The sequence below is a fragment of the Podarcis erhardii genome (assembly GCF_964252035.2).
Source record: "Podarcis erhardii genome assembly, chromosome: 7".
NCBI classification, from domain to species: domain Eukaryota; kingdom Metazoa; phylum Chordata; class Lepidosauria; order Squamata; family Lacertidae; genus Podarcis; species Podarcis erhardii.
Window position 1 is genome coordinate 89,138,088 of NC_138511.1, and position 62,041 is coordinate 89,200,128.

The 62,041-nt window shown below is 43.7% G+C and overlaps 1 protein-coding gene across 1 annotated transcript; it reads left to right on the forward strand.

Annotated features, from left to right (window-relative positions):
• Positions 1-666: 666 nt before the first annotated feature.
• LOC309345793 (cytochrome P450 2G1-like) lies at positions 667-36,717 on the forward strand. The gene is made up of 9 exons (XM_081869190.1): positions 667-940; positions 4,842-5,004; positions 6,949-7,098; positions 8,860-9,020; positions 10,987-11,163; positions 14,536-14,677; positions 29,450-29,637; positions 32,010-32,151; positions 35,346-36,717. The coding sequence occupies exons 1-9, from the start codon at positions 758-760 to the stop codon at positions 35,525-35,527; spliced, it is 1,488 nt and encodes a 495-aa protein (XP_081725316.1). The 5' UTR covers positions 667-757; the 3' UTR covers positions 35,528-36,717.
• The last annotated feature ends 25,324 nt before the right edge of the window (positions 36,718-62,041 follow it).

The window sequence follows — 62,041 nt, forward strand, 5'->3', positions numbered from 1 at the left end:
ATAAGAAACACTTAAGACAATGCTGTTTTCTGCATGTTACAAAGTTGTATAGATCCTCAAACTATTTAGCTGATTATCATCAATAAAAAGTTTGTGAATTTTTATTCAAAGCCAGCCAAGGAGTCCAGTTCGCTTTGTTGCGTCTTCAAATACTTTGTAAAGGGTTCCCATTCATCTTTAAAATCACAGTTATCCTTGTCCCATAATTTATGTGTCAGTTTTGCCAGTTCTGCATAGTCCATCAATTTTTCTTGCCATGATTCTTTAGTTGGGGTTTCTTCAGTCTTCCATCCTTGTGCTATTAGAACCCTCGCAGCCATTGTTGCATACATGAAGATGTTTTTCAGCTTTTTTGGCGATGCTTAACAACTTTCCTATGTATGATGGGCTTGGTCTCCGAGGTTCCACAAAATGGTTGTTTCTGCTGCAACACCTGCTCCTTTAAAAAAACCAAAAAAACAAACAGGTGCAGGAACTCGCCATGAAGAAACTGCCATCTCATGCACCAAAAGCAATTTACATTCTGGGGGTTGGGAGCAAAGGGCATACAGCCTTAGACAGCATTTTCAGGGCTGGGCTGGGTACAAATTATGTTTACCAAGGCTACAGGTTCTGCTATAAAGGTGAAGATTTCCAAGATTTGCACCAGTCACACTGATTTCTGTTTGCTTTCATCAGCCCCACCGTGAGAGGGCAGGTGTGGCTCTGTTAGTTCCCTAAGTCCCGAGATAAACCTCCCTCTCCATTTGCTTCGGGCATGTTGGAGCTGGCAGAAAGCCTCTTGGCCTTGCTGGTGGTTTGCCTTTCGGCCTTGGTCCTCCTCTCAGCATGGAGCCAAATGGCTCAGAGAAGGCAGCTGCCCCCGGGGCCTCCGCCCCTCCCAATCCTGGGCAACTTGCTGGATCTGAAGACCCATGACATGCTAACATCATTCAAGAAGGTAAGCCGTGGCGACGGCATCCGTCTTTGCAGAGGTCAGACTATTTGTCCACTCTGACTGGCAGCCCCAGCTCTCCAGAGCCTATGGGGAAGAGATATCTTTGTCATCATCACCTGTATGACTTCAGCCTTTGAGTAGCTATGCCAGAGATTGCACCCAGGGCCTCTCCCGGAGGACCTTACGGTCTTCAAACAAAAACATCTTGGAGGTCCCGTGCCACAGGGAGGTTAGGCTGGCCTCAACCAGAGCCAGGGCTTTTTCGGTCGTGGCCCCGATCTGGTGGAACGCTCTGTCACAAGAGACTATGGCCCTGCGGGACTTGACATCTTTCCGCAGGGCCTGCAAGACGGAGCTGTTCCACCAGGCCTTTGGCCAAGGCACAGTCTGACTGCCTCCTTTGGTAATCTTCACAGAACTCTAGCCCAATGGTTGCCATTAATTTGATTCTGAATTGATTTTAGAATGAATTGATTTTAGAATGCTGTGTTACTTTTATTGCTGTTAGCTGCTCTGAGCCCGGCTTCGGATGGGGAGGACGGGATATAAATTATTATTATTATTATTATTATTATTATTATTATTATTATGCATGAGGGCCAAGCGATCTACCATTGCTCCTTTCCGTTGAGGCTCTCCTGCCTCAGGTCAAGTGCCAAGATGAGAATCATGAGGGCTAGAATCTTGTAATTAAAATGAAAGAAAATTAAAGCGGGAGGACAAGGTGACCAAAAAAACAACAACCCTCCTCTCATTCTATTCTCCTTCTATTGTTTCCTGCTTTTGTTAGGCTCTGCTCTGAGTTCTTGTCTGTCTAACATATAAAACTGCACTTTCCATTGTTGGTCTCTCTCCTTTTTTTGCTGACTTTGCTGGACCTCTGACCCTGAGCAAATTCATAGGCCTATCCCATTTCCCCTCTTTTATACTTTGCAATCTATCTTTGCTTTGTTTTCACCTCTAAATTTCTATACCTCTCCCTCACATGCTTCTTTTCCTTTCTTGCATATCTTTCTACAGTGGTACCTCAGGTTATACGCTTCAGGATACATACGCTTCAGGTTACAGACTCCTCTAACCCAGAAATAGTGCTTCAGGTTAAGAACTTTGCTTCAGGATGAGAACAGAAATCGCGCTCCAGCAGCGCGGCAGCAGTAGGAGGCCCCATTAGCTAAAGTGGTGCTTCAGGTTAAGAACAGTTTCAGGTTAAGAACGGACCTCCGGAACGAATTAAGTACTTAACCTGAGGTACCACTGTATCTGTTTTTAGATTGAAGGCCATTTCCAGGCACAAGTCTGGCTTATCGTTTGCAGGAGGAAAGCAAACGAGCAGATTCAACCAGCAGCAAATTTCAGTCTCTTTTAATTAACCGAAAGTGGGCCACAGATGTGCATTAATAAACTGGGATTAATACCCACCTCTGGCTACAGCGAGATAAGCCTGTGTGCCCATGGAGTTTGCAGAGGTGGTGGGTATTAAATTTCCCAGCCACCGCCTGTTCCCAAGAGGTGCAGCCCTTTGAAAGGGTATCAGGTTACCCTCTTGGAGAAAATGTGCCAAGGTTTGTCAGGGTGGTGGGGCGGGTGCGGCTCTTTCTGGGGGCAGAAGAAGAGCCTTGTGGCGAGAACAAAGACAAAGGGGGATTTACCACAGTGACTCCAGCGCTGGAGCTGGGCTGGGGCCCTTGCGTCATGATCTGTGGCATTTTGGGAGGTAACGCAATAGCACCAAAACCGATACCAGGGCACCCTTGTTGGTTCAGGTGCCAACGCCGTGAATGCAGCCAGTCCGGGTTGGGCACCAGGTTGGGGCCTTGCTCCATGGTGGATCGGGTGCTTTGCATGCCGACAGGGAGCAGCAGTGGGACCGTCCTTCACTTAAGGCCTCAGAGAGCAGCAACTGATAACTGTATTCTGCTCTGGTCAGACCTCACCTGGAGTACTGTGTCCAGTTCTGGGCACCACAGTTCAAGAAGGACACTGACAAACTGGAACGTGTCCAGAGGAGGGCAACCAAAATGATCAAAGGCCTGGAAACGATGCCTTATGAGGAACGGCTAAGGGAGCTGGGCATGTTTAGCCTGGAGAAGAGGAGGTTAAGGGGGGATATGATAGCCATGTTCAAATATATAAAAGGATGTCACATAGAGGAGGGAGAAAGGTTGTTTTCTGCTGCTCCAGAGAAGCGGACACGGAGCAATGGATCCAAACTACAAGAAAGAAGATTCCACCTAAACATTAGGAAGAACTTCCTGACAGTGAGAGCTGTTTGACAGTGGAATTTGCTGCCAAGGAGTGTGGTGGAGTCTCCTTCTTTGGAGGTCTTTAAGCAGAGGCTTGACAACCATATGTCAGGAGTGCTCTGATGGTGATTCCTGCTTGGCAGGGGGTTGGACTCGATGGCCCTTGTGGTCTATTCCAACTCTATGATTCTATAATACTAACTAAAAAACCCAGATGGTGCCGAGATGTTGCACTTCCCATCAGCTCAGCCAGCACAGCAGTTGTCCCATCATCCCTAGAATTATTCAGCCATGCCAGTTGGGGCTGATGGGAGTTGTAGTCAGGGCCACTGTTTCCCAGAGTTGTCGACCTTTTCCAAGCCTCTCCTCCCGCAAAGGCTTGGGAAGGAAGCTGCACGCCCGCCAGCCATATACCGTATTTTTTGCTCTATAGGACTCACTTTTTCCCTCCTAAAAAGTAAGGGGAAACGTGTGTGCATCTTATGGAGCAAATGCAGGCTGCGCAGCTATCCCAGAAGCCAGAACAGCAAGAGGGATTGCTGCTTTTGCTTGCGCAGCGATCCCTCTTGCTGTTCTGGCTTCTGAGATTCAGAATATATTTTTTCTTGTTTTCCTCCTCTCAAAACTAAGTGTGTCTTGTGGTCTGGTGCGTCTTATGGAGCGAAAAACACAGTAGTTGGCGGGGTGCATCTTCCATCGTAAGCCTCTGCAGGAATCGCTCTCCTCCTGCGGAGGCTTGGGAGGCAAGCTGAATGCCCAGCAGCCATATGGTTGGCGGGGCATAGCTAGCGGGCGTGCAGGAGGAAAAGGGAGGCAAAGCCGCACAGCTCCCCCACTCACTGGGGCGCCCCTGAGAGGCCGGCACCCTGCGCAACGCACCAGTAAACCCAATGGGAAAGATGGCTCTGGTTGTACTTTAAAACATCTGGAGGGCATCGGGTTGGAGAGGGCTGTGCTAGATGGGCCATGGCAAGGGGCAAAGGCTAGCAGGGATATTAAAGGTAAAGGTAAAGGGACCCCTGACCGTTACGTCCAGTCACAGACGACTCTGGGGTTGCGGCGCTCATCTCGCTTTATTAGCCGAGGGAGCCGGCGTACAGCTTCTGGGTCATGTGGCCAGCATGACTAAGCCACTTCTGGCGAACCAGAGCAGCGCACGGAAACGCCGTTTACCTTCCCGCCAGAGCGGTACCTATTTATCTACTTGCGCTGGCGTGCTTACGAACTGCTAGGTTGGCAGGAGCAGGGACCGAGCAACGGGAGCTCACCCCGTCGTGGGGATTCGAACCGCCGACCTTCTGATCGGCAAGTCCTAGGCTAAATCATTTATTAAATTCATTCAATTTACTCATTTAATTATCTACTTTAAATATACTCTCTTATGAAACTGCAGGTTATTACAATAATCCTGCCAATGTCTTTATCTGTTTGCAATTCATCCGTAAATATTCTGTTTGCAATTCATCTGTAAATATTCAATAAACCATTTCCAGTTTGTTATCTTCATTTCTTGTTCTTCCGGTAAGTTTCGCCATTTCTGCATATTCTTATGGAATTTGTTAGGCTTTTTATCTTGGCTCAAGACAATGCAAAATAACTTACAGCCAATATGATATGTCTCAGGGAAGATCACTAATGACCCTGCCTGGTTCCCATTTCAGCTAAGAGACCAGTATGGACCAGTGTTCACAGTTCACTTGGGACCCAGACGGGTGGTCGTCTTGTATGGATACAAGGCCATCAAGGAAGCCCTGGTGGACCATGCCGAAGAGTTCAGTAGTAGAGGGTACTTGGCCACAGTGGACGACTTCGTTCAGGGTTTTGGTGAGTTCCAAAGGGATCAGTCAGTTACACGGAGCCACAGCAGAAATAAGTCTGTACTTGTTGTTCTTAATTAGTCGTTTAGTCGTGTCCGACTCTTCGTAACCCCCTGGACCAGAGCACACCAGTCACTCTTGTCTTCCACTGCCTCCCGCAGTTTGGTCAAACTCATGTTCGTAGCTTCGAGAACACTGTCCCACCATTTCGTCCTCTGTCGTCCCCTTCTCCTTGTGCCCTCCATCTTTCCCAACATCAGGGTCTTTTCCAGGGAGTCTTCTCTTCTCATGAGGTGGCCAAAGTCTTGGAGCCTCAGCTTCACGATCTGTCCTTCCAGTGAGCACTCAGGGCTGATTTCCTTCAGAATGGAGAGGTTGGATCTTCTTGCAGTCCATGGGACTCTCAAGAGTCTCCTCCAGCACCATCATTCAAAAGCATCCATTCTTCGGCGATCAGCCTTCTTTATGGTCCAGCTCTCATTTCTGTACATCACTACTGGGAAAACCATAGCTTGAACTATACGGACCTTTGTTGGCAAGGTGGTGTCTCTGCTTTTTAAGATGCTGTCTAGGTTTGTCATTGCTTTTCTCCCAAGAAGTCTGTACTAGTCTTCCATATTAGTATATTTGCAGGGCCATTCCCAGTAAGCAACCCATCTGAAGCATGTTTGGCTACTCTAGAATCTCAACGGTCCCATGTCTTCACCTTCATCTGTTTTTGCAGTTCTTCTTATTTATGTAGCTCTCTAGGGAGCTCTGACCACAACACCTCTTGGTGTTGGACAGCATCTCAGCTCTTGCAAACAACCCTGGTTGCCTAGAGCAGTCCCCTTCAACCTTGGCGCCCAGATATTGGTGGACTACAATTCCCATCATCCTTGCTGAGCTGGCTGGGGATGTTGAGAGTACCAGTCCCAGCTGTAGAATATATCCAGCCTCATATAACCAACATGTTTAACTCTAATTAATGGATGGAGGGGTTAAGACCACAGAGTAGGCTACCATGCCAGGCTTAGCTAGGCCACACCCCCTCACCTTGGGAGAAGGTTTACCAAACCCTTTGTTCTCTATTGTTCCACCATGTGAACCCTATCACTAAGGAGGTCTAACCTGGATGCTCAGACTGCATGGCTTTAGCAAGCCACTTTTGTATTTCTATACAAACAATTGAGAAATGTTTACCACTTTTCAAACCCAAGATACTACCTCTGTCTTTTCTGGAGGCAACTTTTGAAGAGTCTGTAAGTAAACCAGTTTTAGCTTATCAACCAGGTGGTCTCCTTCTCAGCTAAGTGAAGTAGGGAGCTTTGGAAGAAGGGGATATTTTAAAGGTCTAACAGCCTATTTCAGGATTTAACCTTCCACTGGGCCTGTAAGACAGAGCTATTCCGCCTGGCCTTTAATTTGAATTCAGCCTGATCTTTTATTTCCCTTCCCTTCCCTCCCCTTTTATGACGATCACCTGCTCTGAGACCCCACAGCTAATTCTCCCCTGGCCTCCTCGCTGGCCCAAGTAGGACTAATTCAGCCAGCTAGCCCTGGTGACTATCCAATGCTTATTAGATGGATTTCCCCCAAATTGATTTCAGAATTTTGAATTTTATTGTTATTCATGTTTTTATACTGTATTTTATGCTGCTTTTACAATTAAGTGTTTTAAATTTGTTGTTAGCTGCCCCGAGCCCGGTTTTTGAACCAGCGGGGTATAAATAAAAAAAAATATTATTTATTTCCATGCTTTACTTTGCTGCATGTTTTATGATTTTAAATCTCTGCTGGGGCTCTGTGAACCACCCAACATGAGAGCAGATTAATGCGCAAACAGGGTCATCCAGAAGAATCAAAGCAGGGGAAACACATCTGGAAGGATGGGAATCTGTAGAGTCCCCCATTTGCTGCCATTGGCTGCTGAAGGGTTTGGGTTTCGTTTCTTTGTTTTCTGCATTTTCAGGGATTGCTTTTGCCAACGGGGAACGCTGGAAGCAACTTCGACGGTTCACACTCAGCACCTTGAGGAATTTTGGAATGGGAAAAAGGTCCATTGAAGAGCGGATCCAGGAAGAGTCCCAGTTCCTGTTGGAGGAATTCAGAAAAACTGACGGTCAGGATATTTTCCTCCTTTCTTATCCTGTGAAATAGGGGGAAGGCCGTAGCTCTGTGCTGGAGCAACTGCTTGGCATGTAGGTCACAGGTTCAATCCACAATGGCATCTCAAGGTAATAATGCAGATGATACAACGGTGGTTGGTTTAATCACGGCTGGAGAGGGGGAGATGGCCTATAGGAAGGAAGTTGAGCAGCTGGGGGAGTGGCACAGGGAAAACAACTTACTCCTTAACTTAAAGAAAACAAAAGAGATTATTGTGGACTTTAGGAAATGTAAATTGAATATTCGGCCACTTATTATCAGTGGCGTAGCGTGGGTTGTCAGCACCCGGGGCAAGGCAAGTAATATGCGCCCCCTAACCCATGGATTTGCGCCCCCTAACCCGTGGATTTGCGCCCCCTAACCCTAAGCCCCAGATGTTGCGCCCGGTGCGGCCAGCCCCCCCTGCACCCCCCACGCTTCGCCACTGCTTATTATTGAGGGGAAGCCTGTGGAACAGGTCTCGGTGTTTCGATTTCTGGGAATGGAGTTGAGAGATGACCTAACTGGGGAGAAAACAGCAAAGACCTGATGAAGAGAGCACAGCAGAGGTTATATTTTCCGAGAATCCTCCGGAAAAATAATCTCTCAAAGGACCTGTTGATGGCATTTTACCATTGTACTGTGGAGAGTGTATTAACTTATGGTCTGTATGTCTGGTTTGGGAGCTGCACAGCCAGGGGAAAAACAATGCTGTCCAGGGTTGTAAAGACTGCGGGGAGAATAATTGGGTGCACTTTTCCCACCTTGGATCAAATCTACGCTTCCAGGTGCCATAAGAAAGCGGCAGAGATAGCGCAGGATAGTGCCCACCCCAGAAATGATCTCTTTCAGCTTCTGCCTTCTGGAAGAAGGTACAGGGTTATAAAGACTAGGACCAGCCGCCTAAGAAACAGTTTGTACCCAAATGCAATTCTGGTTCTAAACGCAGCATAAGGAGTCTCTATAGTATATTGTATTTTAAAATGGGGTATCAGAGTTGTTGTTGTCCATGCCTAAATTACTGGCTCCCTTGACCCTTACTGATACATTTCAGCCAAGGTGGAAGATGATAGTAAATAAGAAAGTACTCAGTCTAGGATTCTCACCAAATGCCATTCTTGCCATGTGTTATGTAAAAGCCAAAGAAGACCAACACATCTGGGATATCGAGTTGCAAAATTATATAAATGCAGCTTCTATTTTTCCAACAGAGGGCAGGCTCTCGTTCTTGCTGATCACCTGATCAATCTGACTATTCCAAAATTTAGGAAAGCATTAAATTTAATGTTCTTCCATCTGCAGAACTGAAGGGCAATATCCAGGGTTATCAATGGCCAGAAGGTTTGACAACGAAGATTGCTAATACATTCACAGCAAACTGGAATGTCTGGAATGAATGCAATGAGAACAAGCGATCCCCTAAACCCCACCCACTGAATCCCGACCAGCCTCCAACCTCTCTGCCTTCCAGCCACCATATTCCCAGTTGCTGTTCTCTGCTCAATTCCCTCCTCCCTCTTACCATTTCATTTACACTCTTCCCTCACCTGCCAACCCCAAACACAGTTCATGACAGGTGCACAGAACAGGTGAGCAGCTCCTGAAAGGGTGGTAGGTCAGGCACCGTTGGCGTGCCTACTCTGCAGACTAAGGCCCAGACTTGCAAAGTTCATCACTAGCAAAAGACAGGGGTTGAATCCTGGTTTTCATGTCATGGCTCCCATTCTCCCTGCAGGTTCCCCTTTTGACCCCACGTTCTTCCTGAGCCGGTCTGTTTCCAACGTCATCTGCTCCATTGTTTTTGGCCGGCGCTTTGACTACGAAGACAATGACTTCCTCTCGTTGCTGGCCAAGATCAATGAGAATTTTGTGCTGATGAGCAACACCTGGGGCCAGGTGAGAACTCTGGGATCCCCCTTGCAGGGCAACTTCTCAGCCCACCTTCCTCGCTCCCCAGCTAGAGAAACCACCCCCTTTCTCGTCACTGGAGGCCAAGGCTGGCAGCAAATCCAGCCTGATGAATCTTTAACTTAGCTGTGATTTGAGCAACACACAGGTCGATCGAGTTTGGCCCTTCCGCACAAAATTTTGTTGAGTCACTTTCTTTGGTAGTCTTCCAGGTCTGAGAGCAGAGGCGAGATCAGGTGACATTGTTGTTTTTCTACTTCGGGAACCTTAATGAGGCAGCAGGACAAACCAAAGGAAGGTTCACTGACGTGCTTTTTTTTAATGTGTGGAGTTTTATTGCCACCAGTTTGACAAGTGTTCTGTTTCCACTTCGAGGTGGGAGGCCTAGCTTAGCAAACCGGTCATTCAGGCATAGACAACCATTTCTGCTTTTAATTTAGCAGATCTTCTGCGGGAAAGGGCAAATCCAGGTGAAATGGGAGGAAATACAGGCTGGCATTTAGATGCTGATGAGGCGTACCAGCCCTATAACCAGTCACCACTTAGAAAAGCATTCACAGCTTTGCGTCTTCAGTGTATGCCTTCCGCATATCTAACAGGAAGATTTAATAACACCCCCGTGTACCAAAGACTCTGAGTCGGGGGAGGTGAAGGACATTCAAGACTATTTCTTACGATGTCCTTTGCTCTCTCTCCAACCGACCTCCCCTTGAGCAAATCTCTATTTTGCTGGCTATCAATAGCGTATTTATTACTGCATAGGTTGCAAAATTTGTCCTGGCCGCAAGTAAGTTGAGAGCTAGGCACTGAGATAAGTATCTTAAAGGGGAGTGTGGAAAAAGTGGAGTGCTTAACATATGCGGGTGTGATTTTTGCATTTTTGTATGTTTGCTTTGCTGTTGTTGCTGTTCAGTTTTAAATTAATTATCTGTGTCCTACGCACTGTGACGGCTTATAGCTTTTCGCAATAAAGATTTCATTCATCCATTCATAATCAGCACTGAAACACCCTGGGAGAGTTCTGGGTGGCTCTTTTTGAGACCATCCCACCTTTTCCAGAGGGTGGGAGACCCCAGATTTAAGACCCACTGAAGAAGACTTGCTAAAACAGATAAGACTACTTGGGGGGGGGAGCATAAGATTTTTAGGAGGAGGGAAAAGGTAAAGGTAAAGGGACCCCTGACCATGAGGTCTAGTTGTGGCCGACTCTGGGGTTGCGGCGCTCATCTCGTTTTATTGACCGAGGGAGCCGGCGTACAGCTTCCGGGTCATGTGGCCAGCATGACTAAGCTGCTTCTGGCGAACCAGAGCAGCGCACAGAAACACCGTTTACCTTCCCGCCAGAGCGGTACCTACTTATCTACTTGCACTTTGATGTGCTATTGAACTGCTAGGTTGGCAGGAGAGGGAAAATGAGACCACTGTAATTGGCCTCCTGGGAGCGACATCCAGGAGTAGGCAGCACTAAAAGAAAACTGATGACACCAAAGATGGTAATCAGTGATTGAAGGTGATAGAAATCTCTTTGGTGGGGAAGTTTTTGAAAATCAGAAGGGGCATCAAGAAGATGGAGAACACAAGAGACTCATCCAGCCTTCCCCAACCTGGTCTTTTCCAGATGTTTTGGACTCCAGGTCCTCTTAAATTTCAATTCCAGTGGGGCAGAGCTGCAGCAATAGCTTCCAAACAGTGGAGTCAACTGCTGCTTACCTGGCCAGGTGGGGGCAAGGTCTGGGCTGTACAGATACATAATGGTGGAGGCCTCACCACCATCTTGGCCATCTCTCCTGGACTCCACCATCATGGAGGGCACCAAGTTAGGGAGGAGTGCCATAACGCTAACTCTATTTCATAATGAGCCATCATTGAGGGAAGGCTGTGGGTGTCAGAAGCAACATCAAGGTGCTTGAAGGACGAATGCTTGGAACGTGACAGATCATTGCTCTTCGTGCAGCTGTACGAGATGTTTCCGTGGATCATGAGGTTCCTGCCAGGGCCCCACAAGAAGATGTTCCGGAACTTGGATGACATCTACGACTTTGTGGCCGAGAGGGTCAAGGTGAACGAAGCGTCGCTGGACCCCGACAACCCCCGGGATTTTATCGACTGCTTCCTTATTCAAATGAAAAAGGTATCCTCCTTTTATAACCGTGGGTTATAAAAGGCTAATGAGGCGAATGGAGACCACAGAGGGAGGGGAGGGAGGGAGGTCTACAGGCAGACTAGTTGGACTGATATCCTTCAGGCACCAGGGCAAGACTTCTTCATTGTCTACCAAAACCCTGAGATCATCTTCTGAGGCCCTTCTTCGTGTGCCACCTCCTTGAGAGGTCCAGAGGGTGGCAACACAAGAACAGGGCCTTCTCTGTAGTGGCTCCCGGTCTGCGGAATGCTCTCCCCAGGGAAGTTTGCCTGGTGCCTTCACTATACACCTTTAGGCACCAGGCAAAAACGTTCCTTTTTAACCAGAACTTTGGTTGACCTGATGGGCATCCCGTACCCTTCTAAAATGTATCTCTTGGGGGGGGGGTTATTGGGTTATTGCTTTTATTTTGCTTTTATGTATTTTGATCTTTTCTGTGAGCTGCCCTGAGACCTCTGGGTATAGGTCAGTATATGAATTAAATAAATAAAAAAAATAAATAAATAATAAATAATAAATAATAAATAATAAATAATAAATAATAAATAATAAATAATAAATAATAAATAATAAATAATAAATAATAAATAATAAATAATAAATAATAAATAATAAATATTGGGCCAGCCTTATTAGATCTTTTCAGCTCTGTTTTAAAAGCTGGCACTTTCTGGCTGCTCCACTCTTTCTTACGAAGTATTAGATTAAATGATTGGTTATTCTTTTGTTTGTGCTTCTGTGTGTGTTTTAAATGGAAATCTTGTAATCTGCTCTAGGGGCACATAGACTAGAGAGTGGAATATAAACTTTTAAATAAAAGTATGGTCCTACATGGGGAGGGATGGGGAGAGACTGGCAAAGAGAATCTGTGGCGAAGCAACTGCCATGTTGGCTCGTTGTGGCCAGCGTGGAATGTGGGCAGCTAATTTCTCTTTCCCCCCGCCTTTGACTTTGCCCTCCGTTTGGCTTCAGTGGAAGAGACTCTAGTACACTTGAGAGTCATGGCTGGTGTAGATCTAGTCCTATGAGTTGGGGGGGGGGGGGAGATTCCAGATGATCCATCTCACAGGCTCCTGTGGCCTCTCAGCCACCCTCACCCAGGGACCATAGGATTCCTCCCTAAATAAATAGAATAATGACGGCGGCCTACCTTTCAGGCCTGTTGTGTTTGAGAGAAGCATGTGGACACCTTAAGGGCGTTGCCTTTTTAAGACGGGATTTAAAGATGGAGTAAGAGATCGGTCATTTTGTGGAGATAACCAATTTGAAGAGCATGGTAGGCAGTTTTCCACCTGACCTCCGAGGCGGGGACCAGACTCGCCCATCTCTGCTTCAGATTCCTGGGAGGCCAGAGGGACACTGCCCTGCTGTGAGGACTGATGAGTACTGGAAAATGCTTTTAAATGTTTTAAAAATAGTTTTTTTTTAACTGTGGCGTTTTACCGTATTTTTCGCTCTATAACACGCACCTGACCATAACACGCACATCGTTTTTAGAGGAGGAAAACAAGGGAAAAAACATTCTGAATGAAACAGTGGATGTATCATTTTTGGGCTTCATGCTGTGGCCACAGACATGTGATCTGATGGTGATTTGGGGTGACCCAATGCCAAAATTCTGATGGTGAATTTGGGGTGACCCAATGCCAAAATCCTGAGAATTTCTGTGGATCCATGCTTTGTAACCACGTTTTTGCACCATTGCAGCCCCAGGCAACAGTGGGTGCGTGATTTTTTTGGTGCAGGCTGTAGCCATGGACATGCTATGTGATCTGATGGTGAATTTGGGGTGACCCAATGCAAAGATCCTGAGAATCCCTGTGGATCCATGCTTTGTAACCACGTTTTTGCACCATTGCAGCCCCAGGCATCAGTGGGTGCGTGATTTTTTTGGTGCAGGCTGTAGCCATGGACATGCTATGTGATCTGATGGTGAATTTGGGGTGACCCAATGCAAAGATCCTGAGTATCCATGTGGATCCATGCTTTTTAACCACATTTTTGCACCATTGCAGCCCCAGGCAACAGTGGGTGCATGATTTTTTTGGTGCAGGCTGTAGCCATGGACATGCTATGTGATCTGATGGTGAATTTGGGGTGACCCAATGCAAAGATCCTGAGGATCCATGTGGATCTATGCTTTGTAACCACATTTTAAGTGGGGAGCGAAGGAAAAACAAAGAAGGGACATTAGAGGGGTGTGCAGAGAAGCAGCTGGCTAAGAATGCAGGAGAGGGATTTAACGGGTTGGAGGAAAGAAAGGCAAAAGTTTTCCCCCACCCAAGCCAGCCAGCCATCTCTCTCTCTCTCTCTCTCTCCCCCTCCCTCCCTCCCCCTCTCTCTCTCCCTCCCCCCCTCTCTCTCCCTTCCCCCCTCTCTCTCCCTCTCCCCCAGCAGCACCGGAGCTTGCCTGGAGGGGAGGGGCTTTCCCTGCTCTTTGTTCCGTTTCAGCAAACACAGCAACGAAACAGAGAAGGGTGGGCAGTAAGACCCTGAGGCAGAATGCAGGAAAGCAGCCGCTTCCTCTTTTCAGTTTTCCCTTTTCCTTGAAGCGTCGCGATTTGATTTTTGCCTGGTTTTTGGCTCCAGGGACCACACATTCGCTCTATAACACGCACAGACATTTCCCCTTCCTTTTTAGGAGAAAAAATCTGCGTGTTATAGAAGGAAAAATACGGTAATTTTTGCGGGTTTTTTTGTTTTGTTTTTGATCTGTTGGTGGTGGAATAAACCTTTAGTTGGGACTGGGGATTAGTTTAATAGTACAATTATACTAAAATTATTATTAGTTTCTGCTGTATTATTGGTTTATTGTATAGTTTTGTTGGGAAAGAAACATTCTGCACAGAAACAGTAAAGATGTTTGTACCTTTAAGAACAGTTTTTGTGAGCTCTGGGCTGATTGGTTGCAGCTGGCCATGACTACAAAAGGAGAAAAGCTGCAGTTTGAACTTTGCCTGCAGGAAAAACACCCACAAGCTTTGCTGTTTGTTGTTTTGAAATAAAACCTTTATTTGGCTTTGGTTTTACACCGGTCTCATGGTGTCACAATCTCTGTCATCTGCCACCAGTGGAAAATCCCCCTCTAACAAGTTTGTGTTCTGTTCTTAAGGGGAGATGGTCAGGGTTGCCTGGGAGTGGACCCCAGGCAACAGAATGGCTGGGGCAGGTTCCACAAGGGGGGATACAGTGGGACACCCGATCTCGGTAATCGAGGGCAGGAGGATAAAACTATCCCTGCCTCCGGGAAGTTTAGGGAAGTTTTTAATATTCTGTTGGGAGCCACCCAGAGTGACTAGGGAAACCCAGCCAGATGGGCGGGGTGTAAATAAATAAAAATTATTGTTCTTGTTGTTGAAGGAGAGCAAAAACCCTCTGAGCGAGTTTCATCTCAAAACGATGATCATGACCGTTCTCAACTTGTTCGTTGCTGGGACTGAGACCGTGAGCTCCACACTCCGTTTCGGATTCCTGATTCTGATGAAATATCCAGAGGTGCAAGGTAATAGAGGATGGATGCGAGCCAAGGGAGGGCATTTACAGGTTAAGTTTAAAAAGGGGTGCATTATCTTAGGGAGTGGGGTTGCCATCTTTTGTGGGCCAGCAGTGGGTGATGCAGTCTTAATTTGAGGCTTCTCCATCCAGAGGGAGAGAAAATAGGGAGTTGGTGGAGGGCACAGAACCTGGACAGAGGTCAGTCTGCCATCCCTCAAGAGTTGCCTGTTTGATCTCAGCCAGGAAGGAGTTCCCACAGAATCAGGCCCACAGCAGTACCTGTGTAATATTCAGGACTGAGTACATGCTGTCCAACTGAACCACAGGGGACGACTGAAGCCCTCAGTGATCAGGTAGGGAATCAGGCAATCCTTAAGGTATCCTGGGCCCAAATTTCTTAAGGGCCTTGTAAATTAATATTACCCATGGGACTCAGTTTTAATATCCTCCTTCTGGCACATTCCCAGAGACACCATATAAGCAAGATGCCAAGAAGATCTCCGTAGAAAAAAGTGGCTATTTTTTCTGAACATTGTGTATTTAAGCAAGATCCAGATGTGTGTGGCGATCAAGACTTCCAACGGAAGCACCTTGGGGGCTATAATCCATTGGCAATAGGGAAGGGGGGGATTCAATTCAGTTCACATTTAAAGACACTTTCTGAAACCGTACGCAAACTGAAACACAGCCAATCTTCAAAATTCACACTTATCTGAATTTTGCGAGGCGGCATCCCAGTCAAGTAACATGCATAAGAATGCGTGGTTTTTTGAATGTTAATGGCTTAAATAATAAAACAAAGAGAAATAGAATAGAACACATTTTAAAGGGAAAAAATGGGACATAATTTGCCTGCAGGAAACACATGTGGCTAGAAGACACAGAAGAGTATTGAATAACAAGAAATTAGGAACCGAATTTATCACCTCTGGTATCCAAAAAAGGGGGGAATTGTTATATATGTAAACCCAGAAATAGCGTCAAAATTAATTTTTAAAGATGAAGAAGGCAGATTACTGGGTGTGCAATTAACAAGAGGGATAGAAAATATAATAGCTGTAGGAATTTGTGCACCAAATGGAAATAAAACACAGTATTTTAAATCAGTTGAGGAAAAATTGTTAGAACATATCAATGAAGAGATTATTCTAATGGGTTATCTTAATGGGGTCACCTCACTGGAATTAGATAGAACAGAAAGAGGGGGGAAATCAAAAGAAGGGAGACTTCCACAATCCTTCTTCCAAATGGCAGAAGATTTAAATTTAAAAGGAGCATGGAGACATAAATACCCAAATGAAAAACAATTCATGCGTCACTCAGAGGCAAAACAATCGGCAGGAAGAATTGATGGGATCTGGGTTACAAACAATTTAACCTTGAAAATTAGAAAGGTAGAAATACAACCTAAATCAGTATCAGATCACAACCCAATCATGTTAGAGTTGAGAAGTGCTAGAGTCCTGTCTAGTCAAGTTGTGTGGGATCAATTCCAATCTGTTACCTCTGAGGATATGGACAGGCTGCTTGGACGAGTGAAACCAGCCACCTGTCTCCTTGATCCTTGCCCATCCTGAGGGCCCCGCTCCTGCCACTCACCACCTGGCCCAGGGCGGGGCCTGACAGGCCTCATAAGGACGGTTGCTGCTTCTGCTGCTGCTGTCCAGGAGGACTCAGAGGGGCGCAGAGTTCTTTTTAAAATGTTTTAAAATTTTCTTTTTTCCTTTTGAATTTTTTGTACGTGGGGGAGTGGGGGTGGGATGGATGTTTGATTGGGGCTTGGGGATTTGTTTGATTTTGATGTATTTGTAATTTTTACAGTTTTTTGTTTGTATTCTTTTTTTGTTTTTTTGTTTTTTTAAAGGTTTTATTTTGTTCTTAAGGGGAGGGGTCAGGGCTGCCGGGGAGTGGGTCCCAGTCAACAAAATGGCTGGGGCATGTTCCACAGGAGGGGATGCACTGGGACAACCGATCTCAGTGATCACAGGTAGGAGGAGGAGTTACACTAAGACCAGACCATGTCATTACAGAGGAGGCAGGTTTAGTCATTGTCTGGGGACTATCCCTGCCTCCGGGTCTGGTCCTGACCAGACGGATACTAAAATCAGCAAGGGATACCCACCTGCTGCTGGTGACTGGTGATTGAGAGCAGCTGCTGAGACCACATAACACCTTTTCCCTCTAGATATTTTTGTGGATGTAAACTAAATAATAAAAATCAAAAAGCTTAGTTTATTTCTACAATATAATATTTCTAGTCGATTACTTCTCGTTTCAGGGATTTTCAAGGTATTTCATTTGTTTTGTGCAATTTCTAGATATGTTTGGGCTACCAGCTTGCCCAATACTTCTGCCCAGAGAATTGCGCCCATCCAGCTGATTTTTGGTTGACTTTTGAATACCCCTCTGTCCATGCTCCATAGGAAGTGGGAGGGTCAGAGGAGGAGATTAAGTTGCCTTCGGTGTCTAAGTATTTTGCTAACTTGAGGCAGACATTGTCTGACATCTGGCAACTTGCCAATGTTTTTATGATTTGAAGGCGGTGACAAAAAGTCTTGAAGTGGGAGATTGGGTTTTAGTGTTGAAACCCACCCGACCCCACAAACTGGCAATCAAATGGCATGGGCCTGGCATAGTGAAGGCCAAGTTGAGCTCTGTGCACTATCTGGTGGAATGCCAGGAGCTGCATGAAGCATCTAGAGAATATCATGCCACCTCTTTGAAAAGGTACCTTGGTGGAATTAAGGAGTAAAGAACAAAACCCTTTTAGGTGGAAGATGAACAAAAATCTGTTCGAGAACCAAGAAGTAGTGGAAAAAGCAAATGAGGTCTTAAAAGAACACTTTAAATGGAATCTACATAAGGAAATAAGATTAGATATAGTGTGATGGCCTGGGAATCTGATTCAGAGGCTGAACCGGAGGAATCCCAGCCTGCACAGGAGTCCCCGCCTCCAGGGCTGGCTGAGCCGGGGCTGGGGCTTGAACCTGAAGGGCCCTCACCTGTGCCGGATCCTCAGGAGCAGACACCAGCTGAATCCGCTCTGGCTCCAGAGGTGATGGAGGACCCACTGCCTGCAGGTGCTCCACTCTCAGCCCTGTCAGGGGAAGGTGAGGTTGCCTCTGGGTCCAGTAACCGTCCAGCCTCTCCTGAGCTGCAGAGGCTCAGGGCAGAGAGGCGGAGGGAACTAAGTTCTCTCAGGAGGAGTGCTCACCTCCAGGCCAGGAGAGGCGAGTCACCTGTGGACCAGGGCTGCCCTATGCCTCAGAGGAGATAAAGGCCAGCCCACCCAGTCCCAGGTTGCGGGAGCAACATCGCTGGTTACCTGTTCCTGCCGGCACCCTGTCCTGCTTTCTGCCAGAGTTCCTGACCACGCCCGACTCCCTGCCTTGGACCCCGCTTCAACCTCGGACTGGACATGGACCACCCTGCATGGTAACACACACACACCCAGGACCAGTACATATAGCATGAGATGCGAGTAAATCAGTTATGCGAGGCTTCCTGATACAGCAAAATAGTTATAAGAAAAAGATGAGAGAGAAGAAGAAAGAAGAAAATCTGACCCATCTTGCAGAAAATGAGAGAAAATTAACATTAAAAACAAAAGACAAACAAATAAAACAAACCATTAAAATGTTACAAACTCATTTCTCCATACTGGTGAACGAAGAAGTTGAATGGAAGATAAAATTTATGAGACAAAACTACTTTGAGTCAGCCAAAAAAACAGGGAAATTATTCGCGTGGCAACTAAGGAAAAGACAAAACCGGAATATAATAAATAAACTAAGGATAGGAGAAGATCAAACGGGAGACCCAAAAGAGATAAGGAAAGCATTTCAGGGGTTTTACAAAGAATTGTACAGGAAAGAGAAAGATGATATAAGAAAAGTGGAAAAATATTTGGAAGAGCATAAAGGAAAGCAAATATCGGCTGAAGACAGAGAACAACTAAATAACCCAATAACAATACAAGAAATTTAAAACGCAATTAAAAGAATGAAGTTAGGTAAAGCCCCAGGACCTGATGGACTCTCCACTAAATATTATAAAACCCTGTGTGGACAGCTGACTCCAGTTCTCTGTGAGGTAATGAACAACATCTTACAAGGAGGAAATATCCCGAATACTTGGAAAGAGGCATACTAATCCCAAAACAGGAGGCTGACCCTTTAAATGTTAAGAACTACAGACCAATATCTCTGCTGAATAATGATTATAAGTTATTTTCAGACATACTAGCAAATAGATTAAAGCAAATTCTAAAGGAGGTAATTCACAAAGATCATGCTGGGTTCTTACCCGAACATCAGCTAAAAGATAATGTAAGACATATTGTAAATGTAATAGAATACTTAGAGGTTAGAAATGACAAACCAGCGGCACTAATGTTTATCGACGCGGAGAAAGCTTTCGATAATGTGTCATGGCAATTTTTGAAGAAAAGTATGGGATTAATGGGAGTAGAGGGAGCCTTCATGAAAGGTATAGAGGCAATCTATTCCAAACAGAGAGCTAAATTAATTGTAAATAATGTCTTCACAGAGTCATTTGATATAACCAAGGGCACAAGACAGGGATCCCCTTTATCCCCATTACTGTTCATAATAGTATTGGAGATCTTAACAAACTTGCTGAGAAAGACAAAAGAAATAAGGGGTATAAAAATTGGAGTAAACGAATTCAAACTAAAGGCTTAGGCCAATGATTTAGTACTAACCATAGAGGAACCACAAATAAGTGTTATGAAAGCAATGGAGGAAATGGAAGAATTTGGCAGACTATCAGGATTGAAATTAAACAAAACAAAGACAAAATTGGTGGTTAAAAATATGGATAGAAAGTAGACAGAACTGTTGGAACAAAAGTGCAGAATCAAAGTGGTGAAGAAAGTGAAGCATTTGGGAATCTGGTTAACGACTAAAAATATTAATTTGTTTAATGACAACTATGTGGAGAGAAATCAAAAGAGATTTAGATATTTGGAATAGACTAAAATTATCCTGGAGTGGCAGAATAGCCCCAGATCAAAATGAACATATTACCAAAGATGTTATTCTTATTTCAAATGATTCCAATTATTAAAGGTTCATCACAATTTCGGGTCTGGCAAAAAGTATTATCAAGATTCATATGGCAAGGGAAGAGGCCCAGGATAAAATTTCAACTACTAACTGACAAGAAAGAGAGGAAGATTTTCTATGCCAAATTTAAAACTTTATTATGAAGCCTCCTGTCTGTGTTGGGTGAAAGAATGGATACTATTGAAAAATACGGATTTGCTGGATCTAGAAGGGCATAACAACAGATATGGGTGGCACTTCTATTTGTGGTATAATAAGGTAAAGATACATAAAGGATTTGTAAACCACATAATTAGGGATGCCCTATACGAGGTATGGGATAGAAACAAGAACCTATTAGAGAGACATACGCCATGGTGGTTATCCCCGGCAGAAGTGCTAACAGTGAAAAAATTGAATATGGAAGGGAGGAGGGCAACCTATGAAGAAAAAATAATCAAAACTGATAAAGGATGGAAGTTAAAACCCTATAACAGCATAGCGAACGCCTTCAGGGGATGGTTACAATACCACCAAGTAAACGAAATACTCAGAGGATAAGAAATTAGGATTTAGTGGGGGGAAAATCAAGATATCAAATTGAAATTATAGAGGGTAGGACAAAACTTCTGTCAAAAATGTATGAATATTTGTTGGAATGGAATACAAAAGACGAATTCACAAATGAAGTTATGATAAAATGGGCAGTTGATTTTGGTTACAATATTGATTATGATGATTGGGTAAAGTTATGGACAGAAGGTTTGAGGTTCACGGCCTGCTCCACTCTAAAAGAAAATTTAATGAAAATGATGTACCGCTGGTATATCACCCCGGTTAAACTAGCAAAAATGTATAGAGCAAGTAATAAAATGTGTTGGAAATGTAAAACAAAAGATGGTGATTTTTTTTCACATGTGGTGGACATATGAAAAAATATTGGGACATGATATATAACGAAATGAAAAAACTATTTAAATACACTTTCCCAAAGAAACCAGAAGCATTTTTGCTGGGGATAATAGGGGATGAATTAAAAAGGAAGATTACAAACTATTTCATGTACGCAACAACCGCCGCTAAAATCTTAGTGGCTCAGAAATGGAAATCCCAAAAAATCCCAACTTTAATGGAGTGGCAGACAAAAATGTTTGAATACACAGAATTGGCGAAATTGACTTATATGATTCGGAACCAAAAAGAAGCAAAGTTCGAAAAGGATTGGAGTAAATTTGTTGAATATATACGGAGTAATTGTAAGAATTTAAAAACTGTAGCAGGATTAATGTAAATCTTGTGATGTGGATGGAGTGTAAATAAGAAACTGTAAGAAAAGATTTGAGACATGAAAACCGTTGAAGGGATGGAAGGAAGTCCGGGCGCAACAAGGCGCAGGGTAAATAAGAAGACATATAGATTTTTGAATGTAAGAGTATTTATTTTATTTCTTGTTACAAAAAAGCAATAAAAAGTATTTGGGGAAAAAGAAGAACCTGAGCTTTCTGTGTTGGCCATCTCTGGAGGCCAAGACGAGGTCCTACAGCCCCTATAGACCTCTTGGAGGAATACAAACATGCTGGAAGTATCTCGCATGTGTTATGCCAACCTACCTTGTCCGAACAACAGTCTAGGGCGCTCTTTGATGTTCTACAGCCTTTTGACCGTACTTTTAGTACTAAACCAGGGAGGACCCACTTGACGCAGCTCCAGTTTGGGTATTGAATTACAAGAGGATCTGTCCTGGAGTGTCAACATAAGGGGGCTTGTGAAGAAGGCGCAGCAGAGACTGTACTTTTTGAGAATCCTAAGGAAAAACCATCTTCCGCAGAAACTGCTGCTTGCCTTCTATCACTGTGCCATTGAGAGCGTGCTCACTTATGGCTTATGTGTGTGGTATGGAAGCTGTACTACCCAGGACAGGATGGGGTTGTGCAGAGTTGTTAAGGCAGCAGAGAGCGTTGTTGGCTGCCCACTCTCCACCTTAGAGCAGATTTATGCCACAAGGTGCCATAGGAAGGCACTGGACATAGTAAAAGATCCATCGCATCCTGGTCACTGTCTCTTCGAGCTCCTGCCGTCGGGACGGAGATACAGGGCGATGAAGACAAGAACGAGCCGTCTCAAGAACAGCTTCTTCTCCAGAGCGATCTCGGCCCTGAATGGGAAACCTGGACTTTGAAAGTCATCTAATCTTCCTCGCTGTATTATACTGTATTGTTTTAATTAGTGTTTTTATAGTTGTTCTGATTTTGTGTGGAGTGCCCTACCTGGGTGGATGGAGCAGCCAAGTAATTTTCGTTGTCCCTGAGAGGGGGCAATGACAATAAAGATATTATTATTATTATTATTATTATTATTATTATTATTATTATTATTATTATTATTATTTTAACACTGGTGATGCTGCACCTATGACATCACGGCCTTATGGGGCCAGTGAAGCTCATGCTTGAAGCATCAAGACTGAATTGCGGGAAATGCTTGATTTGGGAGTTATAGAGCCCAGTAAGAGTGCCTGGGCCTCTCCCATCGTTTTGGTCCCTAAGGCTGATTCCACCATTTTTGTGTGGATATTAATTCTGTGACCCTCCCTGATGTTTTTCCCTTGCCCAGAATTGACACCCTGATTGAAAAGCTAGGGAGAGCAAAGTTCATCACGGTCCTGGATTTGACCAAAGGATATTGGCAAATTCCTTTGTCCTCTGAGGCGTCACAAAAATCTGCCTTCGTTACGCATGTTGGAAAACTTGCCCGCTCGGGAGAGGCTGGCCCCTCTCCCAGGCTCCCGGGGCTTGTTTGCCGGTGATCTACTCTGGCTGGCTTCCTCGCAGTCCAGGAAGATCTTGATAGGCGACATCAAGATCTTCATCAAGAGGAGGGAGAAAGGTTGTTTTCTGCTGCTTCAGAGAAGCGGACACAGAGCAATGGTTCCAAACTACAAGAAAGAAGATTCCACCTAAACATTAGGAAGAACTTCCTGACAGTAAGAGCTGTTCGACAGTGGAATTTGCTGCCAAGGAGTGTGGTGGAGTCTCCTTCTTTGGAGGTCTTTATTCAGAGGCTTGACAACCTTATGTCAGGAGTGCTCTGATGGTGTTTCCTGCTTGGCAGGGGGTTGGACTCGATGGCCCTTGTGGTCTCTTCCAACTCTAGGATTCTATGATCTCCCTGCATGGAAGATGCACACCCCCTTCCCCCAGCATACCAGCAGGAGAAAAAAGAAAGTCAGAAAGTCTACATCTCTAGTTTATTTCTGTCTGTACAACTGTACAAAAACATGTCCGTTCACTCAGACTTCTCTCCGAGCAACTGACTGAGACTTCCTTCACAAAAGCAACAGGAAGGTCTCAAATTACACAAAGAACAAATCCCTGTGAATCGCCCTGTGAACTCCCTGGAACATCCTGTCCCACGGTCAGGGCCATCATGTGATGTAAACACCGAGCTGCTAGTTTGCAGCTGCGTAGTACTCATATTTTCCAACAACGCATGGGGGTCTATATCAACTTAAGGTGTTACCTTTTGGATTGCGCAATGCGCCTGCAGCAATCCAGCAATTGATTAATTCTCTGATCCATGATATGAGTGATTTTTGTTGTGCCTACTTAGACGCTTTGGCTATCTTTCCTAATTCCTGGGGGGAGCATCTTAGGCACGTGCAGAGTGTTTTGTCGTGGTTACAGAAAGCCAACCTGGCGGTGAAGATCTCCAAGTGTCAGTTTGCTCAAGGAGAGGTGATCTGTTTGGGGTTCAGGGTGGGGTCTGGAAATATCAAATCCCTGGAGGCCAAGGTCCAGTGTGTACAGAAATGGCCTTGCCCTCAGACAAAAAGGGATGTGCAGTCTTTCATTGGGCTAGTGAATTATTATCGAGGGTTTATTAACCATTTTGTAACCCTTGCCACCCCTTTGACGAAAGAAATCTCTGCCTGTTAAGGTGACCTGGACTGAGGAGTGTCATTGTGTTTTTGATATGCTAAAACAGGCATTAATGAGCTCAACAGTGATGCTTGCACCCACCACAGTGGCTCGTATACTTGTGGCCAAGGGATGGAAAGATCATGAGGCTCCAAAAATAACAGATTGGCAAATCAAATTACAGGAATTGGTGGAGACGGCTCAACTGACTAGTAAACTCAGAGGAAACTCAAAGCAAAAATTTGTGGAAAAAATGGGATGGTTATAGAAGATATATTCAAAAATACAGTAACAGTTTTGAGTCTGTGCTAGCATTCGAGTGATGAAGGAACTAAAAGGAGGTGGACAACAATTAAGGATCTATTATGTTTTCAGAATGTATTAGAAAAATTATATAGAAAGGTTTATTGGTTTGTGTACATTGAAATGTAAGATAAAATATATGCAAAGGGACTTTGACAGGAAGTCAAAGATGAAGAAAAAATCTTGGAAGATAAAAGGGGGGAAATATTTACTTTCACTATCATTTTGTGTGTGGGTGTGGGTGTGTGGGTGTCTGCACATATGTGTGTTGTATGTAATGCTTGGGAGGAAATAAGACGGTAAATAACAAATAACAAACTAAATATCGATATATGTAAAAAAAAAGTCTCTTTTCTTAATTGTACTTAGTGGTAGTATGGCTGTATTGTTTTGTGTAACATAAAATCATTCAATAAAAATTAAATTAAAAACAGCCCTATCCCCTAATTCTCTACTTTACGATCTTCTAAGTGATAGTCCAATCTACAATCTATCATTGATTTGCAGGAGAAAACTGGATTCGATAGGGCTCACTCTAACTGACCTTGAAATCTCTGATCCCAAAGATATATGGGAAACTATCAGGAAGACTCTCACAGAAAAAAGTGTTCTCGCCATGCTTGAGGTTGCAAAGCTCAGCACCTGCTCTCCTATCCACTTAAATCTCCCTTTGTGTAGAGATTTCCAAAAGGGATACATGACAAATCTGAAGAAACATGATTCATGTAGGCTGTTTATGTTGGCCAGATTTAACATGTTTCCCTCGGTGGTAGTGAGAGGAAGATACTTAGCTATTCCAGAATTAGAGCGTCTCTGCAAATGTAGAAAACAGGAACCCGATACTTTAGAGCATATATTCTTTTCCTGTGATTTTGGCAGCTATGCCAGAAGACAATTATTTGAGGCCCTAAAATTTAACAGACAGATGTTTACACAACCAACTGTTCAGGACCTTCTGGCGGACAGCGATGATCAAATTACTTTAATAGTGGCTGAATTTTTAAGTGCTGTCCATGAAGAAAGAATGGGCCATGATAAAGAGACTTAGTGGTTTTTAATGGTAGGTGATGTTGCTATGCTGTATTATATTATCTATGTTCATCGATTTATTTCTTGGAGTTAAGAATAAGACTGGGATAAACGGTGTTCGCTGAGCCCTTATTTTATACAGTCTGTATATGATGCTTGTTAGTTAATGTGTGGTGCATTATGCCTAATAAAGGATTATGAATGAATGAATGAAAATTAAAAACAAACAAACAGTGATGCTTGCACCAAACCAGCATTACTACCATTTGTAGTACAGACAGACACTAGCCAGACCGGGTTGGAGGATGTCGTTCTTCAACAAGATGAAGAAGGAGCCTGGCATCCAGTTGTGTATTTGAGCAAAAAATTGCTACCGCGTGAGCAGAAATATTCCACTGTTGAAAAGGAATGTCTTGCTTTGATTTGGGCTTTGGTCAAACTCCGTCCCTACTTGTGGGGGAATAATTTCAAAGTCCAAACTGATCATTCACCCTTGTGCTGGTTAGAAAGAGTGAAACACGCTAACCAGAAGTGGGGGGGGGGCTTCACTCTTCCAGATTTAAGAATATATTATGAAGCCTCATGCCAATGCTGGATTAAAGAGTGGGTGCAGTTAGTTAACACAGATATACTGGATATTGAGGGCTGGAATAATAGGTATGGATGGCATGCCTATCTTGTCTATAACAAGGTTAAGATAAAGGGTTTCTAAATCTCATAATTAGGAGTTCATTATATAAATTGTGCGTAAAATATCAAGCTCTATTAGAACCCATAATTCTGTGGTGGACCTCACCCTTGGAGGCATTTGCAGTTAAAAAAAAATATGGGGGGAAACTGGGCTACATATTATCAATTATAATATTAATTATACTTACGTACCTACAGGACCGTCTCTCCTAGTATGTCCCACAGAGGAACTTACGGTCTTCAAACAAAAACATCCTGAAGGTCCCGGGCCACAGAGAGGTTAGGCTGGCCTCAACTAGAGCCAGGGCTTTTTCGGCTGTGGCCCCGATCTGGTGGAACGCTCTGTCACAAGAGACTAGGGCCCTGCGGGACTTGACATCTTTCCACAGGGCCTGCAATACAGAGCTGTTCCACCAGGCCTTTGGTCAGGGCGCAGCCTGACCCCCTCCTTTGGCAAGCTTATGGTTGCCATCAATTTGATTTTAATTAATTTTTATAATGTTTTTAGAATGTTGCACTATTTTATTGCTGTTAGCCGCCCTGAGCCCGGCTTCGGCTGAGGAGGGCGGGATATAAATAAAATTTATTATTATTATTATAAAAGAAGAACATGGCAAATTGAAATTGAAAACTTTTGAGGAAATCAAACAGACTGGTTACAATACTACCAATTAAACATCTTTAATTTGGATAAGAAAAGTGGCTTTGCAAAAGAATCTAAATTACAGAAAGAACTATAACAAAACACATAGAAATTACTATCCAAAAACAGAGCCATTTCTATTAGGTATAGTTACACCGGACATCCCCTCTGATAAGAAAAAAAGTGCTTTTATACGCTACAGCTACTACCAGAATACTAATAGCTAGAAACTGGAAAGGGGAAATTGTTCCTGGCAAAACAAGCTGTGAATTTAGAGAACTGGCTAAAATGACAGCAGCTATTAGATTCCAATCAAATCAGAAATTGAGAAAAGACTGGGAATGCGTAGAAGAATATATGACAAAACATTGTTCCAAAACACTGTTGATACGTATTGACTGAAGTTTGTAAAATCAAGTAAAAAATAAGAAAAGATGACTTATGGGGAATAAGGAAATACTATGTATAGTACAATTTAAAAGTAATGAAAAACAAAAGAAGCCGTGCTGGGCTGGAGGGAGGTCACAGTGGTAGAAACAAGGGAAATATAAGTTCACAGATAGACATATATATATATATATATATATATATATATATGCTTTAGACAAGTCAGAACACAAACCCAAACTTTGGCTCAGATATGTTGACGACACCTTTGTAATTTGGCCACACGGGAAAGAAAAACTGGATAGCTTCCTCACACATCTCAACAACTTACACCCCAAAATACAATTCACTATGGAAATAGAAGCCAACAACCAACTTCCCTTCCTTGACGTCCTAATCTACAAAAAACCTGATGGCTCCCTAGGACACACTATCTACCGGAAAAAAACACACACCAACCGCTACTTACATGCACAATCACACCACCACCCTGCACAAATAAACTCCGTAGCCAAGACTCTCATCTCCAGAACCAAACGCCTGGCTGACAAAGACCACTTGACAACTGAGTTACAGAATCTCTCAAACGTGTTAATTGCCAATGGATACCAGCAAAACAGGATTACGAAGCTAATCCAAAAGGAAACACCCCCCAAAAACCAAGACACAGAAGAAAACAATGGCATGGCCCTCCTTCCTTATATCAAGGGCACTACAGATAAAATTAGCAAAATCCTCCATAAACACAATATCAAAACAGCCTTTTGCACCAACCAAAAAATAGCCAATATCCTCAGAAACCCCAAGGATAAAATCCAGTTGGAAAACCAAGGGATCTATGAAATACCCTGCAAAGTCTGCCCAGCCACGTACATTGGACAAACAAACAGACGAATAAATGCACGTATCGCAGAACACAAGAATGCCGTCAAAAAAGAAGAAAAAACTTCCTCTCTTTTCCAACACATGAAAGAAACAGGACATGAAATTAATTTTGCAGATTCCAAATTGCTCTTTAACACGGAACATCACCACAAGAGAATAATCATGGAAGCCATCGAGATAGAGAAACACCCTCACAACATGAACAAGCGTGACGACACATCCCGCTTGCCAGACATCTGGAAATTAGCCCTCCCCACAAAAACTGACACCAGATCCAGAGGCACACAGAACGCCAACACCAATCAACCACACCAGACCCAAACCCAGACCCTCTCCACAGATGAATTACAGACACCATCCAGTAGCCAATCCATGGTGGCACCTCCGGATGCTGCACCCCCCTGCAATCCCTACACAGATCTGGCTGACACAAGCCACAAAACCACAGCTCGCCCCTATACACGAAGCCAAGCCAGAGCACAACTAAGTACAGTACAGCCATCTTCTCAGGAAAACTCTTCACAAAGTTCAAGAGGTCAAGACACAAAGACTTTAACAACTAATCCACACCTAATGACCCACCTAAGTGGTACTCAGGATATCACTCAAGAAATCACTCAAGATATCTCTCAAGTAATTAAGGAACAAAAGAAGAAAAGGCACACTAGCCTGGGAACTTCCTCTCTGCCCAGAACATTGGAGGCTATACACCACACCCCCTCTACAGTATTTATAGGAACTCAAACACTGAGATCCTGCTCTGTTCCAGTAACAAGAAGCCGAAAGCACCAGCCTGAAGATGACGAGTGAGACCTCGTCGAAACGTCGCCTAGACACCCCAACTTTTACACGGGAAGACACCCGAGAACACCAAAACCTGCATTCCTGTACCCGTGAAAATCTACGAAAGCATATATATATATATATATATGCTTTCGTAGATTTTCACGGGTACAGGAATGCAGGTTTTGGTGTCCTCGGGTGTCTTCCCGTGTAAAAGTTGGGGTGTCTAGGCGACGTTTCGACGAGGTCTCACTCGTCATCTTCAGGCTGGTGCTTTCGGCTTCTTGTTACTGGAACAGAGCAGGATCTCTTGTTCCTACGCAGAAAAGAGGAAGGCTTTCCTGGGAATGGGTGCTGCCGCTCTGTGGCGCTGATGAAGAGGGGAAGCAGGTGGAGCAGATGCGTTTGGATCCCATGAAGGTGGTGACTAGGAGAAAGGAAGATACTGTTGTGAGTTGCGGGTTGCGTAGGAACAAGAGATCCTGCTCTGTTCCAGTAACAAGAAGCCGAAAGCACCAGCCTGAAGATGACGAGTGAGACCTCGTCGAAACGTCGCCTAGACACCCCAACTTTTACACGGGAAGACACCTGAGGACACCAAAACATATATATATATATATACACATATATATATATATATATATACACACACACACACACACTGCAGATGATTTGGAATGTACTGTACAGAACGGGAGAATGTGTAACAATGTAATTTTGCAGAAATAATAATTAATCAAAAAAACCATAGTGAAAATAAACAAAAGCTGCTGTATATTAGGGACAATTGCTTTTTTAAAAAGGTCTGCATGCAAATGTGTATACAGTATTAGGAGAAATTCACAATGAAATGTTGGTGACACTTTATTGTTTATTATTGCAAACTGATGTGGAAAACTGAAATTGAAAAGATTCGCTCCTCCCTATGTGGATATGGCTAATTCTGAGCAGTCTCCCAAAATTCCAGAGTGCGGGGGGGGGGGGGAGAGCTGGGGGTTAAAACCAGTTTCAAACTGCATTTCCACACGTAGCATAAACAGGAGCCCAACGCTGCCCTCTGCCTGTCTCTGCTGCAGAAAAAGTGATCCGAGAGATCGACGATGTGATTGGGAGGGACCGTGTGCCGGCGGTGGAGAAGCGGGCCCAAATGCCATACACGGATGCGGTGATCCACGAGATCCAGAGGTTTAGTGATGTCATCCCCACCAACCTGCCCCACGCCCTGACCCGGACGGTGCAGCTCAGGGGCTACACGCTGCCTAAGGTGAGCCATGTTGAGATTTTTGACTACGTGCTATTTGATATAGCTTCCCACAGAAGCAATTAAGGAGTTGGCCAAAGGCCAAGAAGACTAAGCAGAGGGAGGTATTCTGCCTAGAGATATGGGACCTTGGATACAACTCTTCTATTGGTCGAGGTCTCCACATAGGCATGATGACTCATGAGAGAGCCAGTGTGGTGTAGTGGTTAAGAGCGGTGGACTCGTAATCTGGTGAACTGGGTTTGCGTCTCTGCTCCTCCACATGCAGCTGCTGGTGACCTTGGGCTAGTCACACTTCTTTGAAGTCTCTCAGCCCCACTCACCTCACAGAGTGTTTGTTGTGGGGGAGGAAGGGAAAGGAAAATGTTAGCCGCTTTGAGACTCCTTCGGGTAGTGATAAAGCGGGATATGAAATCCAAACTCTTCTTCTTCTCTTCTTCTGCTCTGGTCAAACCTCACCTGGAGTACTGTGTCCAGTTCTGGGCACCACAGTTCAAGAAGGACACTGAGAAACTGGAACGTGTCCAGAGGAGGGCAACCAAAATGGTCCAAGGCCTGGAAACGATGCCTTATGAGGAACGGCTAAGGGAGCTGGGCATGTTTAGCCTGGAGAAGAGGAGGTTAAGGGGTGATATGATAGCCATGTTCAAATATATTAAAGGATGTCACATAGAGGAGGGAGAAAGGTTGTTTTCTGCTGCTCCAGAGAAGCGGACATGGAGCAATGGTTCCAAACTACAAGAAAGAAGATTCCACCTAAACATTAGGAAGAACCTCCTGACAGTAAGAGCTGTTTGACAGTGGAATTTGCTGCCCAGGAGTGTGGTGGAGTCTCCTTCTTTGGAGGTCTTTAAGCAGAGGCTTGACAACCATATGTCAGGAGTGCTCTGATGGTGTTTCTGCTTGGCAGGGGGTTGGACTCGATGGCCCTTGTGGTCTCTTCCAACTCTATGATTCTATGATTCTTCTTCATGACTGTTATGGTTCTGGACAGTTAAGAGTTAACACTCCAGGAGCGTTCTTATTTACTGGGTGCACTGCGCACATGACACGGGCATTTTCCTTTGATCTGTGCTCTCTAGGGGCTGCTGAGAGCAGTCCGTCTGAGAAAGTGAGCAAGGTAGTTTATTTTGTTAGAGACAGAAAGCTGCAATCATGCAGCTAGATTCTGTAGGTTTTTCTTTTCTGTTTTTGTATGCTTCTAAATAAAGAGTGATGGGACATGGGTGGCGCTGTGGTCTAAACCACTGAGCCTCTTAGTCTTGCCGATCAGAAGGTTGGCGGTTCAAATCCCCGCGACGGGGTGAGCTCCCGTTGCTCGGTCCCTGCTCCTGCCAACCTAGCAGTTTCGAAAGCACGTCAAAGTGCAAGTAGATAAAGAGGTACCGCTCCGGCGGGAAGGTAAACAGCGTTTCAGTGTGCTGCTCTGGTTCGCCAGAAGCGGCTTAGTCATACTGGCTGGGAAGCTGTACGCCGGCTCCCTCGGCTAATAAAGTGAGATGAGCACGGCAACCCCAGCGTCGGTCACGGCTGGACCTAATGGTCAGGGGCCCCTTTACCTTTACTTTTAGTCAAGTCAAGTCAAGTACTTTATTACGGTCATAGACCAGCATAGACAAAACATATACATAAATAGCATAACAGTATGAATCCAGGCGAATAATTATTAAATAAATAGGAGCTAGAACCAAACGTAGATTTAAACATATACATAGAATACTTAATTGAGGATATATAATGGGTGAATAAAAATTTATAAGAAAGATTAAAAGATCAGTTAACACAGCTATATGGGGTGGGCTTCAGAAGTGCAGATCTAATAATATGGGCCTTCAGTTTAGGAATGAATTGTAGCATAGATCATTCTTCGTCAAATATCTATCATGGCAGCGCAATATCTGGTGACTGAATATGTGACTTCTGGGCTCTCTTCCTGTGAACCAGACCAAGTTTTATTGCGGCAAAAGCCAGTGACACTGAACACCACAAGATCAAGCAAAAAGAAATCAACAACAACATCAGAAAAAAAAGATTACACAAGGGAACTTCGCAGTGTGCCATTCAACAGAAGAAATTTACACTTCCTGACCCATCTAATTATAGACCAATTAGTCTTCTGAATGTGATCTGCAAACTTTATACAAAACATCTATGCCTAAAATTATGTGAATGGTTAGATCATAATGATTTACTAGAAATTGAACAAGCAGGGTTTACATCTGGACGTTCCACCATTGATCACTGCTTAGTGTTAGATTATTTTGTCTATAAGTATGTGAAACCTTTACTTTTAAGAGGCTTCCAGTTGCCTTCTGAGTTAAGGCTGTGGCAGATCCCGACCCATCTCTGTCCTTCCTTCTCTCACCTGCCTCTAGGGCACGGATGTCATTCCCTTGCTGACCTCTGTGCTGAAAGACCCCGAATGCTTCAGTGACCCCGAGAACTTCAACCCAGCCCACTTCTTGGACGAAGAGGGTCGCTTTAAGAAGAACGACGCCTTCATGCCCTTCTCCACAGGTACTGGGTTGAGGATGGCAGGAGGGAGGCATTCATAGGTTAAGTGGTGGGGGTACTTGGCCTGACCGAAATGCTATTTCATCCCTCAAATCTCCCTCTCATAATCTACAGTGGTACCTCGGGTTACATACGCTTCAGGTTACATACACTTCAGGTTACAGAGTCCGCTAACCTAGAAATAGTGCTTCAGGTTAAGAACTTTGCTTCAGGATGAGAACAGAAATCGTGCTCCGGCGGTGCAGCGGCAGCAGGAGGCCCCATTAGCTAAAGTGGTGCTTCGGGTTAAGAACAGTTTCAGGTTAAGTACGGACCTCCAGAACGAATTAAGTATTTAACCTGAGGTACCACTGTATTTCCATAAAATTTTTGTTCCAAGTCTCTTGAATGAACACGTTTTTAATTGTGAAAACTCTGCACACCCCAATAGAGTATTTTGCTCCTGGTGCAAGTAGTAGCTTGGGGGGGGGGTGTTGTTGCAACCACACCAGGGAGTTTTTCATCTGCCCCCCACCCCTCATTATCCAGCTGCTGCTGCCCCTCCCCATGCCACAGAGCCTAGTTTCCAGCCAATATCCCACATACAATCACCCCTCAGGTGGCAGAAAAGTTGAATTGATTCTCAACTGGCTAAACTCCAGCCTCTTTCACAGCATGCAAAAGTCTCTTGCTCTGTTGACTTGTGTGCAGAGGCATGGCTGTTTTTTAGAATGCTTAAGTTGCCTTGTGACTCAATAAGATAGCCTAAAAAATTCTTATTAAATAAATAAAAGTAACACCTAGAAAGATTTTGATTGATTGATTGATTGATTGATTGGACTCAGTCTGGCCCTTATGTTTCCCTCCCCTTATGGTTTTGATCTATGGGCTATTATTAAAATGAGGCTGCATTTTAAATTGTATTTTTAACCTGTATTTTAATTTTTTTTCCCTTCCCCTATTATGTTTTTATTGTAATTTTATTGGTGTTAGCCTCCTTGAGCCCAGCTCTGGCCCGGGAGGGCGGGGTATAAATAAATTATTATTATTATTATTTATGGGAGGTCAGGCCAGATTTAGAAAGATCAAAAGACTACCTTTACTGCTACCTTGGGTTTTCTTGGAGGTGGGGGCAGAAAGGGGACATTGCTGCTTTATCTGTGCTTCCTATCACTGGAGAGGCGACCAAAACAGTAGTGCCGCAAATGAACCTGGAAGGAGACCACTCCACGTCTGTCTGTATTTTATACATCCATGGACCTTGCCACTTGCAGAAGAACGAACCAGATTCCCTCTAGTGGGCATCTGTGGGGTGACATAGTTGTAGGACAAAAAAAGAATGCGCATAGGAATGGCTTGCGCTTTGAAGCATTTTGTCACTTCAGACGCGGAACTCTTTTGACCTTTGTTGACCAGAGATAAAAAAAATCAAAATTGATCTTGTCTTGCATAAGGCTGCCTCTTATCTCTTTCTGTTTATCTTCCCCGATAGAAGCTGTGTGCCTTTAATGGCAGCATTAAAAGCAGAGGGACTTTTCCTGACGCGATGGGAAGGGGAGCTTTTAGCTGCTTAGTTTTTTGCTGCCACCCCCCCCCCCGAACTGGCAGGGCACAAGGCCTCAATCTTTGCATATGGCAAAGAACTGGGAAGAGCTTGCTTGCAGAATTACAGTGGTACCTCGGGTTACATACGCTTCAGGTTACACACTCCGCTAACCCAGAAATAGTGCTTCAGGTCAAGAACTTTGCTTCAGGATGAGAACAGAAATTGTGCTCCGGCGGCACGGCAGCAGCGGGAGGCCCCATTAGCTAAAGTGGTGCTTCAGGTTAAGAACAGTTTCAGGTTAAGTACGGACCTCCGGAACGAATTAAGTACTTAACCCGAGGTACCACTGTAGAGGGATAACTTCTGCACCATCGGAAGACCAAATTTTTAATAAGGAATGGGAAAAATTTACAACTTATCTTAAAAGACCATTGTAAACAGTTAAAATTGTTAGTAGGGTTAGAATATCACTTGTAGTTTAAGGTTGAATTCTGGGCATAATGGAACAGGCAAATGATTTGGAGTATCATAAAAGATGCGGGAGGAAATGGGACCCACAAAGGGGAGGATGGAAGTCCAGGAGATTCCTTGGAATCTTGTTTTAATTATTTATATATATCTCTGGTCCACGGGGTCACAAAGAGTCGGACACGACTAAATGACTAAACCACAACAACATCATCATCTCTGAATTTTTAATTTGAAAAACCTGTGGTGTTTGCCTCCTAGGTGGGTCATAACGAAAGGGTTAAATGAGTGTGATGTGATTGGCCAGAGAGAAACTGATAGGAGGAGTTAGAGTGAGAGTGAAGCTGTGCGGAAGTCAGTTGAGGGTTGGGAGTTGAAGAAGGAAGAGGGAGGTTAAGTCTGTGAGTTGGTGGAGTTGTGTTGTGAGATAGTTGGAATAAGCAGTTTGAAATTGTTAGGAACGCATGTACAATATCTTTATTGTCATTGTCCCATGCAGAACAATGAAATTGAAAAACTACATAAAACATTCAAAAACCCCTAAAAACTCTGAAACCCCATTTTAAAATACACTATACTATGGAGACCCTTTATGCTGCGTTCAGAACCAGAATTGCATTTGGGTAGAAACTGTTTCTCAGGCGGCTAGTCCTGGTCTTTATAACCCTGTACCTTCTTCCAGAAGGCAGTAGCTGAAAGAGATCATTTCCAGGGTGCGCACAATCCTGCGCTATCTCTGCAGCTTTCTTATGGCCCCTGGAAGCATAATTTGATCTAAGGTGGGAAGAGTGCACCCAATTATTCTCTCTACAGTCTTTACAACCCTGGATAGCATTGTTTTTTCCCTGGCCGTGCAGCTCCCAAACCACACACACAGACCACAGACAGTTAAGGAACTAAGATTAAGAAACTGCCAAGTAAAATTAACTGAAACCATAAGCTTGCCCATGCCTATAAATAAACTTGATTATTTGTTAATGTTAACAACTGTCTGGACTCCGTGAGTACCCAAGGGAAACAGGTTGGTGGCAGCGAAGAAAGCAATCACAGTGGTGGCACAGGGTCAACGGACCGTCAAACGTCCGGGGGCTCTGTGTGATCGCCACAAAACCAAATAACAATTTGTAAAAAAAATAAATAAATTACATTTGTACCATCAAACACCAGACTAAAGCCATAAAGTGCTACTTGATTCTCTCCGCAGGGAAAAGGATCTGTGCCGGGGAAAGCCTAGCGCGCATGGAGCTCTTTGTCTTCCTGACTTCCATCCTGCAACATTTCACGCTCAAGTCCCTCGACAACCCCGAGGACATCGACCTCACAGCCACAGCAAACGGTTTTGCAAACATCCCACCCGCCTACCAGCTCTGCACCGTTCCGCGCTGAGGAACGATTGGTTGAGAAGCGGGGCAGGGAAAGAGGCAACAAATTTAATTGGGTGGGGGTTTGGGGGGGGGACACTAAACATTGCGGGTGGTGCCTGGGAGGTAGTGGCCAATGTGCTATAATCCATGGAATGAAGCCACACAAATGAGACTTCTGGACTTTTGGAATGGAAGTTTCAAGGTCTATGTCAAGCAACCTGGCTTGGTTTTTCTTTATCTGAAAGTGGTCAATAATGCTACTCAGAAACCAGGTTGGTTTCACCTGTGGTCTCTTGATTTTTTGCCTAATTAAAAGGGGAGCTAGTTTCTGCACCGGGTGCAGGAAGGAATGTGATAGAATAATTGGTTAATTGAAACTGTATTTATTTATTATACCATAGATATGCCTGCCAACCAAACCTATTATCACAACCTTCTAAATCCAACAAATCTGTTTTCTAACAACATCCATTCCTTCAACCAACAGAGGCAAGACGCTTCATAATATAATTTCAAGTCTGGCAAGGCAAAGCCCCTTCTTTAACATCTGTTAACAATTTGAATTGGATTCTTGGTTTCTTCCCCTGCCAGATATATCTTGAAATTATTTTTTGCCATTCCTTAAATATCACTGCCCCCTTGGTTATTGGAATTGATTGAAACAAAAATAACATTTTTGGTAGCACATTCATTTTGATAACAGATATCCTTCCCCCACAGAGATAGTTTCATCCTTCTCCATACTTCCAGATCTCTCAGTTCCGTTCCACATCATTGTATAATTATTTTGAAATCAATCTGTAGTCTTTGATGTTAACCAAATTCCTAAATATTTAACTTTTTAAACTGCTTTATACCAATCTGCTGTTGCAACACATCCACCAAATTTTGTTTCATATTTTTAACTAACATTTTAGTTTTCTTTCTATTTAATTAAAAACCTGCCCCTTGTCTGAATTGTTCTATTTCTTCTAATACTTCAGCATTGGATAATGGTTCATCTATTGTTAGTACCAAGTCATCTGCAAAGGCTTGAGCAACTTTCTTATTTCTACGCCCCACTCACTGCGCACACTCTGTGTTAGTGAAGTAGCTCAACACACAAAACATTACTGGTGATACCTGGGAGGTAGTGGCCAGTGTGCTATAATCCATGGAATGAAGCCACACAAATGAGACTTCTGGACTTTTGAAATGGAAGTTTCAAGGTCTAAGGCAGTGTTCCCCAACCTTGGGCCTCCAGCTGTTTTTGGACTACAGTTCCCATCATCCTTGACCACTGGCCTTGCTAGCGAGGGATGATGGGAGTTGTAGTCCAAAAACAGCTGGAGGCCCAAGGTTGAGGAACACTGGTCTAAGGCACCCCTCAGCAAGCAAGACCATGTGGTCCTGGGGCTGAGGAGGAGGTGTGGTTGTCCAGAACACCTGGAAGGGACCCTGTGCGGGGGGGGGGGGAGAGAGATGACAAAACCAAAATTACAGGACATCCCAGAGGTGGACGGTACCCTGTGGCTCAGGTCTTTCTGATGATGCCCGTTTTGATGACTATATTTCAGACCACATCAGACCATCTTCTCCCTGAATGGTTAGGGTAGCTCTCTCAAAACCAGAGTGTCTCTGCAAGTGTAGTAAACAGGAACCTGATACTTTGGAGCATTATTTTCTTTTCTTGTGATTTTTGGCATTTATGCCAGAAGACAATTATTAGAGGCCTTACAACTCAACAGGCTCAATTCTATGCTACCAACGGTTGATCAGGAATGATCAAATTACTTTAATAGTGGCTGAATTTCTGAGTGCTGTCCATGTAGAAAGACTGGGCCATTATAAAGAGATTTAGTGGTTCTTAATTGATCGGTGATGTGGTAGTGTTGTATTGTGTTATATATGTAAATTGATTTTCTCTGGAGTTAAAGATCTGACTGGGACAAACCTTGTTATGTTGAGCTTGTGTTTTGCACAATTTGTATACGGTGTCTGTTTGATAATGCGTGGTTTGCTATGCCTAATAAAGGATATAATGTAGTCACCGCTGGCTGTTGTGGAAAGGAAAAAATGAGACTTGGATTGCTGTTTTTCTGCCTCTGCCACACAATATTAGAACTCTGGGAAAGTCCAGGAGACCTGGGCAAGCAGGTTAATTCAGGACAGGCATGAGAATGTCCTTCTTTTCATACCAGGCCATGAACTTGTGTCAGGAGCTGGAGTCAAACACAAGACAGCAATAAAAGAAAAACTAAGTGAAGTTAACTCTCTATTCAAGAAACCAAAACAGCACAGGCCTAGTGATCGCAACAACTCTTCCCAGTAGGTCCAGAGGGAGGAGAAGCTGGAGGGGGAGCTCCATCTGTTGAAGACCCTCAACCAGCAGCTAGAGGGACAGGCCAGGTGAGTGAGCAGCAGCCTGAGAAGGGCATGGCAGGCTCATTTTGCTGCTCCTACTGGAGGATCAGACCTCTCTTTGCAGTGCCTTGGACTCGGAGCTGAAGGACAGCCAAGCACAGGTCACAGAGAGCCTCCAGAGGGAGAAGAACCTGGAGTGGGAGCAGTGCCTGCAGGAGACTGTCTGGAGTTAGAACCAGGCTATCTTGGAGCTAGAAAAGGCTGAGTGCGAGGCTAGGGAAGCCTCTGTTCCATTCTTAATTGTCTAGCCAATAATTCCCCAGATTTATTAGCAAATTCTTTTGCCTTAAGTTTTTATTTTCCATTCTACTTCTTGATTTATAATCGAGAATTTTCTAAGACTGGGGATTTCTAAGAAAAGTAATAGTTCTATCAACAATGGGAAAGCGATTCTCCAAGGGCATTGTGCTGGTCCAGGGGGGAGGTTACCGTGGGGCGAGGTCCAGGACCTGAGTCGAGGGTTGGCAGACAGTCCTCCATGGGTGAAGCGGGGTCTACAGCGAGGATCCGGGCAAGGACAGGAACTCTGGGGGAACCGGACTGGGTGCTGGCTGAAACAGCTCTTCAACGACGTTGCTCCCGCAACCTGGGACCGGGCTGACTGGCCTTAAGGCGAGCACTCCTCCTGGGAGAAACCAGTTCCCTCCACCTCTCTGCCCTGAGCCTCTGCAGTTCAGGAGAGGCTGAAGGGTTACTGGGCCCAGGGGGAGACTCACCTGTAGGCACTGAGTCCTCAACCACCTCCGGAGCCAGAGTGGGATCACCTGGTGCCTGCTCCTGAGGATCCGGCACAGGTGCAGGCGCTTCAGAGTCAAGGCCCTGCCCCAGTTCAGCCGGCCCTGGAGGCGGGGACTCCCGTGCAGGCTGGGATTCCTCTGGTTCAGCCTCTGAATCAGATTCCCAGGCCATCACAGGCATAAAGGCTATTTATGAGAAACAACAAGCCAGTCTGATAATTAATAGTGGGAAAACAGAATATATTCCCACAGAAAAAGGCACAAGACAAGGCTGCCCACTCTCTCCCCTAATATTCAGATTAACTTTGGAAATACTCAACTCAGAACTGAGAAAGGAAGAAGAAATTAAAGGGATTACGACAGGAAAAGAGGTTTTCAAGCTGAAAGCCTTTGCAGACGACATAATTTTAACAGTGGAAGATCCGGAGTTGAGTATCCCTAAAGCATTGGAAAAGATAACAGAATTTGGCAAGGTCTCTGGTTTTAAGCTAAACAGAACAAAGACCAAATTCATGGTTAAAAATATTCGGGATCAGGAGAAAAAGATATTGTAGGAAAAATTGGGTTTACAGATAGTGAAAAATGTGAAATATATGCAAACTGAAATAACAAAGAACATTAATCTTTTCAGTGATAATTATAAAAAAAACTTGGAAATAAATTTAAAAACATTTAGAGATTTGGACCAGGTTAAAGTTGTCATTTTGGAAAGAATCTCAGTAATTAAAATGAGTGTACTCCCCAAAATGCTTTTTCTCTTCCAAATGATCCTGATCATAAAGTTAAATGCTTTGAGGAATGGAGTAAAGACTTGATAAGGTATATCTGGCAAGTTAGGAAACCGCACATAAAATACAAATTGCTGACCCCAACTCAAAAGCCCTACCTAAAGGGGGACCACTGGATGAGGAACAGGATGGGCCAGTATCTAGTCGGACCCGAAATAGAGACAACCTAGTTAATGGAGACGTAGAGAATGTGTTTCCCCTCAGAGCATTGCCCATACCCCCAGCCAGAGCAGGAGACCCACTGCGTATGGTTTTCACCCATCAGCCTTTCATCACCTCGGACCTAATGAATTGGTCAGATAAAATGCCTTCCCTCCGAGATGACCCTGATAAATGCCACCGACAGGCAGGTACTATTTTCTCCACCCACAACCCGACATGGGTAGATGTACACATGTTACTGGGGACCCTTTTCAACGAAGCTGAAAAGAGGGAGATATTAGTAAAAGTGGGGGAGGCTTTGGGTAGACCCGACTACCAAGCAGACCAACCCGTTTCCATGGCCCCACTGACAACCCAAATCCTTGTCAACGACCCTGCCTGGGACTATAATACCACCCATGGCATGTGGGGCTTAAAGATATTCAAGAAGGCTATCCTAGATGGCTTACAAGCTGCAGGACAGCAAACTGTAAACTGGACTAAAGTCCAAGCCGTCCTACAAGGACCCAACGAACACCTCACAACACGAAGTTATTGTTAAAGGGTTTTTTAAGTATCAAGCCATGGCCGATATACGAAAGGCGTTAAACGCACACCTCGGCTATGATGGAAAAACAATAAACGAGATCCTCTCCATTGCGAAATTCGTCTTTAATTCAAGGGATGAACAGAAAAGGAAGGACCAAAAACCAGAGCTCCCACGAGTGCTAGCCTAGGCCACTTGGGTTCCCCCATTGCAGGGGAAAGCAAAAAGGAAGGGGGTATGAACAGCCAGATAGGCGCACCTGTTTCCATTGCGATGAGATGGGACATATAAAAAGATATTGCCCCCTATTGACCGGCCTCCAGGAGTCCGGAACAGGAGAGCAGACTATAGAGACCCAAAGACCTTGAGACCGGAATACAGGGAGTCAACCAACCCCAAGTTCAGGGTCCTATGTATAGACCCTCTCAAGTGAAAACCCAGATGGCACCTCCTCCTCCCATACCGCGACCCAGGAATCCACCTAATAGTAATAATCCTTTCAACCACCCAAATCGCTCTGCAAACTCTTCCCATGAGATGGTGATGGAAGAATACAGTGATTACTGACAATCAGAAGCAGATCCCGCCTCTTTTCCTTTTCTCTGTCCAATCTTACAGCTATCTTCCTCTGATCCTATCTGCACCATGCAGACAGATGGACAATCCTATGACTGCCTGCTCAATACAGGAGCCATATATTCTACCCTTACCAATAGTCACTTGGCCCCAGGAGAAGGAACTAGGACCATAATGGGACTAGATGGAATCCCCCGAATTTGCCCCCCTCCAAGCCCGCCAAAGTGTCAGTCGGACCTTTGTCAGTTAAACACACTTTCTTGCTGACGTCTAGCCCTGTCAATCTCTTAGGAAGGGATCTGCTTTGCAAGTTAAATGCCACCATCCAATGTGGCCAGGAGGGAATTTACCTACATATGCCTAATGAGTCAATTTTCAACTTTCAAGGGGTCTTACAAGAGGCTGATAACAAGAATTAAAAAAGGGTGATGGGGATAACTTTTACTAAAAAAACGGAGGCATTTCTATTAATTATTTTAGATAAAGAGATCCCAAAAAATCTAAGAGAGGTATTCTTGTATGCAACCGCAGCGGCTCGTCTACTTGTGGCCAAGGGATGGAAAGATCATGAGGCTCCAAAAATAGCAGATTGGCAGATCAAATTACAGGAATTGGTGAAGACGGCTCAACTGACTAGTAAACTCAGAGGAAACTCAAAGCAAAAATTTGTGGGGGGAAATGGGATGGTTATAGAAGATATATTCAAAAATACAGTAACAGTTTTGAGTCCGTGCTAGCATTCGAGTGATAAAGGAACTAAAAGGAGGTGGACAACAATTAAGGATCTATTATGTTTTCAGAATGTATTAGAAAAATTATATAGAAAGGTTTATTGTTTTGTGTACATTCAAATGTAAGATAAAATATATGGAAAGGGACTTGACAGGAAGTCAAAGTTGAAGAAAAGATTTTGGAAGATAAAAGGGGGGGGGAATATTTATTTTGTGTGCGGGTGTGAGTGTGTGGGTGTCTGCACATATGTGTGTTGTTGTGTGCAAAGTTTGGGAGGAAATAAGACTGTAAATAACAAATAAACTAAATATCGATGTATGTAATTTTTATTTCTTAATTATATTTAGTGGTAGTATGGCTGTATTGTTTTTTGTAACATAAAATCATTCAATAAAAATGATTTTTTTAAAAAAGATAACAAGAACCTCGACCTCCCCCTTGAACTCCTGAATGGGGTCCCCCCCTTGGCTATGGGGAACCAAATCCACATCAGTTGGACTTTTGAAGTCTGCAACTCCAGTAAAGGTAAATTAAAGGAAGGATTTGCCCTTTCCCTGCACCAGACAGTATCCGCTACCAAAAGAAGCAATAGAGGGGCTCACCTCAATGATTGAGTTCTTAAAAATGGGAGTTCTAGTTCCTTGCACCTCTCCGTGCAACACCCCCCTACTCCCTGTCTGTAAGACCCACACGAATCCCATAAAATGGCGCTTAGTTCAGGACCTAAGGCTTGTAAACTCCTTTGTTATTCTCTGACACGCCGTAGTGGCTAACCCTCAGCACCTCCTGAGCACAATTCCGGAGGGAACTGTAGTTTATTCAGTCATTGACTTGTGCTCCGTCTTCTTCAGTATCCCTGTGGATGCAGAAAGTCAATTCCTTTTTGCCTTTACTTGGCAAACTGGCCAGTTAACATGGACACGACTACCTCAGGGATATGTAGAATCCCCAGTGATTTTATCCGCCATACTGTGCCAGGACCTATTGGATGTCACTCTTCCAGGAGGCTCCGCCCTCCTTTTATACGTTGATGATATCTTACTATGTGAGCAGGACTTAGAATCTTGTAAATCAGACACCATAGCTCTCCTCACAATATTGGCATACAAAGGACATAAGGTGTCCCCAAAGAAAATACAATATTGCCAGAAAGAAGTAAAATAACTCGGCCATATCTTGGAGGAAGGGACCCGTGCCCTCTCCACCGACAGGATAGAAGCTATAACAAAACTACCCCTTCCAAAGACAAAAAGACAACTTAGAGGCTTCATCGGGATGAGCGGGTTCTGTCGCGCCTGGATTCCCCAGTATGGAGAATTCACCCGTCCCCTCACTGCCATGACCCATGACAACGCCCCAGAACAACTCGAATGGTCTGCAGAGGCACTTGAAGCTTTTGAATCCATCAAGTGAGAATTAAGATCCTCACCTGCCCTTGGACTCCCTGACCACCGGCTGCCCTTCTCCCTGTTTGTACATGAAAATAAAGGGGTAGCATAATATAAATAATAGAAGGAAATTCTAAACTTCTATCCAAAATGTATAATCAACTATTAGACTGGGATACCAAGGATGAAGAAATAAAGGAAGTTATGATCAAATGGGCCATGGACCTTGGACATAATTTAGAGTACGACAGGTGGGTGAAACTTTGGAACAAGGACATGAAATTTACAGCATGTGTTGGACTCCGAGAAAATTTACAAAAAATGATGTACAGCTGGTATATAACCCCTGTGAAATTGGAAAAAATGTATAAGACCAGGGACAAAACCTGCTGGAAATGTAAATCAAAAGAGGGCGACTTCTTTCATATGTGGTGGGCCTGTGGAGAAGTGAAAAGGTTTTGGGGACTTATCTATGATGAACTAAAAAAAATACTGAAATATACTTTCCCTAAAAAACCAGAAGCCTTTCTTTTAGGAATGGTCGGGGAGGAGATCAGGCGAGAAGATCAAATTATGTTCCAATACGCAACGGTAGCGGCCAGGATACTACTAGTGCAAAACTGGAAAACCTCCAACATTCCATCCATCAGAGATTGGCAATCCAAGTTATTTGAGTATATAGAGCTAGCAAGGATGACACAGAAGATCAGGCATCAGAAAAACGTAAAATTTATTAATGATTGGAGCAAATTCATTACATACATAGAAACAAATTTAGGAAATATTAAAATTACAGTAGGTATAACATAAAGCCTGAGAGGTATAGATAAAGATGGCAAAAAGACACCGCAGGAAGATAACGTAGGAATAGAGCTCAAACCGTGATGGAGGGAAGTCAATTAATGTTATGTTGTAAATTGATATGTGTATGTGTTTTTTCTTTGATATGTTTGTTTGATGCTGTTTTTGTTTTTGTTTTTTTGTTTTTTTTTCTTATTGTATGTTTATTTTTCGTCTATTTGTTCGGTTTTTTTCTCCTTTTGTTTTGAAAAAGAGCTTAATAAAAAGATATTTTTAAAAAAAGAAAATAAAGGGGTAGCTTAAAGATGTCCTCACACAGCCCTTCCAAGGAAGAAACTGTTGGGATTCACAGGATGCTGTGTAAGTAAGTCTGCAGGCTTCAGTTTGCAACAGGCTGATGCAATACTCTCTGTGGAAGTGCTGGGTCAGAATGATTCAGCAGTAATGTGATTGGCTGTCACCAGTTTAAAAGTAAAGCCTGTTCAGTAGTAGTGGTGGTGGAGTGGTGTAGATGAGTGTGGAGTCTTCTTTTGTCTCAAGGTGCAGGTACTCTGTCTGATTATATGAACTGCTTCTGTAGATATTTGTATATATATTTAGCTCACATTAAACAATACTGCACTAAAGAACCTGGGACTCTGAGCATTCTGCTAAAAGTGCCGCGAGGAATTTGCGACAGAAACAGACCTGTTACCTACTATAGCCTCCAACTAGATACCACTGCCATGGGAAATGTGGGGTGCCTCAGAGCAGTGGCAGCAGCAGCGTTACTTTTGGAAAAGGCACAAGAGACTGTGTTAGGGCACGACCTGACTAGAAATGTCCCTCATGCTGTAGCCACCCTCCTTAACCTACAGGGGTGCCAACGTTTTACCATACAAAGACTAAATAGGTATGAGGCCATCCTCCTCAGCCCTTCAAATGTAGCAATCAAAAGGGTGAATTCCCTTAACCCCACAACTCTCCTACCCCTCCCTGATGATGGCTCACCACATCATGATTGCTCCCAAGTAGTTTGTCACGCTGAGAAACCACGGGAGGACCTAGATTACCTCCCCTTGGAGGCCCCAGACCTCATTATATATACAGATGGGAGCTCAAAGATAGTGGGAGGAGAGCGTAAGAGTGGCTATGCAGTTGTGACTGCCACTGACATCCTAGAAGCACGCCCCATCCATGCCAAATATAGCACACAGGCTGCTGAACTAATTGCACTCATCCGAGCCTGTGAACTGGGGACGACGAAGAAGAGGAAGAGGTAGCAGTGGAAGAGGAAGAAGAAGAAGAGGAAGAGAATATAGAAAACAAAACCACTCGAATTTAAATTATTAGTTGTTTGTAAATTGGAAAGTAGTCATAATAATGAATTTGAAAGTTTTGTTGTGGAATGTGAACGGTTTGAATGAAAAAAGCATTTGGGAGAGCATTTGAGATCAAAAGAGAGCATTTGGGTCAAAATTAAGGGAGAGAAGAATAACAGGGACCTCATTGTGGGAGTTTACTATAGATCCCCAAGCCAAACGGAGGACATAGATGATGCCTTCCTGGAACAGATGGCCAAGCATGCAAAAGGAAGGGAGATAGTAGTAATGGGGGACTTCAATTACCCGGATATTTGTTGGATGTCAAACTCAACCAAGAGCATAAGGTCAAACAGATTCCTCACTGGCCTTGCAGACAACTTTGTGGTCCAGAAAGTGGGAGAAGCAACAAGAGGAACAGCCATTTTAGATCTGGTCCTAACCAATGTTGATGACCTGGTTAGTGGGGTAGAAGTGGAAGGATCATTAGGCGCGAGTGATCATGCTCTTCTGAAGTTTACTATACAGCGGAAAGGAGCAGCCAAGCATACTAGGACTCAATTTCTTGACTTTAAGAAAGCCGACTTCATAAAACTTAGGGAAGTGCTGGGTGAGATCCCATGGACAGTAATACTAAAAGGAAAGGGAGTTCATGATGGCTGGGAGTTTGTTAAGAGGGAGATAGTAAAAGCACAACTTCAGGCAATACCAATGAGACGGAAACATGGAAGGTGCCTAAAGAAGCCAGGGTGGCTATCTAAAGAACTTTTAACTGAGTTAAGATTTAAAAAGGATGTGTACAAAAAATGGAAAAGGGGGGAAACCACCAAAGAGGAATTCAAACAAATAGCCAGCACGTGTAGACACAAAGTCAGAAAAGCTAAAGCACAGAATGAACTCAGGCTTGCTAGAGAGGTTAAAAGCAACAAAAAAGGCTTTTATGGGTATGTTCATAGCAAAAGGAAGAACAAACAAACAGTGGGGTCACTCAAAGGAGAAGATGGTGAAATGCAAACAGGGGACACAGAAAGGACTGAACTCCTCAATGCCTTCTTTGCCTCAGTCTTCTCCGATAAGGAAAACAATGCCCGACCTGAAGAATTTGGAGCAAATGATTCAGCAGAGGAAACACAGCCCAGAATAACTAGGAGATAGTACAAGAATACTTGGCTAGTTTAGATGTATTCAAGTCTCCAGGGCCAGATGAACTGCATCCAAGAGTATTAAAAGAACTGGCAGGTGTGATCTCTGAACCACTGGCAGTCATCTTTGAGAATTCCTGGAGAACAGGAGAAGTCCCGGCAGACTGGAGGAGGGCAAATGTTGTCCCTATTTTCAAAAGGGGGAAAAGAGAGGACCCAAATAATTACCGCCCAGTCAGTCTGACATCAATACCAGGGAAGATTCTGGAGCAGATCATTAAGCAAACAGTCTGTGAGCACCTAGAAAGGAATGCTGTGATCACCAATAGTCAGCATGGATTTCTGAAAAATAAGTCATGTCAGACTAACCTGATCTCGTTTTTTGACAGATTTACAAGCCTGGTAGATGAAGGGAACGCAGTGGATGTAGCCTACCTTGATTTCAGCAAGGCATTTGACAAGGTGCCCCATGATATTCTTGTAAAGAAGCTGGTAAAATGTGGACTTGACTATGCTACCATTCAGTGGATTTGTAACTGGCTGACTGACCGAACCCAAAGGGTGCTCATCAATGGTTCCTCTTCATCCTGGAGAAGAGTGACTAGTGGGGTGCCACAGGGTTCTGTCTTGGGCCCGGTCTTATTCAACATCTTTATCAATGACTTGGATGATGGACTCAAGGGCATCCTGATCAAATTTGCAGATGACACCAAACTGGGAGGGGTGGCTAACACCCCAGAGGACAGGATCACACTTCAAAACCACCTTGACAGATTAGAGAACTGGGCCAAAACAAACAAGATGAATTTTAACAGGGAGAAATGTAAAGTATTGCACTTGGGCAAAAAAAAATGAGAGGCACAAATACAAGATGGGTGACACCTGGCTTGAGAGCAGTACATGTGAAAAGGATCTAGGAGTCTTGGTTGACCACAAACTTGACATGAGCCAACAGTATGACGCGGCAGCTAAAAAAGCCAATGCAATTCTGGGCTGCATCAATAGGAGTATAGCATCTAGATCAAGGGAAGTAATAGTGCCACTGTATTCTGCTCTGGTCAGACCTCACCTGGAGTACTGTGTCCGGTTCTGGGCACCACAGTTCAAGAAGGACACTGACAAACTGGAACGTCTCCAGAGGAGGGCAACCAAAATGGTCAAAGGCCTGGAAACGATGCCTTATGAGGAACGGCTAAGGGAGCTGGGCATGTTTCGCCAGGAGAAGAGGAGGTTAAGGGGTGATATGATAGCCATGTTCAAATATATAAAAGGATGTCACATAGAGGAGGGAGAAAGGTTGTTTTCTGCTGCTCCAGAGAAGCGGACACGGAGCAATGGTTCCAAACTACAAGAAAAAAAGATTCCACCTAAACATTAGGAAGAACTTCCTGACAGTAAGAGCTGTTTGACAGTGGAATTTGCTGCCAAGGAGTGTGGTGGAGTCTCCTTCTTTGGAGGTCTTTAAGCAGAGGTTTGACAACCATATGTCAGGAGTGCTCTGATGGTGTTTCCTGCTTGGCAGGGGGTTGGACTCAATGGCACTTGTGGTCTCTTCCAACTCTATGATTCTATGAAAAAACCAAAAGGAATAAAATTGTGAATGTTCTGAAAAGAAACAATCTTGATTTAATTTGCATACAGGAGACACACGTGACTAAAAAGCATAAACATATTTTGATACATAAAAAGCTGGGGGTCGAGCTTATAAACTGTACTGCGGAAAAGAAAAGAGGGGTAGCGATATACGTCAAAGAAAAATGGCCACCCAAAGTGATCTGCAAAGATGATGAAGGAAGGATTTTGGTGGTACAAATTAACTTCCAGGGTGAAAAACTTAATGTATGCTCCGAATCTGAATAAACCGGATTTTTTTAGGAAACTGGAACAAATTTTACTGGAATTAGAGTGTAACAAGACGATATTATTGGGAGATTTCAATGGAGTGCCGAAACCAGAAATAGACAATCAGAAAAGAAAAAAATGTAACCAAGGGAAACTGCCAAGATCCTTTAATAATTTGGAGGAAAACTTAGATTTAATAGACATCTGGAGATACAAACACCCAATGGAGAAGCAATTCACTTTTTTTTTCAGAGCCACATAAGAGCTGGGGCAGAATTGATCAAATCTGGGGCTCAAGGGAACTTACATTAAGAACTATAAAGTGTGAAATCCAACCTAGAACCCTCTCTGATCATAACCCGATAGTTTTCTAAATAAAAGGCATATCACAGGGCGGGTTCAGATGGAGAATGAATGAATATCTATTGGAGAGTGAAGATGTTGTTGAAAAAGCCAAAGCCACCTTAAAAGATTATTTCAGTCTGAATCTTAATAAAGAAACAAGTATGGACATAGTCTGGGACGCCAGTAAGGTGGTTTTAAGAGGGTTTTTTATTCAGCAAAACAGCTATAAGAGGAAAGTAAGAGAACAAAAGAAAGAGGAAATTCTTAGCCAGCTAAGAGAATGTGAGGAAAAATTAACAACAAATCCGAAAGATGAACAAAACATACAAATAATAAAAATGTTACAAACACAGTATTCAATGTTAACAAGTCAAGAAATTGAATGGAAAATTAAATTAATGAAACAAAAATATTTCGAGTCAGTTAACAAAACAGGTAAACTATTAGCTTGGCAATTGCGAAGAAGGCAAAAACAAAATGTGATAAACAAGATAAAAATAAAGGAGCAATTGATAGAAGACCCAAAAGAAATAAAGGAAAATTTCCTCAAATTCTATGAGAAGTTGTACAAAAAAGAAGATGAAGAAACAACCCGAATAGAAAAATATCTAGAAGATTACTGCGGAAAGACCTTAACAGAGGAAGAAAGAATTCAATTAAATAACCCCAAGTAGAAGAGATCCAAGAAGCGATAAGGAAGATGAAACCAGGGAAAGCCCCAGGACCAGACGGATTATCAGCCAAATATTATAAAGTATTAGAAAACCAACTAACGCTAGTGCTATGTGACAACATATTAAGAGGAGGAAGGGCACCAGAGACATGGAAAGAGGCTCACATTATGATGATCCCTAAACCAGACACGGATAAATTAAATATCACAAACTACAGACCCATATCACTATTAAATAACGATTATAAAATCTTCGCAGAGGTGATGGCAAGTAGACTTAAAAAATGTCTAGTAAATCTAATACATAAAGATCAAGCAGGATTCCTTCCAAATAGGTTACTTAAAGATAATGTAAGGCATACCATAAACATAATTGAGTATTTGGAATGTAAGTACGAAGTACCTGCGGCGCTGATTTTCATCGATGCCAAAAAGGCATTTGACAATGTTTCATGGCAGTTCCTACTAAAAAGTATGGAGAAAGCAGGGCTAGAGGGCGAGTTTATGGAAGGAATAAAAGCAATCTATTCAAATCAATCTGCTAAACTGATTATAAACAACAATCTAACAAATTCATTTAAAATTGAAAAAGGAACAAGACAGGGATGCCCTCTATCCCCGCTTTTATTCATTATGGTACTAGAGGTAATCACGAATAAAATAAGAGTAACACCAGAGATTTGAGGGATCAAAACAGGAACGAAAGAATATAAACTAAAATCGTATGCAGATGATTTGATGTTATCCTTAGAAAATCTGCAAAAAAGTGTTAGTTAGGCCTTGGAGATGTTAGAAGAATTTGGCAAGCTATCCGGTTTCAAATTAAATAAATTAAAGACAAAAATGCTGACTAAAAATCTGGGAAAAGATGAAAGAGAAAAATTGGAGATACAGAATGGAATTAAGGTGGCAAAAAAATAAAGTATCTGGGAATTTGGCTAACTACAAAAAACATAAATTTACTTCAGGATAATTATCTTACAACATGGAAGGAGATTTAAAAAGATCTAGATACGTGGAACAGAGTGAAACTTTCGTGGACGGGAAGAATGGCGGCAATAAAAATGAACATACTCCCAAGAATGTTATTTTTGTTTCAAAATATCCCAGTGATTAGAGGCTCCAAAATGTTAACAGATTGGCAAAAAAACTCTTTTGAAATTTATATGGCAAGGGAAAAGACCGAGAATTAGATTTAAACTTCTTACAGATCGGAAAGAAAGAGGGGGATTCTCGGTACCTAATCTGAAATTATATTTCGAGGCCTCCTGCCTCTGTTGGATCAAAGATTGGATTAATTTGGAAAATACTGACCTGCTAGACCTAGAAGGTTTTAACAATAGATTCGGTTGGCATGCCTATTTGTGGCTAAATAAAGAAAAGGTACATAAAGGTTTTTCAAACCATATTATTAGAGGGCCACTATATGAAGTTTGGGAGAAAAATAAAAAACTTTTAGAATGGAAAACACCCTGGTGGTTATCGCCAATCGACATTTTTACTACCAAAAAGCAAATACGGAAGGAGAAAGATTGACCTATGAAGACCTATTGATAAGATCAGAAAGCGGATGGAAGATGAGAACATATGAGGAGTTGAAAGACAAATTAACAGGCTGGCTGCAATTCCATCAAATAAATGCAGCATGGAAAGAAGATAAAAAAGTAGGGATGAACGAGAAAAAATCTAAATTTCAGATAGAAATAATTGAACGTAAATCCAAATTATTATCCAAAATGTATAGCATATTATTAGAATGGGACACCAAAGATGAAGAAATAAAGGAGGTCATGACAAAATGGGCAATGGACTTGGGATACAATATAGAATATGATAAGTGGTTGAAATTATGGACTAGTGGAATGAAATTCACGGCATGTGTCACACTCAGGGAAAATTTGGAAAAGATGATGTATAGGTGGTACATCATACCGGCAAAATTAGGGAAAATGTATAAAACAGGAAATAAGGCCTGCTGGAAGTGTAAAACCAAAGAAGGCAATTTCTACCATATGTGGTGGACATGCGAAGAAATGAAGAAATTTTGGGAACTTATTTATAATAAGTTAAAAAAAATATTTAAATACACCTTCCCCAAAAGACCAGAGGCCTTCCTACTAGGAATAATTGGGGATGAAATTAAAAAAGAAGATGAGACATTATTCCAGTATGCTACAGTTGCGGCTAGAATATTAATTGCACAAAATTGGAAAAGTCCAAACACCCCAGCGATTAGAGATTGGCAAATAAAATTATTTGAATTTGTTGAATTAGAAAAAATGACACAAAAAATCAGAAACCAAAAAAATACAAAGTTTATTAGCGACTGGAATAAATTTATGGTATACATTGAAGGGAATTATAGAAACTTAAAAACTATAGCAGGTTTGATATAGATGTGTATGATGTGTAAACCATTAATAACTATTAGCTGCAGGAAAAAGAAAGTATTTTTATTAAGAAGCCTGAAATCGGGAGGGATGGAGGTCAATAGGTGTGTAGAGGAAAAATTTAAATATTTAAAGATATAAAGATTTAAGTGGGAAGACAAAGAACTGTAACTGATTTTGACGAAGTGTTCACTCCTACAGCTAGAAGCGAAAGGCTTGATTTTGACGAAGTGTTCACTCCTACAGCTAGAAGCGAAAGTCTGTGTCTGTTGCTGGCACTTGCAGCAAAACGCAAGCTGAAAGTAAACCATTTTGACATCCAGACAGCCTATTTACATGCTAGTTTGAGTGAGGAACTCTATTTAGCAGAACCCCCCAGTTTTGAGTCTGGGTCGGGCAATGTGTAAAAGCTACACAAGGCACTGTATGGTTTACGGCAATGTGTGAGAAATTGGAACAAGTGTTTAGATGAGACTTTGGTTTCTCTAGGTTTCCAATGCAGCGTTGCAGACAGTTGTCTGTATGTGCGTGGCGCTAATGACAAACAAAAGTTCCGTTTGGTCTTTGTAGATGATTTGCTCCATCTTTCTAAGACAGGTAAACAAATCAAAGCGTTTTCCACGCAGTTAGCCAAAAGGTTCAAAGTAAAAGACCTTGGTTCTGCGAAAAGTTATCTGGATTTGGAAGTGTGCTGGGCGGATGATGGCAGTTTGTTGCTTAGCCAGGAAATGAAAATCAAACAACTGCTAACAGCATACGGAATGCAGGACTACAAATACTCCCATGGATCTAGGTTTTGTTAAGTCTTTGCAAGCTGATGAAAGCGCAGTGTTTGAGCAACCTGATTTATATCAATCAGCTATTGGGAGTCTGCTATACATATCACAGTGGAGTAGGCCTGATATCAGCTACGCAGTAGGGATTTTGAGCAGGCAAGTGTCTAAATCTACTTTGAGTGCCTGGAAGGCAGTAAAACGTGTTCTGGAGTATCTGAAGCATACTGCTGGTAGTGTTTTAAAGTTAAGCTCAGCAGGTGATGAAATACTTGCGTGTTACTCAGATAGCAACTAGGCAAATTTACCTGACCGAAAATCAATTACTGGGCTAGTGGTTTTTTGGGTGGGTCACTAATTGGATGGAAGTCCAGGAAACAAAGTATAGTCAGTGTGTCATCCACTGAAGCTGAATTTTCAGCTTTAAGTGAGCTCTGCAGTGAATTAGTGTATTACAAGCAGTTGTTGAGCGATTTGGGCATACAATGCAATTCTCCGATTCAGGTGTATGTTGACAATCAAGTTTGTATTACGCTCAGTAAAACTGAACAGTTTAAGTCTAAATCCAAACATGTGGCGGTAAAATACCAAAATGTTTTGTGTGATGTACAGAGAAATGTCATTGCATGTGAATATGTTCAGAGCGCTCAAAATGTTGCTGACATCTTGACGAAACCGTTGTCGTTTGTAAGAAACAAGCAAATGTGTGAATGCTTGGGTTTGCAGAACAAAGCTCGGTGAAATACTTTGTATGTGCTCAGAAGTTAATCGCACTGTGTGACCTGTGAGGGGGTGTTGGGTTTTTGACTACGTGAAATTCTGTGCAGCTTCACACAGAGTCAATTAAGAGTTGGCCAACAGCCAACAATGACTGAGCAGAAAGGAGGATTTCTGCCTGGAGATATAGATGCCTGGAAACAGCTCTGCCATTGGTCAAGGTCTCACACAGGTGTAATGATTTATGACCTACTGACTGGAATGTGTTAGTGGTTTGGTCAGTGTGGAGTCTAAGAGTTGTTTGGTGTAAGAGAGTTAGTTAAGATCCGTGTATCTGTTCTGTTCTTGTACATAGTAACTTGAAGTCAGCTGTAAATAATAAACACACCTACAAGTAACAAGTTACTGGTTCCTGCTTCATCCATCCTGCCTGCAACTGATTGCTTTCAAGGAACTCTGTGTATGCTCTGCCAAGGTCTGGCTAAGGTCCTGCAGCAGGTCAAAGTTGCAAAACACCAACAGTTTCTGCACAGCGAAAGTGTGTGGATGGTAGCCAGTCCTTTCTTTTCTTAAAAAATGTTTAGGGGCACTCTCATTTTTGCTCAAGAGATTCACTATTTCATAGTTCAAATCTGGAAAAATACAGTAAATGGACAAAAGTACGAAGATTCACAAAATGTTTAGGGGTATGCATACTCCTGCGTACCCCACCCTCCCCCCAAAAAACCCAGCACTGACGGTAACTTCTAATACACTGCCATGTATTATGGCAATCTGTGATGGCCTGGGAATCGGATTCAGAGGCTGAACCTGAGGAATCCCAGCCTGCACAGGAATCCTTGCCTCCAGGGCCGGCTGAGCCGGGGCAGGGGCTTGAACCTGAAGGGCCCGCACCTGTGCCGGATTCCTCAGGAGCAGACACCAGCTGAATCCGCTCTGGCTCCGGAGGTGATGGAGGACCCATTGCCTGTAGGTGCTCCACTCTCAGCCCTGTCAGGGGAAGGTGAGTTTGCCTCTGGGTCCAGTAACCGTCCAGCCTCTCCTGAGCTGCAGAGGCTCAGGGCAGAGAGGCGGAGGGAACTAAATTCTCACAGGGGGAGTGCTCGCCTTCAGGCCAGGAGAGGCGAGTCACCTGTGGACCGGGGCCGCCATATGCCTCAGAGGAGATAAAGGCCAGCCAGCCCAGTCCCTGGTTGCGGGAGCAACATCATTGGTAACCTGTTCCTGCCAGCACCCTGACCTGCTCTCCTGAGTTCCTGACCACACCCGACTCCTTGCTTTGGACCTCGCTTCGCCCCTGACGGACAGCCTCCTTACCCTCGACCTAGGACCGGACTTAGACCACGGCGCACAGTAACTCCCCCCCGAGACCAGCACACAATCACATGTGATGTTATATGGATGGCCATATGCAACAAATTTTCCCCTCTGTTCCCTGACTTTCTGGAGACCTGGAGCAATAACACATACTGTCCAGCATTGTAATTATGTCGTTTTTAAATTGTATTGCTTCAAATGTATTGCATTTTTCAATCATGTTAGTAGTTATAAAACTGTTTCAAAATGTTTACAAGGCTTGTTGGCTGCAAGTAAGGAGGCGGCGGCAGTAAAAGAAAAAGCCTTCTCCACTCAGGAGCCTCTGGGTCAGCAAACTGCCTAAAATGGGGAGAATACCCAGTGCCCCTAGAGCAAATGTCTTACTTGGCTAGAGAAAAAGCTGATATATGGAACTCAGTCACAAGAAACACTACGGCTATTTCTGAAGTTGGATTAGAGGTCAGTATGAACTTGTGATTTCCAGCTGGTTATGCCAAACCCCACCTCCGTCTATTGCCATTTTGTTTGGGGACTGGTAGACCTCAGTAACTTCCAGCTCTTTCAGGCAAGCCTAGTGAGGAAGGTCTCAAACTCTGCACTAGAAGTTGCCATTTTCAGATTTCAGCCCCTTCCAGACAGCAAACTTTCTGACTCTTGTGTTAGAGAGCCAAACTTCACAGCCTATTATCTTGCATATATACCACAGCTGGAAAAGTTCTTTGACCCATCAACTATAACCTCAACTTTTTTCCTAGTTCTAGAAGAGCACAATCTTTCCTCTGTAAATTGCACCACTTTGCTGGGTGCAATGCTGTTGATTTTTGGTGAGGAAAACACAAACTGCTTTCAGTTCCAGCTTTTAAAGCTTCCTACCTGATAGCTAATTAAAAAGCTTTGTTTTAAACTGTGCCCCCCCCCCGTTTTCAGGGGTATTTTTGCAGTATTGTAAACCATCTAGAGATTTATTTCCAGTAAAAACTCACTCTTTTTTTTTTTTTTTAAGTAGCAACCTCTATTAAAGGAATACCCCTTAATGTTTTTGGTAGGAAATTCCAAGCTTAAGCTTCCCACTCCCAGATTTTTTAAAAACTTAAAAAAAAAAAAATATCTGCAGTCCTTCAAAAAGTGTTTTCAAACAAGTTTATCAAAGAGGGGAAAAAACCACCTCAAAGGCTGGAGCAAAAACTTCTATGTTAAGGAGACGCTGCAAAACGAGTCCCTTGCTAAATTAATCCCTCTCTGCTTTTCAGAAGCCGTAGACCACCAAGCTATTTTGTTACCTAGCAAACGCAATTCCACACATCCTCCCTCCCTTTCGTCTCCCCCGCGCAAAGCGAATGGAGAACTCTGCTCCCTGCACAGCCTTTTATAGCAAACACGGAGCCTTGAGACGTCAGAGGACTCCGACCCCGCCCTCACCTCTCCTCCAATCGCGTTCCTCCTAACACACCTGCACAGGTGTAGCGAATGAAGAAGGGGGCAAAATCAGGCAGGAAAGGGAGAACCGCTTGGCTCTGCTCTGCGTTGGCAGCTGGAAATGATTTAGTGGAATGGCCGTATTACTGCCCATGATTTCTGCATCAGCCTCCAATGACACCAACGGGACTTACTCTCGAGTAGGACCCTCCTGTCGGACGCTGCAGCTCCCCAAGTCCCTAGATTGCAACGGGGCTTATTTCTGCATCATTACGCGTCTTCCAGGCGCTTCACGTGCGCTTGACCTCAGCTGCCAAACCCAGTTTACGAGGGAGGCAAGGAGCCCTGATGGGCTTGCTTCTGAGTAAAAGGTGCACAGGAATTGCGTTCCCGTCCAAAAGACCCACTGTCGTGTACAAGGCACCCGCATTTCCGCAATCCATGCAGAATACAACAAGCAAGTTCTCCTAAGGGAAGCAAAATCTGGTTGTGGAGTTTAGGCTTGAATCATGGGTTTTTAAAAGTATTTCTTCTAAGGGAGGACGCCCGGTGGTTACACAACAGAAAGATATACTGATTTCAGAGGTGCAACCGGATTTGTCAGATTACAGTCTTGCAGTCTGGCTTCCAAACACCCTTGGCCATAGCTGTCAACGTTTCCCCTTTTTTTAAAGGAAATTCCCTTATTCCAAATAGGATTCCTCGCAAGAAAAGGGAAAAGTTGACAGCTATGCCCTTGGCTCAGAAGTTAAATCCCACAATTTCCCACAGGGTTTCCTCCCAGGTAAATGGGTGGGACTATTTCTTTGCTAATGTCCCCTTGGAATAAGTTGGAAGAAAGTTCCATTTAACTCAATGAGGCTTACTTCTGAGCAGTGCTTTTTTCTGGTGGTACGCAGAGATACACATACCCCTAAACATTTTGTGAATCTTCATACTTTTGTCCATTTACTGTATTTATTTGAACTATAAAATGGTGATTTTCTTGAGTCAAAATGAGAGTACCCCTAAACTTTTAGGAAAAAAGCACTGCTTCTGAGTAGACATGAACAGAATTACACAATTATTTTTTTTATCCTATTTACATAGCTGAATACTTGCTGCATTATTTTAAGAAGTTATACTCCTTTGGTTGAAAGCATTGTTGCTGTTCATTGAGGAAAAAACACTAAACAACACTTCAACATCTCTGATGTGCTAATTCTTGTAATGGATTATATTGATTCAGATTTTGATTTAATCACTATCAAAATTAGTATCTTCCTCTTTGAGAGCAATATGGCAACTTTTCGGTTTAACAGGAATAAGGAAATTCATTCAGAGTTGTTGCCTTAACTACTTTTCAAAAGGTTCCCACCTGGTCTTTTGGAATAAGGATAAGCGACAATGAAGTTGTTACTGCAACTGTTTTTCTCTCCCCCCCCCCCCCAAGTAATAGGGGTTCTCCTAACAATTCTCAGCACCCAGAACAAACTAAGGTTCCCAGGATTCTTTGGGGGAATCCTTGTTGTTTGAAGTGGTGCAATAATGTTTTATATACACTGTGTGCCTGTTGTCTTTGTCCATGGAGTTTTCTTGGCAGGGATACTGAAGTGGCTTGCCGGTTCCTGCTCCAGGTGGATCACGTTTGGTCAAAACTCTCCACTATGACCTGTCCATCTTGGGTGGCCCTGCACGGCATAGTTCATAGCTTCTCTGAGTTATTCAAACCCCTTCACCACAGCAAGGCAGCGATCCATGAAGGGGATCCATGAGAGCTGGACCATAAAGAAGGCTGATCGCTGAAGAATGGATGCTTTTGAATTCTGGTGCTGGAGGAGATTCTTGAGAGTCCCATGGACTGCAAGAAGATCAAACCTCTCCATTCTGAAGGAAATCAGCCCTGAGTGCTCACTGGAAGGGCAGATCCTGAAGCTGAGGCTCCAAGACTTTGGCCACCTCATGAGAAGAGAAGACTCCCTGGAAAAGACCCTGATGTTGGGAAAGATGGAGGGCACAAGGAGAAGGGGATGACAGAGGATGAGATGGTTGGACAGTGTTCTCGAAGCTACCAGCATGAGTTTGACCAAACTGCGGGAGGCAGTGGAAGACAGGAGGGCCTGACGTGCTCTGGTCCAGGGGGTCACAAAGAGTCGGATACGACTAAACGACTAAACAACATGCACTGTGTGAATGGAGCCTTTGTGCCCAGGGTGCTAACACAATGTCTTCCACAAGGAAAGCATTTGTTCCTGTTCTGAGGAAAGGTACTCTACAAAGGGAAGAAGTTGGTTCCTGGTTTGAGGCAGGATCTCTCTCTTTTAAGTTAGTGGTAGGGAGCCTGTGGCCCTCCAGATGTTCAAGATGCGCAGGGAGATCTTGAGATGAAAAATAAAATCAATGCGGCATCCAAAAGAGATGTTGTCATAACATAGTAATGGGTGACTTCAGCAACTCTCAGATCGACTGGCTACATACATGCCTTGGGCAAGTCTCTCTCTTTTCCACTCTCAGGTGGGAAATGTAACAATGCCATGTACAATGGGGGCAGGGTGGGTTTCAATAAGTAGCTGGAACTCTTGAGTGCCGCTTCCTACACTAGTTGCCAGAAATTACCTCTTGCATTCAACTGGTTTCATTGAGGAAAACAAGGCAAAAGGATCCCATTCCGTGTCTGAGGTTCTTTTTTTTTCTTTTGTTTTTTTAGGGTGTTTTTTTTCCAAGTTCGGGATTTTTACATACATTATATTATCTCGATATACAATATACGATATATACGATATCTTTATTGTCATTGTCCCATGCAGAACAATGAAATTGAAAAACTACATAAAAACTACATAAAACATTCAAAAAACCCTGAAACCCCATTTTAAAATACACTATACTATAGAGACCCCTTATGCTGTGTTTAGAACCAGAATTGCATTTGCGTAGAAACTGATTTTCAGGCGGCGAGTCCTGGCCTTTATAACCCTGGACCTTCTTCCAGAAGGCAGAAGCTGAAAGAGATCATTTCTGGGGTGGGCACTATCCTGCGCTATCTCTGCCGCTTTCTTATGGCACCTGGCAGCGTAGATTTGATCCAAGGTGGGAAGACCTTGTAATTCAACAGCTGTGTCTCCTTCCAATTTATTCCTTTCCCTCCCATATCCACTGGAAGGGTTCAGACTATTATCCTCAGCCACGGGCATAGCGTCTTTAGTTTCCACCGAATGTCTTTTGTTCCAGTAGTTTTTATGCATTGAAGATAGGGGTTCCATCTGTTCCTTATCGTGGTGGACTTGACCTTCCACGTTGTTTCCTGTGACATGACTGCAACAATGTCTGACTGAACAAGTTCAGACAAATAACTATTGCATGCCTCTACTGTCCATTTTTCTCCGTCTTTTCAACCTAAAGCTATTGTTGCCTTTCCTGCTAATATCATCGCTTTGAAGGTAAACTGGTCACCTTTCTCTATAGCCGTGTTTCCAAGTATACCCATTGTCATAAAACCAAAATCTATTGAAAGCTTCACTTTATAAATTTCATTAACAACCTTTAGGATTTTATTCCAGAATTCCTTTACCTCTGGGCATTCCCAGTACATATTGGAAAACCATCCCTTGGCTTGTTTACAGTGCCAACAGTTAGAATTCAATCCTGGTACCATATTAGCTAGCTGAGCCGAAATTCTGTACCATTTTAGAAAGAATTTTAATTCCAGCTCTCTAAATTTGCTTACTTTAATCTCATCCTTTCGACCCTTGATTCACTTGTTCTTCCTTACTCCACATCTTTTGAAGAAGTTGGGTTGCCTGTTTCTTATTTGTAATCATTCTCTTATAGATTTTACTTATCATTCCTTGGTTCGTTTTTTCCATTTGTTTGTATAGTTCCTCTATTGGCTCTTCTAAACTCATATTTCCTATCTCTTGGACTTTGTAGATTTTGTTGTATAGTCCTCCAATTTTTAACCAATATTGGTTACCTATGTTCTCTATTACTTCCTGAAATGACTTTAAGGACTCTCCTCTATGCGTATCTTTAACTATATGATATCCCTTAGTGTTTAGAATTTTCCACCATTTGGGATCATCTATTACCTCATAAATGCTTTCTAAGGGTGTGCTTAGAGAAATCCTTTTTAACCATAAAGGCTGCCATTTCCTCCATATACCTAATGCCAATTTCCTGGGGCCTATTGCAGATTTCAAATCTTTGACTACATTATTTGTGAAAATTCCAAATCTTCCTGCACCATTGTTTGCCTCATCCTCAAATCTGATCCACTTTTGTTTTGTTTTCAACTGCAATTTCTAGAAAAAAATTTAACCGAACAGCTTCATAATAATTGTAAATGTTTCGGAGGCCCCACCCTAGTTCTGATTTGTGGTTGTACACAGAGGTTTGTTTTTATTCCGTAACAAACCTTGATCCTGGCCTGGAAAGTATTTTAGGATGTGTTGGAATCATTGCCAGCAGTGACTATAGCAAACCACTTGCCTGCTTTTCACTTCCTCTTCCTCCTTCTGGGTGCAGAGAAGTCAGGAACAAGGAGCCTGGCTTTGGTACACAGAGAGAGGGGGGGAGGGATGAGGACTTGGCTGGGGGTCTTCTGGTCCCTGGGCATTCTCCTCCTCTTGCTGCTTCTGCTGTGGAAGAAGAACCACCCCAGAAACCTTCCCCCAGGCCCTCCCAGTTGGCCTCTTCTGGGCAGCCTGCTACACCAGAAAGGCAAGCGAGAGAGAAAGTGCCTATCTCCCTGCGCCCCCTGGAAGACAAGTGACGAAAGGCCAAACAGAAAGTGGGAGCAATGGGTGCACTGTCTGATGGCCGTGGATTTCTCCCGAGGTTCCCCTGCCCCACTTCTGCAAGAGCTTTGGGGTTCATTTACAGGCTATGATGTTGGATGAAAGCTACTGTAGGTTCCTCCTGCCAAACAGGAATGGTTCTGTTGGGTATGGAACCCTAAATAAATATGAATAAGTGAAATGAATGTGTGGAATGAGCGAAAGCAGCAAAAAGGACATGAAGGGGAGGGGTGTGTGGAATTCAGGAAGGGAGCAGTAGATGGTGGGCTGGAAGCAATTAAAAGGAGATATGTCCAGGGTTAGCTTCTGAGGACTTTCCTTATGTACCTTCTCACCCCACCCAATTTACAATGGCTGGTGTCAGAGTCACCCGTGGTCCCAGCTCACAAGAGACCAAAGTCCAGTCCGGCTTATGTACAAAAGCTTTTATTGAAGAACATTCTTAGCTTCGCATCCGAGCTCCGTGACTCTACGTCTGTTACGCTTAGACCGCTGGAGTCCCCTCTGAGTCAGTCCCGCCTCTACACCAGTTTAAGAGGCTTGTACTGGTCCACCTCTTCCTCTCTTTCCTTTTCCGCAGGGTCTTTCTGCCCCCCTGTGTTCTCTCCCTTCGGGACTCCCCAGAGGCTGAATCCTCTGGCGCCTCCTCCCCCCTCCTTCGGGCTTTGGGACCAGGCTCCTCCCCAGGACTCTCTTCACTTCCGCGCGCCTCCCATTTTGAACTTGGCGCGCGTACGTTGCTCCTGACCTTCCCTTCGACAGTTACACTGCTCTCGATACTACTTTCCTCCCCTTCCGGCAGGACGTCTTGCCCTGATCTCCTTCCCCTCTCTGCTTCCTGTTCTGCTCCTTCTGACACACTGGTCACTCCACCCCCTTCACTCCGTTCCGGCGGAGCAGCCGGTCCCGATCTCCAACTCCCACTGGGGGTTCCCCCTTCGTTTCCCTGCTCCTGACTGCTTCTCCCTCTAGCTCCCCTTGGCCTGACCAGAGGGGCTCCCTTTTGGGAGTCCTCCAATTCACTGGACGGACTCATGGACAATCTTGGGTCATTGTCGTCCTCTTCCTCGTCACCCTGGAATCCTTCCCCCTCGCTCTCTGTCTCCTCCCTCATCTGCGCCTCTCTCCCTGAACCCCTGACAGCTGGGTTTTCAACAAACAATGTGCTTCAATGTTTATTCTGCTAACTTGATCGTTTGACTGAGAAAATAGTAATTCATCAGCGGTGACATCTAAACCCAGCAAATTCCTCTGGGTTTTCCCTGTTGCCTTCCTATGTTTTTTTCGGCAAAGTCTTTGTTGAAAAATGCAGTGGATGCAATGCAGAAAACCTGATTGATGTTTGTTATGATACAGCAGTAAGCAGGGGGTTTTCCCAGGGAAAGCCGTGAGGGAAACCAAAAACCTCTCAGACCCATGCCTAGAAAACATGGGAAAACAGAAGTGTGGACGAGCCCTGTGTCAGGGTGAAACCCCAATTTTAATTCCATCTCCACCCATTGCAGAAAAACAAGGCTTCAGCCAACTTCTGCTGTTAACTTCTAGGTTAGATTACTGCATTTTATGGGGTAGTTCATGGCTGGTGGCAGTTGTGGAAGCTCAGACTCAGGCTTGATGACCTGGTTCAGCACTAAAGATGGCCTCTGGCCTCCTCAGCAGCCACAGCTCTTGGAGCTGGAGTCAGTCAGGGCCTTGCCCTCCCAAGGAGGTGGGGGAAATCCTGCAAGGCAGC

Coding starts and splice junctions, on each gene's coding strand:
- LOC309345793 (XM_081869190.1), top strand. CDS start 758: ATGTTGGAGCTGGCAGAAAGCCTCTTGGCCTTGCTGGTGGTTTGCCTT. Junction 941..4,841: donor TGCTAACATCATTCAAGAAG/GTAAGCCGTGGC, acceptor TTCCCATTTCAG/CTAAGAGACCAGTATGGACC. Junction 14,678..29,449: donor GAAATATCCAGAGGTGCAAG/GTAATAGAGGAT, acceptor TCTCTGCTGCAG/AAAAAGTGATCCGAGAGATC.